The sequence below is a fragment of the Lolium rigidum genome, chromosome 6 (assembly GCF_022539505.1).
Source record: "Lolium rigidum isolate FL_2022 chromosome 6, APGP_CSIRO_Lrig_0.1, whole genome shotgun sequence".
In the NCBI taxonomy this organism is placed as follows: domain Eukaryota; kingdom Viridiplantae; phylum Streptophyta; class Magnoliopsida; order Poales; family Poaceae; genus Lolium; species Lolium rigidum.
Window position 1 is genome coordinate 102,296,902 of NC_061513.1, and position 70,278 is coordinate 102,367,179.

The window sequence follows — 70,278 nt, forward strand, 5'->3', positions numbered from 1 at the left end:
TTTCCCGTGTAGGATTTCTGAAACCAAAAATAGCAGAAAACAGGAACTGGCGCTTCGGCATCTTGTTAATAGGTTAGTACCGAAAAATGCATCAAAATGATATAAAGTATGAATAAAACATGTAGGTATTGTCATAAAACTAGCATGGAATATAAGAAATTATAGATACGTTTGAGACGTATCAAGCATCCCAAGCTTAGTTCCTACTCTCCCTCGAGTAGGTAAACGATAACAAAGATAATTTCTGAAGTGACATGCTACTATCATAATCTTGATCAATACTATTGTAAAGCATATGAGATGAATGAAGTGATTCAAAGCAATGGTAAAGATGATGACCAAACAACTGAATCATATAGCAAAGACTTTTCATGAATAGTACTTTCAAGACAAGCATAAAAAAGTCTTGCATAAGAGTTAACTCATAAAGCAATAGATTCTTAATAAAAGGTTTTGAAGCAACACAAAAGAAGATTTAAGTTTCAGCAGTTGCTTTCAACTTTCAACATGTATATCTCATGGATAATTGTCAACACAAAGTAATATAATAAGTGCAATAAGTAAGCATGTAAGAATCAATGCACACAGCTTGACACAAGTGTTTGCTTCTAAGATGGAAAGAAGTAGGTAAACCGACTCAACATAAAGTAAAAGAAAGGCCCTTCGCAGAGGGAAGCAGGGATTACTCATGTGCTAGAGCTTTTTATTTTGAAAACATGGAAACAATTTTGTCAACGGTAGTAATAATTCATATGTGTTATGCATAAAACATCCTATAAGTTGCAAGCCTCATGCATCGAATACCAATAGTGCCCGCACCTTGTCCTAGTTAGCTTGGATTTTCATGGATTATCATTGCATTACATATGTTTCAACCAAGTGTCACAAAAGGGTACCTCTATGTGACCTGTACAAAGGTCCAAGGAGATAGATCGAATTTGATTTCTCGTTTTTGATAAATCTCTACTTGAGGACATCCATACCGGGACAACATAGAAAACAGATAATGGACTCCTCTTTAATGCTTAAGCTTTCAACAACAGATAATATACTCATAAGAGATTGAGGATTAGTGTCCAAACTGAAACTTCCACCATGATACATGGCTTTGGTTGGCGGCCCAATGTTCTTCTCTAACAATATGCATACTCAAACCATTTAATCGTGATAAATCACCCTTACTTCAGACAAGACGAACATGCATAGCAACTCACATGATATTCAACAAAGGTGTAACAGTTGATGGCGTCCCCAGAAACATGGTTACCGCTCAACAAGCAACTTATAAGAAATAAGATACATAAGCAACACATTCATCACCACAATAGTTTTTTAGGCTACTTTCCCATGAGCTATGTATTGCAAAGACAAGGAATGAAATTTTAAAGGTAGCACGCAAGCAATTTACTTTGGAATGGCAGAGAAATACCACATAGTAGGTAGATATGGTGGACACAAATGGCATGAGTTTTGGCTCAAGGTTTTGGATGCACGAGAAGCATTCCCTCTCAGTACAAGGCTTTGGCTAGCAAGGTTGTTTGAAGCAAACACAAGTATGAACCAGTACAACAAAACTTACATAAGAACATATTGCAAGCATTATAAGACTCTACACTACCTCCTTGTTGCTCAAACACTTTTATCAGAAAATATCTAGACTTTTAGAGAGACCAATCATGCAAACCAAATTTCAACAAGCTCTATGGTAGTTCTTCATTAATAGGTTTAAACTACATGATGCAAGAGTTTAAACATGATCTAATTGAGAGCTCAAAACAATTGCCAAGTATCAAATTATTCAAGACCATATACCAATTACCACATGAAGCATTTTCTGTTTCCAACCAAATAGCAATGAACGAAGCGGTTTTCAACCTTCGCCATGAACATCAAAAGTAAAGCTAAGAACACCAGTGTTCATATGAAACAGCGGAGCGTGTCTTTCTCCCACACAAGGAATACTAGGATCCGAATTTATTCAAACAAAAACAAAAATAAAAACATACAAACGCTCCAAGTAAAGCACATAAGATGTGACAGAATAAAAATATAGTTTCACTAGAAGTGACCTGATAAGTTGTCGATGAAGAAAGGGATGCCTTGGGCATCCCCAAGCTTAGATGCTTGAGTCTTCTTGAAATATGCAGGGATGAACCACGGGGCATCCCCAAGCTTAGACTTTTCACTCTTCTTGATCATATTATATCATCCTCCTCTCTTGACCCTTGAAAACTTCCTGCACACCAAACTCAAAACAAACTCATTAGAGGGTTAGTGCATAATCAAAAATCCACATGTTCAGAGAGGACACAATCATTCTTAACACTTCTAGACATTACTCAAAGCTACTGAAAGTTAATGGAACAAAGAAATCCATTCAACACAGTAAAAGAGGCAATGTGAAATAAAAGGCAGAATCTGTCAAAACAGAACAGTCCGTAAAGATGAATTTTTTAGAGGCACTTAACATGCTCAGATGAAGAAGATCAAATTGAATGAAAGTTGCGTACATATCTGAGGAACATGCATGAATTTTGGCAGAATTTTTAGAGTCTCCTACAGAGAGATCTACTCAAATTCGTGACAGCTAAAAATCTGTTACTGCGCAGAAATCCAAATCTAGTATCAACTTTACTATCAAAGACTTTACTTGGTACAACAATGCAATAAAATAAAGATAAGGAGAGGTTGCTACAGTAGTAACAACTTCCAAGACACAACAAAACAGTAGCAAAATAAAACATGGGTTATCTCCCAAGAAGTGCTTTGTTTATAGCCATTAAGATGGGCTCAGTAATTTTAATGATGCTCGCGCAAGAAATAAGAGTTGAAGCAAAAGAGAGCATCAAAAGAAAATAAGAAACACTTTTAAGTCTAACCCACTTCCTATGAAAAGGAATCTTGTAAATAAAGAAGTCATGTAAGCATAATGCAATAAGCATAGAACGGCAACACAAGCGCAACTTCAAGATTTTCAACATAAAGAGGGGAAACTTAATATTATTAAGATGCATATAACCATGTTTCCCTCTCTCATAATAACTTTCAGTAGCATCATGAACAAACTCAACAATATAACTATCACATAAAACATTCTTATTCACATGCATAAAAGTATCATTACTCTCCACATAAGCATAGTCATTATTATTAATTGTAGTGGGAGCAAATTCAATAAAATAGCTATCATTATTATTCTCATCACCATAATCATCATATATAGGAGGCATATTGTAATCATAATTAATTTTCTCCTCAATAGTAGGTGGACTGAAAATATGATAGTTATCATTGTAATCATCATATATAGGAGGTAAAGTATCATCAAAGTAAATTTTCTCCTCCATGCTTGGGGGACTAAAAATATCACAACCAGCTTCCCCAAGCTTAAATTCTTCCATAGCATTAGCAATAATAGTGTTCAAAGAGCTCATGCTAATAACATTGCTACAACTATTTTGCAAACAAAGTTCCATGGTTTTTTTAATTCTCTCTTCAAACACATCATGTCCTAATTCAATATAAAGTTCATAAAGATCTCTAATTTTGTTGTTGTTTTCCATTAAGACTAACTAGTGAAAATAAAAACAAGAAACAAAAAGATATAATTGCAGGATCTAAAGGAAATACCTTCGAGCACTCACACACCAAGCAACGGTGCTAGGAAATAGCTTAGTAGTCGGAGGATGTGAATACCTTTTACCTTACCTCCCCGGCAACAGCGCCAGAAATTAGCTTGATGTCTACGCACGCTTCTATTCCTGTAGACAGTGTTGGGCCTCCAAAAGCAGAGGTTTGTAGAACAGCAGCAAGTTTCCCTTAAGTGAATCACCCAAGGTTTGTCGAACTCAGGGAGGTAGAGGACAAAGATATCCCTCTCAAGAAACCCTGCAATCACGATACAAGAAGTCACACCGTGGAGAGTGAATCGGGAGTTCATATTAAAGTAACCTCTAGAGTGCATAATAGACCGTTGCAATTTAGACCGAGTACTAACATAGCATACACACTGTCACCAATAGTTATGAAAGGGGGAATTGATCGCATCAATACTATCATAGTAATAGTTAACTTCATAATCTACAAGAGATTACAATCATAACCTATGTCAAGTACTACATGATGCACACACTGTCAACTTTACATCATGGAGGAGGAATAGACTACTTTAATAACATCACTAGAGTAGCACATAGATTAATAGTGATACAAAGCTCATGATCACATAAAGATCACACCATGGGAGAGAGAGATGAACCACATAGCTACCGGTAGAGCCCTTAGCCTCGGGGGGAGAACTACTCCCTCCTCATCATGGGAGACAGCAACAGCGATGAAGATGGCGGTGGTGTCGATGGAGATGATTCCGGGGGCAATTCCCCATCCCGGCGGCGTGCCGGAACAGAGACTTCTGTCCCCAGAAACTTGTCTTCGCGATGGCGGCAGCTACAGAACTCTTCGTGGAATATGACTGGATGTTTTAGGGTTTTCGCGACGGAGAGAATATATAGGCGAAGGGGCGATGTCGGTGGAGTTCCGAGGGGCCCACACCACATGGCGGCGCGGCCAGGGGTGGGGCCGGGCCCACCTAGGGTGTGGCCGCCTCGTGGCTCCTCTTCGTCTCCTCTTCGGTGTTCTGGAAGCCTCCGTGGAAAATAAGACCGTGGGCTTTTGTTTCGTCCAATTCCGAGAATATTTTCTGTCTAGGATTTCTGAAACCAAAAACAGCAGAAAACAGGAACTGGCGCTTCGGCATCTTGTTAATAGGTTAGTACCGGAAAATGCATCAAAATGATATAAAGTATGAATAAAACATGTAGGTATTGTCATAAAACTAGCATGGAACATAAGAAATTATAGATACGTTTGAGACGTATCAGTTGGCTATCAATTTCGAAGCAATGCATAAAATGATCAGTCGGAATTGAAACAAAAGTGTAGGATTCTTGACCTTTGGTATGAGCACTAGAATTGTATTATTGGTGTTTTCACTTGACTCATTATTACCTCGTACTATACTTAAGACAACTTTTGTGATGTCTTCACCACAAATATGGCCAATGTCTTATTCGCAAAAAAAAAAAATATGGCCAATGTCTCTCGCAGAAGTGAGCCAGGGAATCGTACTATACTTAATACAAGTTTAAGTCCCCATCTCCCCAAGTTTCTCCCAAGCAACCTGAGATTTTCCCAGTCGGAGTGCGAATATTCCGCAACTAGTTGCGTTCGCACCCCATTATCAAAATGTCACATTTTCGTGTTTTCAAAAAATGTGAAATAAAATTGTGGACATGGGTTATGTTATATCTTGTGCACATATAAAATTTCGTTACAAAATATGACCATATGTGACCTGTGGTAAAATGAAAAGACAAAAAGTGAATAGTATTTCATAAATATTCACATATCATTTGTCTTTTTTGTGCAGGCCATACATTTTTGAATGGTTTGATGAAACTTTATGGATGCATAACACACAACATAATATATTTCCAAGATTTTTTTCATATTTCTTAAAAACTAAAAAGTGTAACATCCTACAATAAAATACAGATACAACTAGTTACAAATGAGAGTTCCTGTCCAGCCGGCAAGCACCATAGGCTAATCAGTAGTGACGATGCAAATGGGCTGGATCAGATCGACACAAGGTGAACGATGAGAAACCAAAAGGGCCGGCGCGTTAGAAGTACGTACCAACATGGGCTCTCCACTTCGGCCTCTAACGAGGCCGTCTTCGTATGGCCCATACTTGAACACCAGAACAGACGTCATTCTAGGGCAAACTATCCTGAAGCAAACGACCGCCGTCCGATCCAGATCCGACTGCAGGGACGCTATCCATCCACCCATATAACATCCCACGCCCTCCCGAAGAACCCCCTCTGCGCCGTCGCCTTCCTCCTCGCGTCTCTCGCTCCCAAGCAGCAGCCGCCGCCGCCACGGCCAGAGCTCGACTCGCTCCCTACAGGTACAGTCACAGGAGAAAACCTGAGCCCTGATCCCTCCCTTTCTGTTTCTTCCTTCGGTCTGCGCGTAGCTATCAAGGATGTGTAGTATTACGACGGCGAATCTTGATCTGTCGGCGGCAAACTGCCAGGGTTTAGGCTCACCCAGTGCACTCGCCATCTTGTGGGCAGACGTGTTAGGTTTAGGAACCCAGTGCGCTCACCATCTTATGAGTAGACGTGTTAGGTTTGATCTGGAAGCGAGGTAGGGTAGTTTGTGTTGGAGCGAAGTAATTGGCTGGAAATCCTTGGTAATCATAGATTGCTTTGGTGTTAGCTGTCTGTCTCCTGTTCATGTGATTGGATATTTATTACAGTTTCTTGTGTTAGCATGGATAGTTTCTGAAGATCATGTTCAGTGGTTTTGGGTTTTAACCTGCCTGCGAATGGAGCCGATGAAATACGATAAATAAAATAAACTTGTACATGATTTCTCTTCATACCGTAGTTCAGATTAATCTAGGAAATGCGTTTTAGAAAAGAACTATAAAATGTTTTTTTGGTTCTTACAAGTATCTTACTTAAGTCGGGTTAAATCTGCATCTAGCTCTTCATCTAACTTATGAGCTGCTGTTACTAACCTGCTAGTCTCTTCGTTGTTGTGCTTAAAAATAATAACTTCGTTTCTTTATCAGTGTACATTCTTAAACCATCTTGTATCCACCTAGGCTGGATGTGTTGCTCCGTTTTGGAACTTAATTACCTTTTTTTCTCAGTTAGCTAGTTATCAATCATCATAACTACATTATGTATTGTGGCACTTGTATTGACTTATCTGGAAATGTCGATTGGAACAGCTGAGCAGAATCAAATGTTAGTTATTGGCTTATAAATTTTGTTGCACATGCATAAAGGTGTTTTTTAATCTCCAAGCATGCTAGCAGTGTATGGCTTGTTTTCTGAAAATGGATGGACATGTTCTACATTTTGACATTTCTGTGCCAAGTTGACCTTCCTAGATTGGAATATTGACTTGTTCAAATGTCAAAATTATTATGTTTGTACCTGCATATAAGGCAGCCTGTTTTTTCAGTTATGGTTTCTGAAAGACTACCTCTGTACCCTTTGTGGTACTGTTTGTTATTCTTCAGGTAAGGATGGTGAGAATCAGCGTGCTGAATGATGCTCTCAAGTCCATGTACAATGCTGAGAAGCGTGGCAAGAGGCAGGTCATGATCAGGCCTTCTTCTAAGGTCATCATCAAGTTCCTTATCGTCATGCAGAAGCATGGTTAGTTTTGACTTGCATAATCTAGTTTGTTACTACTCCTCGAGAATCTCTACCTGACTTGGTTTCCTTTTATGCAGGATACATCGGTGAGTTTGAGTACGTTGATGATCACAGGTCTGGCAAAATCGTGGTCGAATTGAATGGCAGGCTGAACAAGTGTGGTGTCATCAGTCCTCGCTTTGATGTTGGTGTCAAGGAGATTGAGGGATGGACTGCCAGGCTTCTTCCATCTCGGCAGGTCAGTTGCCTGATTGATCTTAGTGCTGGTTACATTTTCTATGGAACCTGCTGTGGCAAACTTTATAGTGCTATGTGTTTGACATTTGGGCCTTTGGTGATAATTAACTTGATCTACATTCTCTAACCTGGTTACATTATCTATGCAACCTGCTATGGTGAACTGTATAGTGCTATGTGTTTGACATTTGGGCCTTTGGTGATAATTTACTTGATCTACATTCTCTAACCTGGTTACATTTTCTATGGAACCTTCTGTGGCAAACTGTATAGTGCTATGTGTTTGACATTTGGGCCTATGGTGATAATTAACTTGATCTACATTCTCTTTTGTTATTTGCAGTTTGGTTACATTGTGCTGACAACTTCTGCTGGGATCATGGACCATGAGGAAGCAAGGCGCAAGAATGTTGGTGGCAAAGTCCTTGGCTTTTTCTACTGAAGTGGAAGTTCAGAAAGTACTTCAGATATGTTAGTAGGATATTTTCCAGAGAACTCCTAAGTTGTCTTTTTTGTCTGACTAGCTGCCGCGGCTTGTTAAGTTATTCTGGAATCTGTAATGCACTTCTGGATTGGGTGCCTTTGTTTGAAACTATGAGCTGTGCCTGTCGTTAATTCTGAAATCTATATCCTATCTTGATGTTATTCCATTGAGATCAGAGGCATGTCTCATTCCTTTGCACCACTGCCGTTTTGAATATGCTGTGATATCAGTCCTTTGACTCTTGTTTTTTTTTTTCCTTTTTAGGACAATCTAAAAGGTTTGAGTTTTATTTTCAACGAAATGATTTCGTATCTTAAACTGACACAAAGTAGTTATGTGCCCACGTTTGGCAATCCTGATTCAGTGAAGTCATTTCCCCCCTCCACCGCTCTTGGTTAGCTACAGTCCCTGCTCTCTCCCTTATCCAAACTGGGCCGCTCCTTCCTCCTCTCAGCTGGATTAGCTGGCAGGAGATGGAGAGGAGAAGGCGCTGGAGTATCTTAGGTGTAGGAGTAGGTTTTTGGCTTCTTGCCTGGTTTTTGGAGTTTGGCATCTGGATCTCCGGCCAGGATGTGGTGTCTCTGGTGGTGGCTTGGCGGCGGCGAGCTCCAATGGTGGGAGCTCCAGAATCTCCTTCAATAAAGGGTCCAGTAGATATCTCCTTCAATAAAGGGCCCAGTAGATGCTTTCTTCTTTGCAGGTGTGCGGTGACTGCTCTGCTCCTCCTGGCTGGGGGGGGGGGGGGGGGGGGAGAAGCACGGAGGTGCTCAAGATCTCGGATAGGTTTGTTCCCTGGCCGGTCATGGTGGTGAGGGGGAAACTGCCTTGCCTTCCCCTGCAAAGTTTGGAGCTAGTAGGGCTATCTCTATCAGGCGGCGCTAGGTCTATATTTGGTGGTTCTTCGTCAAGCGCAACTACGCAGCCGGCACCATGGCCGCTGCGATCTACAGCAGGCAAGGAGGCTGTTTCTCAACCTCTGTGATGGAGGCTTCTCTCTGTCCCTGTTGGAGCTCGACGCCTCCTCGCTGAAGTGATTCGTTCCCGGCGGCTTGGAGGTAGCAAGGAGGGGTGGGTTTTCGTCGGAAGGAAGAGTTCGAGCGGCTTCTCTCCATTCCTTGGCGGCGACGCTTCGAGGATGCCGGCGAGCGGTGGTGGTGAAGCTCTAGGACCTGATTGCTTTTTCAACTTTTGTTCTGGTGTGTGTTTTGTAAATTTGCAGGTCTTATCCTCAAATACTAGGTTCTTTAGGCGAGTGTTGTAAAGGACCTGTCTGCAATTTGTACCCGTCACGTGTCACTTTAATGGAATACCACCTTCTATTTAAAAAAAAAAATTCAATGAAGTCATGTGCTTATATTTGGCAATCCTGACAGTCGTATTTGCAAGCCCCTTCATAGTCCATGAAAGTGCTTGATGCACCGAGGCATCAAAATTCTACCATAGCTGTATGTTTGCTTTCTTTACTTGCTGTCTCTACTGCCTGTACCCCTGCGTTCCCCTCATACCTACCCTTCTAAAAACCATCGGGCCAGCGATGTTGGCCTGCATTCCACGCTCTTTCCCACCGCCTTCTCCTAAAAACCACCAAGCCAGCGATGTTGGCCTGCATTCCACGCGCACATAGCCACAACCAAAATTTTGTAGCTCAGCTCATTGGAATATTTTCAATATATGTTAAGTCTTAATTGTTAAGGTTCTTATTTCTGTTAATTGATGATGGTCTCTACTCCCAGTAAACTTTTGTGTAAATCTTTGACTAGTAATTTAGGCAACACAATTTTAATTGTATGTCAAAAAATATATACCATTGGTTTCACATTTTAAAGACGCTCCCAATCATATAATTTTGGCGACATATAACTACTATTTTGTAGGCTAATTTACCAGTCAAAGTTTTACATCAAATAGGTAGTACCCAATAAACCGGTATGTAGGTTAGTAGGTAGTACCGTTTACCAATTAGCTGAGTTAACGTGTACTGCCTCCTTTCGAAAATAATACTGTATTTCTGTTAATTGATGGTCTCTACTGTTTACCAATTAGCTGAGTTAATGCGTACTCCCTCCTTTCGAAAATAATAGAAATTCTAGTTTTGTCTGAAGTCCAAATATTTTAAGTTTGATCAACTAAAAAACACCAATTTAATTATTTTAGATTTATCAACCAAATACTTCTGTACTATATAAATTTGTTGTTGTAGATATTAACATGTTTTTATATAAAAAATTGGTCAAACTTTGAGAACTTTGAGCTAGGACAAAAACTTCAATTGTTTTGTAACAAAGTGGCTACTCTACTCCAAGAGATAGGAGAGCACTCAGCATCTGGTCCTCTTTACAATACAACTTTCCAGTTCCAGAGATCAGCATGAAAAAATTGACATCTCACATATATATACCAGCTCGCCGCAAGCAGGTACAAAGTAGCCTCCATAAGGAGAGCACTAGTCTTAATTGTAGAAATGCAAGCTGGGGAATTTCTACTAGAGAGGACCCGGGGGATGCAAGCACAGTTTACACACTCCATTACAATCTCCCTGTGGATGAAGAACCAATACACTGCCAAAGATGTATAGTTGCCCTACACGGCCTAACACCTGCCTAGATACCTCCACCGCGCACCGCCGCCCGTCATCGCCGCTGGTGAAGCTGAGAAGTAAAGAGACAGCATGAGCTACATGCTGCCAGCAGCATCAGGCCATTGTTGGGGGTAATATACTTAGGAAGAACCCAGGTGAAGGAGTCCTCCATTGGAGATGCTGGGCTAGGCTCCATTTATAGAGCGAATACACGAGGTTTCTTTCAGCGAGTGGAGGCTTAGGTGGCCTTGTGACCTAAGTGAGGCATCTCCCTTGGCATATTCTTCAGCATATGGGAACTTCTCCTTTTCCTGCCCCATGCTTTGATCCGCTTTGGAGTATTCAAAGTATATTCTATGCTTTTTCTCGGGTGACTTTTGGGCCCTTTCCGGTTATGAAATGATTTAAACGATTTGGGAACGGTCTCTGTATGTGTTGGAGTGGCATGACGAAGCGTTGGCTGGAAAGTTGTTGTTTTTTGGTGTGTTGTCTGTCACCTAGATCAAATCTGTGGCGCCACACACTTTACCTCGTAACAGTGAGTTTTTGATTTGTAATCTTTCTTTCTCTATTGCTCCGGAGTATATTCAGAGTGTACAGTACATTGTAGTGATATTATCTGATCAATGAAGTGCCAACATTCTCCCAAGAAAAAACAGCTGACAGCGCTTGCATTTTTCTAGTACCTATACTCGGTGATGTTTTTTAGGAACAAACCTCGAGGAACACCGGATAAGCAAATCATGTTAAATCACTAACAAAAATAATAATATGTATTGTGTCCGCTATTGGCTTACTCGCCATGCCAGCTATTCGCAGTTAATATTGACCAACACCCTACAATTATATCATGCTTCTTCCATAATAAAATCATCTCGGGAGCGTCCCTTATTTTCTTATTTGCCATGCCACCCCATCTTGATTATTAGCACGGTAACCATGTACAGGCATTTGACTAGCAATGTTGATTTCTTTGAGAAAACTGCATTCCCATTTTTATATAGAAAGATCACATAGCAATTTCATGCGAGGGGATAATACACGCACCTCATTTCGTTGTCTAAATTTTGTAGGTTTTCTGTCTACTAAGATATATTCCAATGATGGTGACAACAACATTGGTAAGACTAACGGTGCCCCAGCTCGAACCTTGTATCAAAGTCAAGGCCATCGAAGCCGAGGAGTTAGTGTGCTTCGAGGTGTTTGTGTTGTTGAATTTTGTCTATTTTTGTTGCCGATATCGTCGGCCAGAGCGGCTTTGGTGGCGACTACTAGGCCCGTCTTTTGCTCTCCCCTCCACAGTACTTTTGCAGAATGATCAACTATCTTTGCTAGCTTACGTTATACTTTCTACCCGTCTGCGATGAGCAATTGTCGTGACGATTCAACAAGGCCTTGTCCTCTTAAGAGTAGCACGAGTGATCATCAATTGCTCGTTTTGGTCTACACTGGTGAGTTCTTCGATGGCGATGAGAAGGGGTTGTTTTCTTTAAGCTTTGTTGTCCGGTCTATTGTTTGTCTACAATGTTTATTATTTCATATAAATCAAACATGACTTAAGATAACACTAATTATATACAAAAACAAGAGTCAAGCTCAGGAGGGTCTCTTTCCAACACCGTCACTTGGCCATGGTTTTGCTTGATATTAGATATGTGCATTAAGAATCTCATTAATCTATTCATGTGTGTCACTAATTAGATGACAAAGGTTCGCTATAAGATCATATCGAGCAACACCTCAAGTGGGGTAGTTCCGAATTTCCGATTGATTTAGAAGTTGCCAAAATTATCATAGCATAGTTTCACAACAATGATACTGTCATGAAATTACAGAATCTAAACAAATATGCGGCTCAAGAAAAAGAAAAATTAGCGCTGATTATTTGCTAATAATGGGCTGAATTGACAGTCCAATTTAAACCAAGTATACTATTCATGATAAGATTTCCCATTTTTTTCTGAAATTTGATTCAAAATTCCATGGCATGATTGATGACTGTATTTTTATATCATCATTTTTATCAGTATTTTCATGATAAACTACGAAATCCAACAACAACAACAACAAAAAACTAGGAATTTCGGAGTTGCTGCAAGCAAAAAAGCAAGCGTCACAATCATGACCAAAATAGCCCTCTCTGCTCTTCTCTTGGAAAAACAACTCCCGTTTAAGATACGATCCCCTCAGATCCGCGGCCCCCTTCCTCGATTCGATTCCCCGCATCGACCGGTACAAATTCGGCGCTTCTTCCCCGCTCCCGCCCACCAATGTTTCTTTGATCTTCCCGCTTGTGATCATCACCTCACTCTCATCTCCCTCGTCAGCTAGCCGCCGGTAGGACCGGGGCGGGACAGCGCGATGGCTGCGCCGCCGGCTAGGGCCCGCGCCGACTATGACTACCTCATCAAACTCCTCCTCATCGGCGACAGCGGTGAGTTGCCTCCTGCCGCCCTTCTGCTTTCGCTCTTGTGTTTGGTTCGTGCGGCTGCGGCTACGGGTTCGCGTGAGAAGCAATGGTTCAGCAAGATTGAAATTGCTTTGTGATATCTGTCTTGTACGTCAGTCAATCTACTAGTTGTGTGTAGATTGGCTTGCTACGTTCGTTCGCTTAGTAGTAGGCAGCGTTTGGTTTGGTTGCTTGTAAGTTTCAGGTGGATGAACTGGTCGTGTCGGTAGCTGTATCCTGCTTGCCAGCTGTGATTAATTTGCTGCAGCGGATTGGTAAAAGCAATAAGGCATTGCCCTAACCATCACTGGTGCGGCGATGCCAGTGATGCGAGGAAGTCGCCAGTATGCTCCTCCTTAGTTTCTTGCTGAACTGGTGAGGGAGGGATTTCATTAGAACGCTCTGATCAAGCTACAGGGGCGAGCCTTTAGTATCACAGGGGAGGGCTCTGGTTACTAGTGTCAACCTGAGTGGATGTAGCTTAGTTTGTGCTCTTTTCATTTCAGTCATAGACCACGTTTGGTTTCTTGTCGTCAGAACACTGCTGTTACGTATGTTCAGGGTGTTCGCACTTCATAGGATGGTATCCCCATTCGATTACTGTAACCAGTCTTTGGGCATACATGATACCCATTGCCTGATGATGTTTTTCTTCGCATGGTTGAGGGAACCTCTGAGAAGGGGTGCTTTCAGTCTTCTGCAAGTATAGTTGCTTCATGCTTTACCGGATGCAGCATCTGATAGACGCGTCTAGCTGACACTGGACTGTCTAAGCATGTGTACATGCATACACTAGTTTATTTAGTTGGGTGCCCTGCGTCCATGAATATCGAGAAGATCCAGGAGTGTGAATGGAAAAAATATGTCATGTAAAAACTTCGCTCAGCTGTTTTCAGGTTTTACTCCTTTTTGGAGATAGTTGGTTGCACATGCATTATGACAGTGCTAGCATAAAACCCGGAGATCAAATACTCGGGTATAATTTGCTTTAGATATAAAAATGATATTTAATATTGGTGTGATAGGTCGGTTTATGCTCTATTTGAGAAGCTAGTGTATGGTTTCAATATCGCTAGGTAACATATGAGCTTGGCACAATCTGAATTATGAAGTATAATGGTAGATATGCCAGTTCTAATGTCTCCATGCTTCTCTTCGTGACTTTTTGAATCCTGTATTCGTAGGTTGCAACGTATTTTTCACAACATTCTTTTGCCAATACCCTGATAGGAAATCTCCCCTTCATTTTCTTTGCATCTAGGTGTTGGCAAGAGTTGCCTCCTCCTACGGTTCTCTGATGGCTCCTTCACTACTAGTTTTATCACTACAATCGGGTATGCTTTGTGTCCCAAATGATTATTTTACGGATTGCTAGTTTCATAAATCATTTGATGTTCTTGTTTTACTTCATCCTTCTCAAATATTTTTCACTGTATTCCCTGTTCATCTCAAATCATTCATATGTGCAGTATTGACTTCAAGATAAGAACAATTGAACTAGATGGCAAGCGCATTAAGTTGCAAATTTGGGATACAGCCGGTCAAGAGCGATTCAGGACTATCACGACAGGTTTGACGTTTGTTTCAGTTTGTGCTAGACTAGGTCTGTGAAGCTTATATGGAAACCCTTTCTCAAATGAAGTGATTTTTTTATCAGCATACTACCGGGGAGCCATGGGTATCTTGCTTGTTTATGACGTCACAGACGAGTCATCTTTCAACAGTACGGCCCTTGAGTTCATTCGTTGAAAATGGAGATAACTTTACCAAAGTTTCTTTTGTATATTGACAATTGACTTTATTTTTTAACATACAGACATACGGAACTGGATACGCAACATTGAGCAACATGCGTCTGATAATGTGAACAAAATTTTGATAGGCAACAAGGCTGATATGGATGAAAATAAAAGGGTACTGATCTAGGCATCCTCCATCTCCATGTTATTTGCTTTTCTTGGTGTCTACTCCCTCTTGAATACATGCCATTTAGACCTCAACCAATATGCATGTAGAAAAAAAATATTTCTCTCTATTAGGCTGCTTGTTGCTGTTGGAAGTTGTGTGTTACTATGGTGTAGCAAATGACATTGGTAATAGAAAATGTTAGGAGTATGCAAGGTAAAATTCTCTGTATAGTTATCTCAAAATGGTAGAATAACATGCATTCAGGAACTTAATATGACTGTGAGAATGACTTCATGATGACATGCATTCAGGAACAAAATATGACCTAAATATTCTGGAAAGATGGGAGTAATATATAGTAGTCTTCATGCTGTTGCCCATTTGATATTAGTAGCCCAGTGTTCAATCCTTAGGCAATTGTTATTGCAGGCTGTTTCTACTGCAAAGGGACAAGCACTGGCCGACGAATATGGCATCCAGTTCTTTGAAACTGTAAGTTATTGTGCTGAAGGTTTGATACTTTCACTAATAAATTTCTTCAATTTCACTGTGTGCCCTCTATCTCGCAGAGTGCCAAGACAAACCTTAATGTGGAGCAAGTTTTCTTTTCCATTGCCCGAGATATTAAGCAGAGACTTGCTGAGACTGATTCCAAGCCTGAGGTATAATCATACAGAGGATTTTGTTGATGGTTATTTAAAATTTGTTTAGATATGAAAATTATGTTGGTGCTTATAGGACCAGACAATCAAGATTAACAAGACAGAAGGTTCTGACAATCCAGAAGCCTCGAAATCTGCTTGCTGCGGCTAGTGAGGAATACGTGGACTTGACTATCATGAACTATTTTAACTTTATGTGTTTACTGTCTGCTTGTTATTATAGGAATGTTGAGAAGATAACTATGATGTGACTGTTCTTTTACTTTTGTCACCTTAATTTTTTTTTGCAGCAGCTATTACTTTTAATGTAGTTTTTACAATTTCTAGGGGTTAATATTGTATTGCGATCGTGAGAAACATCTACTTTCTGCTATGTAGTCAATTTGTGTAATTGCCTTTTCAGGCTTTCAATCTACTATTCTACATTTGTGACACACTTTACTTTATGACAGAATGCTTTGTGCTATCTTTGTAGTAGCCGAATGATGTGGTAGAGAAGAATACTCTCCGCACGAGCACCTGCCATTTTTTAGCGAATGTTCAATGGCTATAGTTGTTTATGGCAAACAAAGTTAATTTAAACACCCTTTTGTACGAACATGTCAACTGTGAAACGCAAACATTTTCCTGTATTGTTTCCCTCTGATTCTGTTCTGTTTGGTTTGTCATAACTTTTTAGAAAGCGTCTTTGAACTGCTGAAGATATTGATGGGCAGGAATGCTTCCTTTTGAGTTCAATCTTCATTCTGGCTTCATTTCTTGGCAATACAGAAGTTGCATGTTTTCATGTTGCTACAAACAGAACGGTGGACTGCGCCGTGTTTTTTTTTTTTTTACTTGGTTGTCAATCCACTTTCAAATCTTTGTCCTTTGACTTCGTTTCTGAAGATATGCTAGCCATCAGTAGAATCTTGAAATCTGCTTGCTGCGTCTGGTGATGAAAACTGGATGACTATCATGAACTGTTTTAACTCATGTGTTCATTATTTGCTTGTGTTCTCTTACATTCTTTGCAGCAGCAACTATTACTTGTCAGCGCAGCTTTTGCAATTTCTTGGTTTATTGCAAGTTATCATCACGAGAAACATCTACTTTCTAATGTAGTCAAATGTAGGTAATTGCATTTTCATTTTTAAAATGTTTTGGTTGCTACATTTGGGACAATCGGTTAACTCCATGGCAGAACGCAGTGCGATATCCCGGAGGTGAGGTAGGCCGGTAGCCATGCTCAACTTATTTTGCTAAGGTACTTTGTCTAATGAGAAAGCTTTTCCTCGTGAGCACCACCGTTCGATGAATGTTGAGTGAATATAATTAAGATTATTTTTGTGGAATATAGTAAAATTAAATTGAATAGAGCCTGCGTGAACTGTAAAAAACATGGAGCTCGCAAGAAATACAAAAATGTTGGCGACCTTGTACCGTCATACACTCATACTGCGCGAAGTCATGCAATGTTAGCTCTGCATGTGTCTTGTACATGGGGGGGTAAAAAGTTTGTCTTAGGTTGTGAATGAAAAATGCGCCCCACCTGGCCACCTGAATGATGAACGCATGCATGTGTGTGTGCACTTGAATGATCCCATGTACTGTACTCCGCATAGACCTTCTTTTCCTGTATTCTTCCGTATGTTCATGTTTGACGTGGAATGTCAATGAGGACAAGTTTTTATAAAATGTTTTTGAACTGCTGTAGATGTTGATGGAAATGAGTGTTTTCTTTTCAGTTCAGTCCTCATCCCGTTTCATAGCTTGGACTTGGGAATTCCATGTTGTGACGTTGGCAGTGCAAGCAGGTTGGGTTGACTGCGCTGTGTCTTTCTTTACTTGTTTGTAATCCATTTTGAAATGCCTGTCTTTGACTTTGTTTCAGAAAAAAGTTGGACTTTCTCAACAGTGTGAAAAGAACTATTTTAAAGTCTGCTTAGTTTCTAGATGAAATCATCAATGTACACGTTCTGACATGAAATGGCTCTGAGGAGGAAGACGGCAGTAACCAGTAAATTTCGTGAAGTACAGTATTATTTACAACAAGGAAATACAAGAGTTGACGTTTACTTTGTTTAGTTTAGACCAGCTAGCCTATGAACAGGGAGGGGATCCCAAAATCTAGAAACCGTAACAGGTTGAGGGAAAGAGGGCCAAAAAATCAATGGAACAACAGCAAAAGAAAATCAATGGAACAGTAGCAAGAAACACGTGCAGCTTTGGAAATGCTCAAAGCGTGCAGTCTAGCATGGCGAGCGCCTTATGTACGCCCTGCCCGGCGGTGGCCGTGGCGCCGGCGAGCCCCGCCACGCTCCTGCACTTGGCGCAGTTCTCCGACGGCGTCAGGTTCAGGTCCAGGCAGATCCCTCCGGCGTCGCCGCATGAGGCTGCCCCGGGCGCCGCCTTGCCGGCCTCGGCCTCGACGCGGTGCCGGCGCATGTGGCCGCCCAGCGCCTGGCCGACGGCGAACTCGAGCCCGCAGACGGGGCACTCGTGCGCCCTCGGCCTGGCCGGCTGCTGCGGCGGCGGCAGAGGCGTAACCGTCTTGCGGCCGAGGCATAGCGCGGCCCCGTCGTCGCCGTCACCGAGCGCAGGGTGCTGCTGCTGGAGGTGCAGGCGTGGGCGCTTGTGGCTGGCGCGGTGCCCCCCGAGCGCCTGGAACGTCGGGAACTGCCGGCTGCACGTCTTGCACTCGAACACGCGGCCGCCCATCGCCGGCGCCGCCTGCGCGCCGCTGACGGCGCCGAGCTGGTAGCGCTGGTGGTGCTGCGCCAGGAGCACGAGCATGCGGGCCGTGTCCATGCTGCCCATCTCCGCCGCCATGTCCCAGACACTCCTGCTCCTCTTGCTCATGGCTGAGATGGCCGTCGACTTGATCTCGCTGCCCGGCCGGCCGGCTAGTACACCTGATGTTCAAAAGTCAGCCGTGCGCGCGCTACCCGATCGTTGATCACTTCCCAGGCTTCAGCTGCACTTTGCAATGCGTATGTGGCTCTGGGTCATGGCCGATGGCTGTTTATGTAGTGTTCGCAACTCGGGGTTTGGTGCACGCACGACTAGTAGCGGGCAGTGGCTAACATGTTTTTGTTGGGTGTTCGATGCGTGTAGGGATGGCTTCTAGACGTGGACGTGTGCGCTTGTACTTTTCCGATCCAGGAGAGCTTGACCGAGCGGTATGCATGGGAGAAGATTAGTTACGACGACGACAACGTAGGAGTACGTACGTTGGTACTACCACGTACCGATGGATCGGCGTTCATTCTTGTCAGGTGACTCTAGCAAGTGGCTAGTCCAGTCAAGATGTGTGTTTTCTAGTAAGCCGATCGAGAGCTGACTCGATGTTCTAGAGAGGCTGGCATCTGGAGATAGCGCAGTGCAGTCAAGCCAACCCACAACGGCCAATCGATCTATGGCGGTGCGTGGTACTTTTTGGAAGCTGATCCCTACCTTCGGCGCCATCGAGAATGGAACCAAAGTTGTGTAGGTTGCCGCCAACCAACACGACGTGGAAGCATGTCAGCGTCAAGGTGCTGAAAATTTTAAACCGAAGGCTCAAAGAGTCCGACTTTAAATGAACAAAATCATCAACACGAGAGAAGTACAACGATACCAACGACGTAAAACATAAATTGGGGATACCGGCTAAAGATACATACAAGCACATGTGATGAGGAGTTAAAACCTAAAACGAGAGAAGAACAAGCAGAGCAAGGCAATGCTCTGAACTACAAGTTAAGCCCGACACTTGAGCTAAACACCGGTGATCAATCTGAATCTTCAAGCACGGAGACATCACTCCGAGGAACTGCACCAAATTAGACTAGAATCACCACTAAACATCCTGGCTCGCAAAGGACCACCAACACCGAGGAAACTAGCTGGTTGCGCTAGTGAGAAGATGAAACTCTCGAGTTCAAAGAGGGAAACTTCGTGACAACGCCTCCATAAAGGAGAACGTGGAGTGTCGTCGTTGTCGGCATAGGACAGAGTTGTACAATGCTTTCACTGAAGCTTCAACACCCACCCCAAGGGAAAGCCTACACCTTTGAACAAGAAGCTGAGCTAGCCACCGGCTGGTGAATACACCGGTATCACATGTGTCACAATGTCACATCACCAACTCTGACAACCCCCTAGGATCAAGAGCGGCCACCAAAACAGAGGCATGCCATTTATAAAAAGCAGATCGCAACTTGATGCATGGCATCGATGAATAGGGATTCCAAGGAGGATTTCAAGAAATTGCAGGTCAATAGGGGCAGCATACAGTGCTCGAGGGAAAGCCACCAACAACAGGATGTGTGTCTTGGCCATGCTTCCTAGGAGGTGAACACCATCTGTGGATGTTATTGTGGCCGGAATGGCCCAAGCCTTGAGGCGCTTTCGCAAACACACCATCAAAGTCGCTGGCCAAAATACCACACCAGCTCAATCCTGCCACCGGCACCCCCGCAAAGCGCCGATGGCCAACCATGACAGGAGTGATTGCACCGCCTCTACAGTCGGTGAATCTGATTGGAGGGGAAAGCCCAGCAAGGCCTCCCCAGCATCCACGAACCCCAAGCTCGCCCCATACCGGCTCCGCCACGAGAAGATGCCGAGAGGGGAGGTAGAGGGCCACCGCCGGTGGCCACCAGAAGATCTCGCGCGCCATGGTCAACACCCACCCAGGCTAGATCCAAACTTGGACACCACCCCGAGCTCCCCCGCACAGGCTAGCCCTGACCGACAGGAAGGGCAAGGCGGGGTAGTGCTACCGGCACCGAAATAGAGTGGTGTACGCCATCGACCACCAGGGAGCACATGAAGGCATCAACCGACCCAATGTGGGTTGGGAGGGGGGAGGGGGCATCAGGAGAATCCCGCCGATGTTGGCCACATAGGCTTTGCCTGACGGCGTCCTCCGATGGCGACGGGAAGGGAGGAGGAGGGGAGGGAAGACATCGACTAGGGTTTGGGTAGCCTCTCGACTCACCCTCATGAGTTCGACGCGGGGGGCTTTTTTTTCACTTGTGAGTGCTCTACACCTCTCAACCTCGACTGCCGTCACTTCGGGGCCATGGCGCCGAAGTGAGGCGCACCCCAAGGGCAATGGTGTGCCGAACTACGAGAAGAGCTTTTGTGTTGATTTTTCTTCGCGCCGATTAGCCCACTTTCGGTGACGCCGAACTCATGAGTCAGATTTTGAAATAATTTCGCTGGACAATAAATTCGTTACGGCCAAGGTTAGATTTGTCAAAAATACATAGACATCGGGTGCGTGCATAGTCGCGAGTGACGTTGGTACGTGCGCACGCGTGGCGTTCTTGCTTTGGAAGTTCAGCACATGTACGTCATGTTTTATTACTTCTCCGTCTGCGCCGTGCGCGCGACGATCTCGACCGTGCTGCCAAAGCGAGCCCGGCCAGGTCGCTTTAGGGCAGGCTGCATTCCTTGCACGGGTTTCAGTGTTTCACACCCCGGTTTGTTGTACGTCACTCTTATTCCTCTTTCTCCCGTACGTGGCCTTAATTTTTTTCAGGTCACAAATATTAATTGGGTAGACCAACATCGACACGACTCGATTCCATCGTCTAGAAACGACCGACCGGCCTATTCAATCGAGGCCCGGCGTTACAAATCCGTAGCAGTCTGGGGTTAATGTTGATTCATCATCAATCAACGGCTGCTACTTAGCTGCAGACATTCTGACAGGAACTGGATCGATCGAGAGCTAGGTGTGTGCTCAACACGTCTGTGGCTGCTGACTGCTAGCGCCTAGCAGCGGTTTGGTACTTGGACGTTTGACCGGCAAGGTTCATGCTTATTAGGAATTCTTTGGATATAATTGAACTCCGGTCCTAGTAGTATTCTGTTTGAGCATCTAATGACGAGCTATCTGCGAACGAGAAGCTTAACTAATACGGAGTATATTCGCAGCAGCCCATAGAGTCAAATGTCTTGCGTTCTTAGCTTTGTCTCTGATTAATTAGGCTTGTATTAGAACAGAACAAACTACTTATTGACTAATCTGGCCAATTAACATGTAGAGTAGAAGAGAAACAGAGCGGGATGGATAATAGAGAGATGAACTATCAGAGAGGGCTGCACGGTTTGTTGACACATGCAGGAGTGGCATAACAACTCCTGATGCACATATCGTCGTTAGGTAGCTATGGTGCAGTCCTGGTCTTGGAGGCAAATTAAACGATTTGATTTGACTATATAGTACCGGCTAATCATATCGGAATGAAAAAGGGCTCGACCATTGATCCCACGACAAATTGAGGTTCATAAGCTCCACAGATGTATGTACGCATTTTGTGGTGGTTTGGCTGGTTGTGCTGCCTTTCTTCACATACATTAGGCACGTTTCTAATTATGCGAGCACGACTAATCACGTGTTTTAGGTGTTTCTATGTCCAAAACTAAACAAAGAAACAAATGGTAGGTAGGTTATGCATATCGGAAAAGAAGGCCTTTTTTCTTCAATTCGTACAGGTGTGCTGTTGGATACGATTTTCCTCTGTCAACAAAGCATGTAATCTTGAGGTGGAATTCAAAATCTTATTTTTTTACGTATAGAACGACGCTAGCATAGGATGCATGACTCATGCTCTCAAGAATTTCCTTTTTTACAATTAATACCATGATAGCGAGGTAGAGGTACATAAGCTGAATTCTAAAACAAAGGAGGAGGTTAAACTTTTCTTCTTCGACGATACAATCTGTACTTTCTAAAAACAGATGAAGAAAAATAATATAGTTACCAAACCACAAACATGTAAATACCAATTTTTTCTTCATAATTCTAATTTAAACCGCAATGCAAAAGCTACCATCTGACTTAGAGTATTATAGAGACATTCATTTAAAGGATGCAAGAATCTCATAGAGCTGAACTTGCTAGGTAACCGTCTTAATGGTGAGATACCAGAATGACCCTAGCATATATTGGATGCATGACTCATGCTTGCAGGAGTCCTAGTGTCACCAACCATCTTCATTCGTCGCCGCACATTTTTCTACCTTCTCAACAGAAACATCGCGCGCGAGCACTGACTAGTGAGTACTACTACCATATATATGTGCGTATATGTGGCGGTCAGAACCAGATCTTGGACAGTTGGACTCGACCGGAATAATGAACAACTCACACTGACGACTCAGCTTTCGGCAGCACAACTTTCCGGCACGATTCAGCAGACGTGTTCATCGTACGTTGAATGTTATCAGGGCTAGCTATAGAGTACGATCGATCTAGATCATGCATGCTTGTATAAGCCCTTCTCGCAAGCTAGGCCCTGCACGATCTTCGCCGTCCGCAAAAGTCAGCTCGGCTTATTTTATCGTGCGACTTTTGGATTGGTTAGTGGCTCAGGTGTCGGCGTTTCTGTTTCGTTCTGGTTCTTGCATAAGCTTTCCAGCACCATGCATGTGGATGACGGAATTTGCAGCGCGCGCTTTAAGAGTGTCTAGGGAAGTTAGCTAGGTCGTCTATGTGAGTCAAGTACATCCACCATCAGCATTCAGCAGATTATGGATGCATGATGCCCCTTTTAATCCGTAATTTCCAGCATTCAAGTTTCGTTATGTGGGGATGTTTTTTAGGCACATGTGATGCGATCCAACAGCATTGTAATATTTCCACGCTATATGTACACGTGTTCAATCGGGTTTCCTTTCATTCGAATCAGTATTTTTTCTTTAGTGTAGATGATCGCAAGGGCTTTGTTCAACCGGTTTGACTGGAGGTTTAAGACCAGATTTGTATAAAGTGCAATTGTGTATTTATTCTACTCCTTACATGTAAGTGATGGAACCTGCATACACTAGGTTAATTTTCATGTTTTATCTGATTATTTTGAAATAAAAGTAGTTGTATTCATCAATTGATGCTGAAGCTGAGGGTTTTGCTTCCTTTTCCAAAAACACCTGTTGGGAATAGCAACTGATCCTGCACGGTGATCCACTAGAACTAAAATGTGTCTAGATATATCCATATTGAAGTCAATTAATATGAATCGGAGGGAGTAGCACATGTTAGTATTAGAAGGAAGGACGCTGTTGGAATGTACTCCATCGAAATGGACCAGCCGGATCAAGAAAAAGGTTTAGGTTCATATGGGTCAATGGTTATTCTGGATATCTTCTAGCTCATCGCCTTTACCCTCCTAGGTAGTATGGAAGATGTGACCTAGTGATGAGGTCGATATTGGTCATGTGTGTATGTGCCGTTTTTGCTAAGCTAAGCTACTCGCTTTACTTAGTCAAATCGAATGAGGAAATGTGTCTCTGTCAGGGCAGTTAGCTTTGATGCGATTGAGAAGATCTGTGTGCTAGGAGTTACATCAGATGTACGTGGTATCATCGCAACCTCAGGTCAGAGCTTAGTTAATGGCGAAGAGCGCAACACTTGATGCAAGACTAGGCGGTATCTGGTGAGCAAATAATGCAGCAGAATAATATCTGCGCACAAACCGCGTGAGCTGGGGGAGCAGGTAATTCCGGCTAGCATCGATCGTGGATGGCATAATGAAAACCCGTTGCATCGGCAGCTGAATTGGAATGCACATTTTCCCATTCACCTGGCACTAGAACAAATCGGAAAGAGCCAGCCATTTGGCTATTTTTCGGTTATTTTTCGCTGCACAAACTCCCGGCCGGCCTTGAACAGTACGTAATTGGCGCACGACGTAGTGCACAAGTTGGATCCTGACTAGTATTTGTCGGTAGACTAATCAATCAACCAAGTCCTTTTTTATGCTCAGAAGATTATGATATCTTATTAGTCAAGAGAGAAACCTTAACCTCCCTCCCGTGGCGCTCCCCAGGGCGCCGCCGGGGGGCCAAGCCCAACCACCGCACCCCCCTCCCTCGAGCAGGCTCCCTCCCGCCGCTGCCGCGAGCATCTACCCCTGGAGCCGAAGGTGCTGGGGTGGAGGAGCGGCGGCGTTTCTTCGGTGCGGCTGGGGCAGCATCAGCGACTTTTGGCATTGGCAGAGGTTGGGCGGCATCCCTAGCCTGGCGGCGGTGGCTACTCGCTGGATGGCGGCGGCATCGCTGCGGGTCTAGGTCCCCCACCTAGGCCCGTCATCCTGTGGCGGCGCGGAGGGGCGTAGGGCGGTGGATCGATCGGTGGAGGGTTGCGGAGAAGGCGCTACGGCAGTGGCGGTCCTCGGTGGTTGCTGCCGGCGGCGACCTCAGTGCAGCCGGTGGCGGCACGACTAGGGCCTGATCGCGGCTGTGTAGCCTGCTGGTTCCCGCACCCCAGGGTCGTTCGTCTTGCCGGATCTTCGGTGTGACAGGCGGCGAGGATGGCCGTTTGCGTGGGGGCTCGGTCTGTGTAATGGCGGTGATCCTAGGGTTCCTCACGCGCCAAGACGAAGACCTTCTGGAGGTTGATCTTCTTCATCGAGCCGGAGTGATGAGTTCCGGAAGGCTCCGTCGGCGAATGGAACAGTGCATCTTATGTCTGGAGTTCGCTGTATCGGGTGGTATTCGGTCGCGCACACCCATGCTTTTATTCCGACCATTTGGTTCTGGAGGGAGCAGCGCGAAGCTCTTTTTCTGTGTTGACATCAAGTGACTATGGATCCATGATGAAAGTCGGAAGAAGAGAATTTCATGAAGGCCGGATGGGAGGACTAGCTAAGGGAGGTTAAAGTCTCCGCGCTGTTGAGGGACTTGCTTGGTGTTCTGGACTTGACAGCAGCGGTATGAAAGTGGGGGCGACAACACAAGTGAAGTTCAGAGTCCTACCTTTCAGGGTGAAAACCCAAGGTCTGGTCTTAACTGGTTGTGCCGGCCAATGATCTTGTTGGAGGCATTGTTTTTAGAGCGGGGACTATCTTCAGGGTGAAAACCTAAGATCTTTGATCGGGCGACGACGGTGTTAGAGCATTGTTATCTTCTTGAAGGCGTCATTTTTGGAGAGTCTGTATTTCAGGTGTTGTCTTGGTGGTGGATGTATTGCTGTTGTTAGGCTCGAGATACTGTAGCGGAACTTTTATTTCTTTGTTTTCTTTTCTAATGCATCCGTAGTACCATTAGGGTGGTGCGTTGTTGCTGAAACTGGATGTAATTGATATCTATTGATATTAATATATTACCTTTATCGAAAAAAGTCAAGAGAGAAACCTAGCTAGCTAGTTGTGTCGTATCTGCTGGGTGTAAACAAGCACATCCGGAAGATCAACATCAGAAGATCCGATCCCATATAGTATGCGGCTGTTGAGGTAATTACTGCTACTTCTGGACTCGTCTAATCCACCACTATGGAAGTCAGCACACAAGGAGGACTTTTGCGGTCAGCTCACTTGTAGGACTTGTGCAACAGTAGTGACAAGGTGTGCCATGTTCAGTTATAGTACTTTTTTCCTCGATGCACACATCTATTTGTTGCATTATTCAAAATTTCAGCAGTTTACAACCAACGAAAAACATAGCAATCTTGAATTCTTCTAGAAAGTCACTAGCACCCTCGTTCTGGATAGTCGGAGCAAATATTTTCAGGCGGCTGCATCCAAAATTCATAGGCATGTGTTGCATCTCCGGTAAGAGGTAAGACCATTCTCGGTCAGGGTGGGCATAAAAACCGTGAAACCGAAAATCGAACGAAACCGAACTAACCGAAATCTCGGTTTTTTCCATTAACCGCTATTTTTTCGGTTTCCATTTATACTAACCGAATTAAATTTGGTAGAATTCGGTTTTTAGCCTCACCAACCGAACAAGACCGAATAGACCGAATTGAGTAACCTACCATCAATTTGTGCATAAACCGATCATTCCATAGAAGTCCAATTGCGTTTGATGTTCCAAAAATTGTTCATTCAATGTATGACTTTGGTCTTTGATGTACTACCTTTTTCTGAATATAGCGTGAAGCCTGCATAATAGAACACGTCGCTCGAAGTCTTAGCTACCCCTTTTAATCGCTCACGAGTGATGCACCTGTACCACGAGTGCCGCAGCCTACCAAATAGCATCCCTCCACGATTGGTGCTCATTTGTCGATTTCTTGCGCAGTTCATGCTTTTTCTGTTGATATGTCAATCACTATTTGCTTTCTTTGGTGATGCCTACTATTTGTTCACGTGAGTAGGTTCATTCGGTTTTAACCGAAAACCGAACCGAATTTGTCGGTTAACCGAATCTTCGGTTTCCTAAATTTCCATGCCAATTTCGGTTACCATTTTTGAAAACCGAATTTGTTCAAAAACCGCAAAAACCGAACCGAAATTTCGGTTAAAACCGAATGGCCACTCAAAATTCTCGGATCCAATGACTATTTATACAGATAATCTGTAAAATATGATCAGTTCCACCTCTTTTAAAGACTAATTGCTTCTACAATTCTAGATAGGCCAAATTAAAGCCCACACACCTACACAAATTCGAGCTTTAGATTGTTTCTCCATTTCATTAAACCAAATTTTGGACATATTCGTGACATTGGTAGGTGAAGGAATTTCAAAAGTAAAATGGACTAGTCTCCAATTAAGAAGACCAAAGGGACATGCGAAAAAGAAATGGTTAATAGACTCTTCATAGTCACGAAATGCATATATTTTATGACCATTCCAATTATGCTTAGTGAGCCTATCTTTTGTAAATTACTTAATGTACAAATCACATAAAGATCTTAATATTTAGTGGTACTTTTAGCTTCCGTATGTTTCTTTTAGAAAGACTATATAACCGTTACGCATTAGGTAGTTCCTAGTATTTAGGAATAGATTGACCCTAACCAAATATGTTATATTGTAATTGATCTCTTCGAGTATGAGATCCAGATATATGTGAGAAGAATACCGCGCGTTATGTTATGTGTTGTGTATCGTTTCTTCGAAGACCCATCTAGCCTCTTCAGCATTAGAACTCCCCACTATAGCCAGCCTAAAGTAGCTAGCTTGTGGTTGTGACTGGCGGAATTTGCAGCGCTCTAAAAATGTCTAGGGAAATTAGGTCATCTATGTCGGTCAAGTAAATCCTCCACCAGAAAATTATGGATGCGTGATTCCCCTTTTAATCCGTAATTTCCAACAGTCAAGTTTTGTTAGGTGAGAAAAAAATTAGGCACATATGATGCGATCCAACACAATTGCGATATTTCCGCGCTATATGCACATGCGTTCCAATCAGGTTTTCTTCCCTCCAAATCAGTTTTGTTTCTTTGGTTGCATGGGCTTTGTTCAACCGGTTTGACTGATGGTTTAGAAATATGATCAGTAATGTACAATTAAAGTATTGTACAAGTTATTCCCGTGTTTGTTCGTTTGTCTGATGGGGCATGTGTGCGTCTAATTATTTCCCTATTTTCTTTGATATTTGAACCTTCGATAACTTGGCAATAAAAATTGATCTGTGCATCAGTGATGCAGAAGCCGAGGCCTTTGCCTACATTTCCTTTTGGTAAAAAGAAAGTACTATTAGTGTGTTGTACGAACGCCTGTTAGAATGGCGACTAGTCCGACATGGTGATCCACAAGAGCGCGATCTTAATTTTCACTGTGTTAGTACTAGAAGGACCAACATGAAAAGGGTTTAGGGTTTCATATATTGGTCAATGGCCCAACTAGCTAGGTTGCCGAGGTTATCTGCTAGTTTGGAATTGTTCTAGCTCTTCGCCTTTACCTTTCTAGGTATGGAAGATGTGACCTAGTGATGAGGTTGAGATTGGTCATATGCATGTGGCTCTTTTGCTAGTCTAAGCTCCTGGCTCGCTGTACTTACCAGTCAAATTGAACGAGGGAATGTATCTGTGTCACGGCAGGTAGCTACGATGCGATTCATGATCAAATGAAGATCTGTGTGCGGTAGCTGACTTCCTTCCTAGCGCCTTGGGGGGCTCGGCTAGGTCGGCGTCTGGTCGTAGCTGTTGCCGGTATGTCTATCCCAACGCCAGGGGATGATATTGTATGTTTGGTCTGGACCTAGCCCGAGCTCCATGGGTGGTGGTTCTCGGGTCTGGGTGAAAACTTTGCAGGTCTTCTGTCTCTGCCGACGATGATGACGCATTCTTGCGCCATTCACCTTCTTGGAGGCGTCGCCGCAAGATCCCCCTCCTTTGGTTCCTCAAGCTCTGCTAGATGGCCGGCCCGTCGTTGAGTTCCCCTTGTGTGCATTTCTTGGTGCGGTGGAGGTGCGTTGGCGTGGACACGGTCGCGATCGCTCCGGTGCAACAATCGACAAGGCTCCCTCTTCATGGATCAATGGGTGCTTCGGCTTTCCTCTCTGTGTTGTCCTTTGTTGTGATATGTGGTGTGCGCTTGGCGCGTGTGTGTTGTAACTCTCGGTGTAACTCCTAGCCGGTTGATGGCTTTGTTAATTCAAAGCCGGGCTCATTTCGAGCCTTCCGTCTAAAACTGGACACATTCAAATCTATGATAAGAATTATGGAACAAAGGGAATACATTTGTGTCTAAATACATCTAAATCTACGACAAAAATTATGGAACGAAGGACACGGATGTACATGGCATCATGGCAATCTTCGGTCACAGCTTAGTTAGTGGCAATGATTACAACACTTGATGCAAAACTAGGTGGTATCTAGCGAGCAAATAATCCAGCAGCAGTCGAAAAAAAAGAGACTCAAACAATGAGCTGGGTGAGCAGGTTCCGGCTAGTATATCGTGGATGCATGGCATGAAACCCGTTGTGCTGACAGCTGAAGTGGAATGCACATTTTACCGTTCACCTTGCAGTAGAACAAATCGAAAAGAGCCACCCATTTGGCCATTTCCAGTTTAACTTTCGCTGCCTGCAAACTCCCGGCAAGTCGGAGCCTTACTGGTTGCATGCCTGTATTTGTCGGTAGACTAATCTATCTCCCAAGTCCCTTTTTGGTACGGCGTGTTTACTGATTAGGATGTCTTACTAATCTATCCTAGTATATGTTCAGAAGATTAGGATGTCTTACTAGTCAAGGGAGAAACCTAGCCAGTTGCATGTGTCGTGTCGGCTGGGTGTAAACAAGCGAATCTGGAAGATCAATATTAGAAGATCCGATTCCATGTGGCTGTTGAGGACTTGAGGTAATTAGTGCTACTAGTGACTTGTCTAATCAGCCAGTGAGAAAGTCAGCACACAAGGAGGACTTTTGCAGTCAGTGCTGCAGTCAGCTCACCCTGCACTAGCTTCTTCGAAGCTCATCCTGGACTCCTGGTGTGCTATCCTGAGTTAGTCGGGTCTTACCTTTTGAGGCCTTCCCGGCCTGGTTGTTGCTGAAAAGCGAAAACCCTTGCTCGAGAGAAGAATCGAAGGAGAGTTTAGCTTGGTCGTTTTCTTTTCTTCCTAGCAACCTAATCCGAGTTCGATATTGTCATTTGTCAAGGTGTGGTGTGTGTAGTGAACTAGTGATTGTTCAACTTGCCCATGTGTTATTTTCCTACTAACACTTGTGGGAAACGCGTGCAGACACGTGTGTACTCATGTGGTTGTGTGAGAAGATGTTGCATTTGCATGTGTTTCTTGGACTCAATTTTGTCAGGGAAAACTGTTTTTCCCTCTAAACTATGTATACAACCCTATTGACTGGCTTTATTTTACCTAAGATCTGTGACTGCACCCAAGTGGCCGGTGCCCATAGAAAGTAATTGCACAGACTTTGAAATCTTCTAAGAAGTTGCAAGAGTACATGCAGTTGGCAGTAAAGAATGTTTCCAAGATTCGAAGGGCCTAAGGCCGAGCTTCATTAAGGTAGAGACAGGAAGGTACAAAATCTGATACAAAATCGGCTGAGGTAGCCGAAAAAATGAAAGACAAAACCTCCGTCACCAAGGAGGCCCCAAGCAGGGGTTTTAGGCCAAACCTTGGCCACATACAGGTAACATCTGCCTACTAAAACTCTGCAATACAACCAGCAGCTCTCGAGGCACGAATAAAGAATGTTTTCAAGATACCTTTGCAAAGAGTGGTAGTTATGAAAAAAGGCAAACGACACCTGATGAAATTCCGCTTCTATGCTCCGAGAAAGAAAGCATAGAACATTTATTCTTTTCCTTGTCGAAATCTTGTGGCAGAATTATATGTCATTCTAGGCAAAAAGGTGGAAGACAATTACGTGGAAACACAGGAATAACATTTTCTTCCTGAGTTGTTTACGGTCCGGCTTATAGGTACTTTGATGAGATTGGCAAAAATTCTGAAAAGGTAGATTCCCCTATGTTCTACAAAGTATGCAAGCTCCCAGGAGGAGCGCTGCATCCATCAGATGGAACTGAAGATGCACACTAACAAGCAATTGAAGAGAAAAATGGAGTTCATGATTGGCCCCAGAACTCCTGAAGCTTTGATCCGGTGCATACCTGGCGGCCGGCTTCAGTTCAGATCAACAACTGGATTCTAGGGTTGTGACAAGTTGTCATCTTCATTTCTTATGCTTCATGGATCGTGGCTCCCAAAAAGCAGGCGGAACTGATGCAGAAAAACCGCGTTGTCATTTTGTTAGGTCGTATTCAGGATTTCAGGGTGGTTGGTTGGGTTTGGTGACATGCATGGCTTGTTGTTTGGTTGTGACAGCTTCCTGCATTTCCATGTGAGAGAGTTATTTTTTTCAAAATATGTGAAAGAACCATGCAATCTGAAACTAGATAGAATTTTTCCTAGCTTGCATCCAGTGCAAGTATAACCAAAAGAAACGGCCAGTTTAACTGCTCCATTACAGCCTAGCCTGGAGATGTTTTGCAGCATGCGAGGCAATACACAACCTCCTACACAAGCCCGTACCACAAGCATGTGCAGAGTGTGCAAAAGACCTCTAATTAATTAGGGCCCAATTTTTCTCTTGAGTTTCAATAATTAGTACGTTAGTTGAGAGCGGAAATTCAATTCGGCTCCCGGGTGCGTATGCTCCCTATACCAAAAAATTATATTTCGAGTTGTCGAAAATTTTTGACAAAAAATTATACATGTACATATCCATAATATATATGCATTCGTCAAGTTTCACGAAAAATCAATATTTTTTGTGATCTATGTAAAAAAAAGAAAATTTATCTTGTAAAAAGCATTATTTTTAGGACTGAGTTTTCTCTTTTTTACACACGTCACATGACAAATCCATTTTTTATGAAATAACTTTGTGAGCGCGTAGCACGTGAAGATATACGTGCGAATTTTTTGTTTCAATTTTTTTGAAATTCAAAATATGTGTAAGATGAAATCAAAATAGAGGGGACATATGCTCCCATGTTCCAAAACACCACTCTCGATTGAGAGATAGTAATATCACGGTGTCAAGTAATTTCACACGTCTCCTCGCTCTCCTAGACAATCGTCAAGGGCTCCAAATTTTCTGCTCGTTCTCCTGATAAAATTACTACTCCAGCCAGCCAAGCAATTTCACTCGTTTGCCTCCCACCACGCCTGTCAGTCTCTTTCTGTCAACCAGCCAAGCAATCTAGCATTGATGTTGTACATAAATGTGCTTACAGATATCTTATTTGAAATACTGAATTAGAAATTTTAGAGAGAGAGAGAGCACCTTTCAAGTTTCAACCTGAAGATACATTAGCAAAATAAGAGTTTAAGACTTCTTTCTCAGCGGGATGCACTTCCTCTATTCAAGAAAACTTGACTTCTTAAATTGTGAGGGTTGACACTGTCTACTTAGTGCCACTTAGCAGGATCTCATCTACAATCAAACATAATTCTTAGAGAAAAATGTTATGGACTCACTTTCGATGAAAAGTCATTTTCTATAGATACCCAAATAATTTTTGCTCATTTTTTTGAGCAATTATAATAGTACATAGATTCAAATAGATTCCATACTTTGTCAAAATTTAATTATATTTGGTTATGTTTTAACCGAGTCCAAGTAAATATTCTAGTAATTTTCTTTGAAATGGAAATCGAAATCACTACAATGTGGTGAAATTCAATCATTTCATTTGTATAGGAGAATTTTAGAACCCAGTATGCAATAACTAATTTAGGAACGCGATAGATGAATTTATAATTCATAGTTAGATTTTTCTAGGTGAAAGGCCCAACTGTTTTGGGCACATGGCCTCTAAATTCGTTGGTACGGCCTGCTCTTACAAATACTAGGAGGCATTGGCGCGGCGGCACGCCGCGCCCGTGGCGAGACATCTGAGTGATGGATCTGAACTGAAGACATAGCAGAAGGGCTTATTGCTACTGGAGTGGTAGATATCTTCATGCTATTGTGGAACATTGGATTACATCTTATGTTATTACACACAGATGGGTCACAGCTACTCCGTCATCCACAATGCATCAAAGGCACATATTGTCTAGAGTAGTTGGTAGCTCCATAATATTACACATAGCGGATCAGTAGTAGTCTATGAAATCTGCCCTTAACCAATCTTTCTCTTCTCAGTCTGAATTGACCTGTTCTTGGAACTGATGATATGTGCAGGTGTTGAATGCGAAGAGAAAGGTAAAGTCGAGTATTTTCTTACAACTGCATTGTTTATGGTTAACCGTTGTTTTGAGGTTTATGCTTACTGGCAAGTGACATCGTCTTTATTGGCGTGGGAAGAGCGCCTTGCTGACCTGTTTCTTAGTCGATGCAGAATCTGAGGCAGTGGCCTTGCTCTTCTTTCTCTCAGACACAGAGCTGACATCCTTCGGTAGAAAAAAATATTGTTATTCGATCTACATTGTGGCATAAATGTGTCCCTTTTAAGCTTATGCAGCTGGGAACTGAGAGAATGGATAAATCCAGTTTGTACTTACATCGTCTACATCGGATTCGGCCTTTTCTATGATGTCTTTGCTTGGTGTGGCGTCTAAAGCTCTGCTATCTGCTGTTGTATTTGGTGATTCGCCAGATGGAGAAGCCATGGAAGATTTTTCTGTAGACAATGCAGTTTTTTGTGTTTCTTGCTGATGGCAACGTCGGCTTAGCAATATTACCTGCAAACAATCTTTATTTTTCTGGTTTATATGAGCAGGGACGGTTTCATCAGTGTACACAACCTAGTTGCTTACCCATGCCTCTCTTCTTTGCAGAAGCAGTTGTAGGTGCATCTGTAAGCATTTCCATTAGGGATATTTTTCCAGCATACCTTCCAGGTCGTGAATAGCAGCCATCAGAATTCTCGACCTCTGTGGCAATAAATGTCATCTTATAGTACTTTCCCTGCATATTATCAATGCAATCGATATGTTTAGGGATAAGCAGGCATAACGCATCTTTGCTATTTCCATGTTTTATTTTATCAATAATTTAAAAGGTTACCATAGTGAAATCTCTTTCTTCTTTGGACAAAGCATACAATGTTATCTCAACAGGGTCAGCCCTTGCATCTGATCCGTGCCATTCTACTTCATATGGCTGATTCCCGTATCTGTAATAAGTGGCCATTTGTGTGCTAAGCATGTATATAGTGAAGATAGATATCAGTTTGATGAGTTGGTGTGTTATACCTGGCATGTATATCAAATACCTCCGGAATGGGAATGTTTATGTACGAACGGGCTAGAGATGTGCTTTTGAAGCACAGTTTCCTGCACCGGAGCAAGCAGTTTGTCAGGGGATGGTAAATGGGGTTGCCTTATGAGCAGTGTGTTGTTGCATGTACAGAATAACAAACCTGAGTAGTAAGCAACAACAATGCCTACAAATAATATGCTGACAGCCCTGCGATGAACTTGCACGGACAGAGTCGTCATCAAAGTTCTCTGCATGCTTGTCCAACAGTCCAACAGAGTAACAATAAAGGGATTTCCACTTATAATGAAAACACGCCGTTAAAATATATGCGGTCTCAAAAGAACGGTAAGATCATTAAGAAATAAAGCGAATGGTAAGATCATTAAGAAATAAAGCGCAAGTCTGCTGACAGAAGCTTGCTGTCTCATGCTCGTACTTGTAAGACGCTCAAAGGCTGTGCACTATATGCGACCAGAGGAATGGCATAAGACTCTGGTAGAGCCTCATGCAGCTTCATGTCTTATCTGCCGGTACCACCACTGAGATCTGCAGGCAAGGAAAAAATTGTTACATTTAGAACCATAGAACACGGATGAAGCAAATTACCTGAATATCAGCTGAGCATAGTACCATAAGATTGAAGAGTAATTTCAGGATGAACATATACTGTGATATTAATTTTTGAACCTCATAATAAACAACAATTTTTGTGAACTTCTGTTACTTCAAAAAGCTGCAAGTATGAGTGTAACTTCAGGATGAACCAATGTTTTTTTGTGAATCTTCCGATTTAGTTCAAATAAACCACATACCATATTCTGTCAGCAGATAAGTATACACTGTTTGTCTACTGCCTATCCAATTTCGTGTAGATCAAACTCAATGTTGAGATGAAAAATTACCTACAAATACTTGAGAGACAGATGAGCGATCTTTGTGCACACCAGGAGTCCGCACAGCGGTTGCGGTAATGCAAACTGCATGGCATACCGACATCACCCCAGCTATATACATAAGCAAATTCTGGCTTCTGGAGAACACATGCTGGCTTGGGACCCTGGAATGGCGAAACCATGACACTTCAGCTCGGTGGCTGAACCCTGCATAAATTTGGTAACATGAAAAGCATTTTAATCGAATGGTAGTGACAACATTGCCAATAAACTTATATAACTAAATTGTACAACATAAAACCCACTTTGTTCTTTGATATCTTCAGGACAGAACGGCCGAAGGAAGGTCAAATGTTAGTACTCAGTTTCTACATTTTTTCTCCAAGTAAACTCATTTAACATAACTATGCAACATCAGGCTCACTTTGTTCTTTCGGATCTTCAAGGATAGAACATAAGGAAGACGAAATGTTGGTATTCAGTTTCTACACTTTTTGCTCAAAAATCATTCAGGGCATGAACTTCATTTTGTACATATATAGATTAAGAGTGAACCTATTATGTTGTTTACTACATACACTACTCTGAGATTATTAACTCTATGCCTGCCTATTAGGTTGTTGACTATCCTCGACAGTTCGCCTGGTTGACAAATCAGGCAAATGATATCCAATATTACTGAAACACATGGACTGTCATTACCAACGGAACAACAATTATCACTCTGACCGCAAAACCATAATCAGGATTATCTTGTGGACACTTGGCGGTGACACAGGTATGTAAAGCATCATCAAAGGTAGCCTCGTGAAGCAATTTGCCAAAATAACCAACAATAAAGCTGTACCAACATACCTGCCTTGCTTTTGTACGCATTTCAGAATTCATATTGCCGTACGTGTACTTTTGAAAGGAACATTTGTCATGTGTAAAATTCCCATCATAATAGTGACCAATGGTATATGGCTATATGCATCAGGCATCAAAAGCAAAGCCCAGATTTGAGAGAGCAATAGCAGGGGCTCCGCACAAATTTAGGAAGGGCTGATGGTGAGATGTAGCAGAGAGCGAGTAGATGGGCCCGGGCCGTCGGCGAGGAGGCGGTGGCTTCCGGTCGACCTCGTGTTCCCGGATCCCTAACAGGCAACGATAGTGGTGTTCGTCGACGAGGCCACACGGCGAACCGGACGGCGCCACGGCAGGTCGAGGTCGCTGCGAGGTCGAGCTCCTCATGCTTCGTCGCTGCCGACGGCCGAGAGAGAGAAAGGGCGCCGAGGTGAACCTGGAATGGAGGCGGTTTGGCCGCGCTCTTCGTCCCGCTCCGGTAAAGCACCGAGATCCTCCCGTCCTGTGTCGCTCGCTGAAAGAAGAGAAATAGGGGGTCGGAGAAGGAAGATAGAGGAGAGGAAAAGGCGAGCCTCAACAGCCAGGCTACTTACCTTTTTGCCACTGACGCCGATGGTCGCCGCCGGACACGTGAAGGACGCCTCTCCCTGCTCGCCGTCTGGCCTCCATGAAAGCCGCGTCGCCTCCACCCCAAGCCCATCCCAATGTCGCGCGAGGTGTCGCCGCCGCGTCTAGCCGCCGCCCCGGCCTCGCGTGCCGCGCCTCAAACCCACCGCCGTGTACCCCGTGCGCCGTCGCGCCTGGCCACGCCACCCGCTCGCCGCCCCATCCCACGCGCCAGACCGCGCCGCCTGCTCGACGCCCTCCAGACCGCGCACCCGCCGCCGCCCCTGGAACGCGCCCGGCCGATGCCGCCCCAACCGCCCGCCCTTAGCCCGGCCACGCGCCCGCCGCCGCCTCTGCAGCGCGGGACGCACGCCGCCCGCGCCTGGCCAGGGAGAAAGAGAGGAGGAATAGAGCTTTGGTTCGTTTTTTTTTTTGTCTCGTGGGTGTTTCTCAACCAATTGATGGTGGGCCCGCACCGCTTTGACCATCGCTGAGGAGAATAGGAAAAGGAAGAATGTCTCTGCCGGTAGCCGGTTGCCTTGCTTGGATGAAGGAACGGATAAATAGCTCATGAACAGTGCCACTGTGGTGATGTGTCATTGCTTGATTGGCTGAAAGAATGGATAATTAGGCTGTGAACAGTATCCAAATCAATAAAGATTGCTTAATCTGATCATCCTTTATATAGTGTATAATAACCAAGTAGCATGGAAAGTAAAATATTCTTCCTCATACATCATATCTAACACTGTACATGCTATTAATCATGCCCTAGGGGTTTTTGGTCTGTGTGCCCAGTGCTCGAATGAGCTCTAAAGTATAAATAAGATATTTAAATCCGTATAGCCTGCTGACTTGGTTTTATTGTAATCACTCTTAGCTATTGTAGGATGTGCTTTAGCTTTAGCCTGATCGTTAGATCGAGTCGGTTTCTGGAGCCGTAAATGCTTAACTTGTTCATGTTGTTTTCAATGAAAATGGAATGGGACCGAGGCATTTGGATTTTTTTTACCTCAGACTGTACTAGACTCACTTGACCATTTTAATTTCTATCGGTTTATAGAAGAGAAATCCGTGCATAAAAAAAGTTTCAGTGTGCACGAGTAAAGTTCAATTTAAAATGATAACTCCATATGCACAAATAAATCATTTTATGGAACATCATTAGGGTGCTTTTCAAATTTCTTTTTTTTTAGGGGAGCTTTTCAAATTTCTTTGGAGACGTTTAGGAGTACGATTTGTTTTTTCTTATAATGAACCAGACAGGGTAGCCAATAAGCCCAATAAGCTTCTGCTATAGTTTGGGCCAGGTCCGGATATTGCAGCCAATGAACATTTATTTACACGAGCAAAAAAAAAACTCCACTCTGTTCCTCCTGTCATTGTTGCCTTGATCTTCGTCTTGGTCGCCTTCCCTTCGCCCTGCCGTCGACCAGCAATCAGCCAATGCCAATCCCTCAAGCAGGCCACCGCGCATCTGGTTCCCAAAGCTCGCAAATCCGCCTTGCCGAGATGGTAATCCCCTCGCCCTCTCCCCTCTCTCTCTATAATCTGGCCGCACGCGTCTCCGTTTCTTCGGTTTACTTAGGGTTTATCCCCCAAGAAGAGATGGTAAAATCCAGTATTTCCAGTGCAATATTTAACTCTATCTCGGCGAATTAGCCGTCGTGGAAGGTGTAATTTCTTGAATTATGCTTGCTAGAAGTCATTTCTCACGGGTGTTGGCCTTGGTCTCTGCAGGGTTCCTGCCCTTCGGTCAAGAACATCCTTGTGCTGGACTTGGAAGGGAAACGCGTGGCCGTGAAGTACTACAGCGATGAGTGGCCCTCCGCGGCCTCCAAGTTAGCTTTCGAGAAGTCCGTCTTCGTGAAAACCCAGAAACCGGGTGCTAAAGCAGAAGAAGGTTAATTTCCGTTTTAAAGATGGGGAAATTTACTTTTCATTATGTTTATATATGCACTGTGAGGGTAAATACAAGTGTATGTTCTCTTCATGGACCTTGCATTAGATTGTGTGTGGAACAAAGGCCCTCTTCCTGGGAACATTGATTGGCACCTCGCTGCCAACCTAATGGGCCTAGCTGTTTGTCATGTTGGCTACAGTTTATCATGTTCCTGCAGTCTATTCACTCCTGTTACTAAAATTTACCACTTTTTGTTTTTGTTTTGCAAAAGACTGTATTGCCAATTTTTAAGTGATGCTCAGTGCCTGGACAATGTATTTCCTTTTCCTTGGTTAAACATTAGTTTTTGGTAATTTTAGTAACTGTCAAAGTTCAGCATATGTAAACAATGTAGTTTACATGCTAATATGCCAGTGTTTTTTAGCTCCAATCACCCAGCTGTATACATGTAAAGGACACCAATCGCTATTTTTAAGTGATGCTCGGTGCCATTATTAATGCATTACTTTTTGTTGGTTAAACATTAGTTTTTGGTAATTTAGTAACTCTCATAGTTCTGCATATTTTAAAAAAGAAATTTACATGCTAACAAGCTAGTTTACTTTTTGTAGTTCCAGTATCCAGCTGAATACATTCATTAAATATTTTTCTGCTTCCTGTTTTGCAGCTGATGTGGTAATGTTCGATGGTTACATTGTTGTGTACAAGTTCATCGAAGACCTACATTTTTTTGTAACTGGAGGAGAGGAGGAGAATGAGCTCATTTTAGCATCAGTTCTTCAGGGTTTTTCCGATGCTGTTGGCATTCTTCTCAGGTTCGGGAATTCCCTCGTATTGTGTTTTGTCGCACTCTATGTTGCCGGGTTGTTTTCCCTGGCTTTACTAATCGAAGAGAGTATTTTCTCTTGTTCCAGAAGCAAGGTAGACAAAAGGACCGCCCTTGAAAATCTGGATCTCATCTTTTTATGCATTGATGAAGTTGTTGATGGAGGGTAATCCCGTGCTTCCATGTGCTATTATGCTAAGCTTTGGCTCCTTTTTTTGTCCTGTGGAATGACACCTGCAACTTGCAATGTCTCTTTTCTAGTTTTGAGCATCATGAGAAAGGAATTCATCTAACACTTTTCCTGTGACAACTAGTATCAGCTATGTAGAGTTGATACTTGATACTAGCTCTGTTTCAATGAATAAGGCTTTTTTTTTTGAAAATTCAAGCCATGTAGAATATAAATCATATGAAAATATATTTCATGGTATATCTAATGATATTGATTTTGTATTTTGCATGTTAATGATTTTTTTGTAAACACTTGGTCAAACTTTAATGGTTTGACTTTTCATAAATAATATAAGCCTTATTCATTGGAACGGAGGGAGTAGAAAATAGAAGAAATTGACTAGGGAGAGCTGGTTTTGTGGTTCTTAATAGGATGGTTAGTGATTATCTACTGTTGTCAAGAAACTGTCGTGTCCAAGTGCACCCTATTTAACTCTGTTTGCTAACTTTACCTAGGAAATGGTATACTCATTAGGCTGTGATCAATCAGCTAAGAAAAGAATGGTTCAATGTGAGGGACGCTTGCTGTTCAAATTAGTAGGTATTTCTTGAGCTGTTGAAGAGATGAGCAACATGACCTCAAGTTAAAATTTGCATTTGCGCTATGCTAATACAGATAATCTGTGGTTAGGCACCCTATTTAACACTGTTTGCTAACTTTACCTAAGAAGTGGTATACTCATTAGGCTGTGATCAATCAGCTAAGAAAAGAATGGTTCAATGTGAGGGACGCTTGCTGTTCAAATTAGTAGGTATTTCTTGAGCTGTTAAAGAGATGAGCAACATGACCTCAAGTTAAAATTTGCATTTGCGCTATGCTAATACAGATAATCTGTGGTTAGGCAGCCTGTTATTTTTTTGATAATTTGTGGACCCGTAATTCATTATTTGATTTCTCACAAATGGCCGTGCAGGATTGTTCTGGAAACAGATGGTAATGTGATAGCGGAGAAGGTGTCAGGTCATGGACCGGAAGGAGCTGGATCATACGCTGAGCAGGTATGTATAACAGAGTTGTGACAATAATTTCAGATGAAACTTTTCTAGTTCCAGGTAACTTATTCTCTTCTCTACTTGCAGTCGGTGACCCAAGCCTTCGCGGTAGCAAAACAGCACTTTATGAGGTCTCTCCTCAACTAGTGTGTAGGCATCTTTTGGGTTGACGATGAGCTAGCATCAAATTTCTGGGTTTCCTCTCGTAGCACCGCGCACCTAGTTTTGCAAGTGAGAAAGTGACTTGTATCTTGTGTGTGAGTTCATCTATTGCTGTGGCCGCCAATGTTTCGTTGCAGAGATGTAAACCTAAGTGCCTAACTGATGATCAGAATCCTTTGAAGTTTTCAAGAAACTTGTGATCTGTATAGATGTTGATGAGGTTATTTCACCTCCCTTTGGTGCATTAAAAATCCTGCAACAGCCTATGATGTGACCGATATTTGTGAGCTGCAATTCTTTTATAATCCAGCACGTTTATGCTCAAAATAGTGTTTGGTCCTATGAGGGATTTCCTGCCCATCGAAAGTTTGAAACAGAGTAATGAGCACTTGCGTTTTCCCATGAAACGCCTCGCTGAATACGAGTCTCAAACACGTCTAACGTGAGGTTGGACTTGACGTCCTATCTCTACAATCATAGAAAACAGCTTAATTGAACAAGCAACGTCTCAGGCGTTATAAGGAACCAGTTAGACATGCTGCGATAATTCCTGTGTTCTGCAAGGTAGAACTGTAACAATTAACAATTCCTCGCCTGCTAATTTGATGCCAATAATATCGACCAAAGCAGAGTATCTTCAAAGTAATCGAACAATTCTATGAACTATTCCATGCCAATAACGACCAAAGCAGGCCATCTCCAAAGTAACGAAAATTTCAGGTAACAATTCTGTGACATGTAGATACCATTTGTTCCATGTCAAGCAGAAAAAGGAAGACACGCAGCAACCAGCTAGAGGGCAACAATCACTCCGGTAGTTTGCTGCCGAGCCTGCTGACATGCTGGCAAATGATGTCCCTCTGCGCGACCGCACCCTCATCGGCCACATCGCTGAACTGCTGCATGTAGCCGTCGTCATGGTTGTGCCCTGCTGACGTCCGGTTCCTCTCTGAGTCCTCGCGGTCGATCATGATGTTGGTGAGCAGGCAGCAGGCGTAGATGATCCTTGGCAGCCGGTGCTTGTCAGGCCTCCACAGTTCTCCCTTGAGTACCTGCCACCTTTCTTTCAGCCTGGCCATAGCACCATGCACCACCATTCTTGCGGCGGTGTGTCGCCTGTTGAACTCAGCTTTCGCCGGAGATAGGTCGCGCCCTTGGTATGGAGTCATCAGCCAGGGAAGGAGAGGGTAGCTTGTATCCCCAATAATGTACTCTCGGACCACTGACCCTGCTCCCTCCCCATCTCCAGGGAGCTCCATTTGCCCCTCCAGCCTTGTGCCTTTCTCACATACCTTGTAGAAGCCCGAGGTACGCAGGATGCATGAGTCATCCAAGCTCCCAGGCCAGCCACTGACAATGTCTCTGAACCGCATGTCAGGGTCAACTATGGCCTGCAAGACCATGCTGTTCCTGTTCTCTCCATCAAGCCAGACATTGCTGTTAGGCTGAGCTGAAGAGCACATTAGGATGTGCGTTGTGTCAATGGCACCACAGCAGTTGGGGAGGCCCTGGAGCTTTTCAAACTTTGCTTTGATGGTCGCCATCTCCTCAGCGTCAGGCCACTTCAGATGACTGATTGCGCGATCCTCCAAGGACTCGATAAACTTCCAAGTGATGTTTGAGATGGCTGAGTGGTTCATCCCGAAGCGATTCCCTATGCTCAGAAGTGACTCGCCAGTTGTCAGTCTCAACAGAGCAACAGCTACTTGATCCTCCAAACCAAGAATCGTCTTGTCTCCAAACCTGAAATTTCTGAAACCCTGTGTCTTCCTTGAAAAGTCTCCGCTAATAAGAGCGCAAATGTAGTCAAATGTCCTCCTCGACATCCTGAAGACTGACTCGAAGTTTTGGGACTCTTTGGAATAGTGTCCTGTGCAAACAACAGACTGTAGTGTCATAATCTGAATGTATCACAATTTACTGCAACGCAAACCATGAAGAAAACATGAATGAGAATTGAAGACATATTTAAATCCAAGAGATTCAGTTAATTATTCTCATGCTTTTGAGTAGGAAAACTTATCCCTATCATTTTTACATACTTTTGGGCAACAAAGAAGATACCTTAGCCATACAGTGAGTTAATACTTATAAGGGACATGTACCAAAAATCTTAGAGTACAGCCGAGGATTCAAGAGCAAAGCAACAAATCAGCAATACCGGGACGTTGAAAAATTCCACCAAATAATAGACAAATCTAGTGTATTAGCATACCTGGAGCAAACTAAAAATATATGAATTGTGCTAGGAACTGATATAAGAAATGTTCAAGCTAAGAAAAAACGAATTGGATGAATAACTGAAAAAATACAATTAAAGTTTACGAGCAAATCATCAATAGAAGGCCCACTATCCAAGCTAAACATATAAATTAAATTAGCTCTTGCATTCATCATTCATGTATCTGGTTAAATCACACTTGATGCTAAAATTTGAATATGTAGCTCAAGTAGTACTATGTTATTTTAGCAAAGATTTGAAAAAAGAAGATTCCTGCTGTTCATAAAGGGACTTCATAGCGGCGTAGATTTCAGTACCAATGCTTCCTGTGATTAAGCTCATTTTCAATAGTCACTGTAAATTTCAGACAAAAACATTGCCTAGAATTCCAGGGTTCTAAAATCCACTGCCTAAAGGACTTGCGAAAACATGTTTTGATCATAAGAGAGTACGATATCATGCTACTTGTTCATGAAAACTTCTCTTGGGCAATTGCGTCCAATGACCCACGCAATTCATACGCATACACCATGTTGACAGAGCCTACTGGATCTAAATGTTACTGCCTTACTGGAGTAGTCCACCATTGCATTGAACACATAGCTAACTTTAAGAAAATATCTATGAGTTATATAGACTAGAGTTGCAATCTTGTTGATATCATTACTATGTTTAGTAAAGTAAACATTACCCTTTTGACAATCATGTGCATTCTTCCCCAAATAAAAGAACTACGGAAGTTGGGGGAACTATCTGTGAACAGATAGGCCGATTGTCAGCTACAACATCTACATGACTTTTCTTGACTGGATTCTTCAGGAAAGAATATAAGCTACTATACTTCATATGCTTCGAAAAGAAAAGGTCAATTAGTTCTCGTGACATCAAGGCATGAACAGTGGAGCAACCTATTGTGGATTAGGACATAATGGGCACAACCAACACAGACCTGCAGAGTTCATCACGCCGGCCCAAAACACCATTGCACACATGCTCATAGATCTGAAATGAAGACAACGAACCAAGAAACCCACAGACATCAAAACTCACCGTTCTCCCCAACATCCCCTACTCGATCGACACCAACCAGAGCAGCGGCATTCACGGCCCGTTATTGTTCGTTCATGCCCTGGCAAGCACCACCATGGCGTCAATCTGGAGCACCAGCCCCAAGATTGCCCATGCTCCCGCACGCCGTAACCACCGCCGAAAAGCGGAACGAGACGAAGCAGATTCGTTTACACTAACCGCCCGGATTAAGGAGCGGCGCGGGAGCAGATTAAGCAACGCATCGAACGCGTGCGGGCACGGGCAGTGCAAATTCAACGGCGGGGGTCTGGGTCTCCCTGATCCAACGCGCGCCGGCGGAATCCGGCCACGAACAATCCTGAGCGCCGAGAGGCTGCCGCGCATTACCGGGAACCGTCGAGGCCACGGCGAGATGAGGGACGGCACGGTTAAGGACGGACGAGGAGCAACAGTGGGCCGAAACAGGGCGAGGAAAGAGAGGGAGAGGACGTGTATACCTGCTGCAAGCCTGCGGGAGAAGGAGTCCCACCAGTCGGCGGCGTCCGGCGGGGGCATCGGCGCCGTCACCCCCGCCGGGAGGGCCTTCTCGGGCTGCCGCTTCCGCCGCTTGGCCCCCCGGAGTGGTGCCATGACGAGGGAGGAGATAGCTAATTCCGGAGGGAGGAGAGATCAACGAAAGAAGCAAACAAGGCTGCTGCGGCAGCAAATGACTTGGAAAGACCCAGTTGTTCAGTGCTTAAAAAGAAAACAAACAGAGATATTGCTGTTGCCGCTGCTATGTTTTGTTTTTGCAGTGGTATTTCTTTTTGCCCTGCACCGCAGCCAGATAGATTAGCATGCAGGAAGCCTAGTACTATGTTTTTTTGGTCATTTGGTATGTGGTGAATATGGGATATTGGGATGCAACGCACACGCAGGGAGGGGAGGATCTTGGCAAGATGGGCAGCTTGGAAATGGGGCCTCTTGGGTCTTGGTCAAACGAGAAGAACTGTCTTGTGTCTATTTGTCATTCAATAGAAATATCTTAGAAGATTTTGCTGGCTAGTTTTGCCATTATGGCTATTTGCATCGACCGATGCAGAGGCCGGTGATACTTCCTCCGCTCCCTGGTAATAACTTGGTTTGTTTTCTTGTAATTGGAAAATATTCACGTGTTCCGAACGACACCTTGAGGTTGTAACGTAGAAGGTTCAGGAAATTGCGTCGCTACACGCTTTACAACTGTACCGGGCAAACTTTTGTCGTGTTTACGGAAAAGGTAAAATTCAGGAAATTCATGTGTTTCCTACTTGGCGCATTAGCACCTCTTTTTGCTACATGAGGCCTCAAAGTCGCGTGTTCTAAATAGGGCCTCCAAATCGTAACGTAAAATATGAGGATTTGCTTTGCTACCCGCTTTATTAATACGGTGGACAAAGTTTTCGCCTCATTTGAAAAAAGTAAGAAATTCATATTTTATTGAGTTTCGGTATGTACAACAGAGTGATATTTAGTCATCTCTTGGGATGCCTGTTAGGATTAGTGACTTGGAAAAGAGAGAGAAATATATAGGTCCTCTCTTAGCTAAGATAAAATAATTATCTCCCTTTTGCCCATTGTAATGTTTTCATCACACATTTTCTGAATTACTTTTACCCATCACATAGTTTTATAGTATTTGCATGCAAACATTAATTGTAATAAATGTTATTAATATATAATCTACTAGTATGTACTAGATAACATGGAACATATAAGATATGACTTACCAGGTTAGACCCATTCGGAGGTGAGTAGAGACCTAGGATCTCACTCAAAAATTTGAATTTCAATATAATGTATTTGTGCTTTTCATAAAAAACATGTGTACTAGCTAGATTTTGTTTCTAACTCCGACCTGCCCTCGCATTGATAAAAACTAACAACTAAAATTGCAAAAAAGACTTCACTGGAATATAGGCGAGCGGCTGGAAGCCTTGGACGCACTGCCACTAGAGTGACATTGTAATACCATGAAAGCCCAAAACATATCTCTTCATAGTCGAAGGAGCAAATCTCAGTTTTGGACTATTCTTGTGGCACACACACTTTTCAATATACCTGAAGCTTACATTTATAACCACCCTCTTCAAGGAGACATTTGATTAGTTTTAAGTATATATTCTCGTGTGTGTACTTGATATCCTCATGGTCCAAGGACATATCCATATGATCAACACATAAAGATAATACTAACAACCAATGAATATATGTATCATAGTATATCAAATATAAATGGGTTTGTTAGTACCCTTGTTCTTAATGTACTCTTCGATGACACCCTTGTGACTAAGCCCGTGACCAGGAAAGTTAGTCACCATTCAACTCATAAGCTAGTCCTATAGGCGGGACTAGGAACAATTCATTTATTTGTTTCTCTTCACGAGTATATGAGTTTTCCTATAAATCTCATATTGAAGACACGTAACAGTTATAGCATAATGGAATTAAAATTAATCATAAACATGCATGTACATAATAACAACTATTATTGCCTCTAGAGCGTAACTCCTTTAGGGTGACCATGTACCATTCACTTCACCTCTCTAGCACGGGTCGCGTCACCGAAAAAATCGTCGTGAAAACTTTTCCCTAAATGCAGCTCCGCAGAGGAACCGGGTTGAGGGAGAATGCCATGGTTCTTACCTCTGGACACGCAGTTGCAAAAGCTTGCTAAAGTGTGTTTGTCGAGGCAGTGTAGTCCTTGTATTATACGTTCCACACCCGGCTTCGGCAAACTCTTCACCAATGATGTCACCATATTCACTAGCATACCAATTCGTTGCGACTCCAAGTGTAAAGTGATGTAACAAGTGCTTCTCCCCCACAAGGGTGACTCAAGAGTTTACATCGAACTCTCGGGGAAACTTCAGTATGAACTATACATCATTTTCCTCTTATAACAACCTACAAAACAAAGTAGCGGTGCCTTGTGTCCCAATTTCACCAAGTGATTGTCAATCACAAAGTTTCTTATTAGAATAAAAACAAATAAAGGCGTGTAAATGAAAGTAAAAGTTGTTTCTTATGATTAAAAATGGACTAGGGTTCATGGGTTCACTTGTATACTCTCTTATAAATATGATGTACTCAAATAGGCTCCAAGCTTCGCTGCTACAACCTCCGTTTTCAGTATTTCTATTTCGTAGTTCACCGTGCTCTCAGATCGTGATCGGGACCATTTTATAGATAGTTTTAGGTCAAGACGAAGGGATCGACACGAAGATGGACAACCACGGAGCCATGATGCGCCATATGGGTCTCATGGCGTGGCTGAACCTACCTTGGTCCTTTTGCCAACCCAGGTGAAACCGAGGCCCTTTTCTATTCCCGAAGGTCCCTAAAATTCAAAAATACAAGAACATGGTTTTTCTACCTTAGAGGGTTATAATACAAATAAAAGAGATCTTATATGGAAATCCCTAAAATCATTGTAAATCATGATTATAACACCTTATATGAATGAATAATGATGTAGTACAATAAACTACAAAGAACATGGATGCATTTTAGATGCATCAGCATCTCCAAGCTTAACCAATGTTTGTCCTCGAGCATAAATGTGATAACTAAATAGGTTATCTAGTTTGTTGTGAATAGGTAGACAATGTAGAAGTCATGATTGTTGTCACTCAAAATATAATGGTTTATTGATAAATAAATAAGATAAAGCAATCATCATATGAAGTAAAAGTAAACATAAATCTCAATCATGCACAAGAGTCAAGTATCTTGCATAATAGTGAATGAACAAGTAATATGGATAATAAAGCAAACTTGGATGCAAGATATGAATAATTTATAAGAAAGCTTATGCATTTAATAATTGATCCTAACATTGGTCATAGAATAGATATTTTAAGAAATTTTGTTTCTTTCACTCTAGAAAGAAGTAGAAAGTAAGTAGAGAGTAAGTAGAGAGTCAGTAGAAAGTAAGTAGGGATTTCAACATGGGAAAGACATCTATATTCCAAATCTTTATACTTGAGGACAAGCTTAATGATACGTTGCAAACGTATCTATAACTTTTGATGCTCCATGCTTGTTTTACACCAATTTATATATGTTTTGTTTACACTTCGTTGCACTTTTATACATTTTCCGGCACTAACCTATTGACAAGATGCCGCAGTGCCAGTTCCCTGCTGCTGTTTTGTATTTCAGAAAAGTTGTACAGGAAATATTTTCGGAATTGAACGAAACAAAAGTTGAAGATCTTATTTTACCATAGAGAAGACGAAGTCCGGAGAAGAGATGAAGAGGTGCCACAGGACGGCCAGACCAGCCCTAGGCGCGGCCCAGGTCCTGGCCGCACTAAGGGGTGGTGTGGGCCCCCCTGGCCTCCACCGACCTTGCCCTTCCGCCTATTTATTCACGATCTCGGGAAAAACCTAAATACCCGAGCCTCCATCCACGAAAAGTTCCGTCGCGGCCGCCATCGCAGACCCTAGCTCGGGAGGGTTCTGAGGGGCTGTTTGGATGACGCCCCAGTCAGCCACGCCAAAATTGGCATGCCAAATATTTGGCGAAGGATTCTGCCGCCGGCGTCTTGCCAACGCGCGGGCAGAGAAACTGAATGAGGCGACCAAAATATTGGCGTGGTTCTGATTCTCTGGCTCTAATCCAAACGAAACCAGATGTACTAGTCAACGGCCGAAAAATTGGTTGGGCGAGCCACGGCTGTAATCCAAACAAACCCTGAAGCTCTTCCTGGCACCCTGCCGGAAGGGGAGACCATCACCGGAGGCCTCTACATCGCATGCCCATCTCCGAAGTGATGCGTGAGTAGTTCATCCCTGGACTATGGGTCCATAGTAGTAGCTAGATGGTTGTATTCATTAATTTGTGCCTCATTCTTAGATCTTGTGAGCTACCTATCATGATCAAGATCATCTTTATGTAATGCTACATGTTGCGTTTGCTGGGATCTGATGAATATTGAATACTATGTTGAGATCGATTATATACTTTTCATATGTTATTTGTGATCTTGCATGCTCTCCATTGCTAGTAGATACTCTGGCCAAGTAAATGCTTGTGACTCCAAGAGGCAATATTTATGCTCGATAGTAGGTTCATGCATCTAGTTTTCTGGAAGAATGACAATATCTTCTAAGATTTTAGATGTGTTGTTGCTACTAGGGAGAAAATAACAATGGTTTGTCTAAGGATAATTTTATTGTTTACTTTACACATATTGCTTAATGCGATAATCTCTTGGTTGCAATTTAATACTGAAAGGGGTTCAGACGATAATTGGAAGGTGGATTATTTGTCATAGATGCAGTTGGATTACGGTCTATGTATTATGTTGAAATGCCCAAATAAATCTCATAGTAATCATCTTGTCATGTATGGTCTTTATTCTGTCAATTGCCTAGCTGTAATTTGTTCACCCAGCATGTTATTTATCTTTATGGAGAGACACCTCTAGTGAACTGTGGACCCCGGTCGTTTATTTTACACTGATAAAATCATCATGTTCTGTTTACTTACTGCAAGCACTATTCTCTTTCATTTCACTTCAAACAAACATCTCCTTCCACACTATACATTTAATCCTTTGTGTTCAGCAAAACCGGTGAGATTGACAACCTCACTCTAAGTTGGGGCAAAGTATTTTGGTTCTATTGTGTGCAGGTTCCACGTTGTTGCTGATGCCGATAGTGCGCCCTGGCACAAGTCAGCTAGCAACACCTTCAGAAGTCACGCCTTTGTCCTACTGGTCGATTAAACATTAGTTTATTACTGAGGAAAAACTTGTTACTGTGCTCATCATACCTTCCTCTTGGGGTTCCCCAACGGTGTGAGATACGCGTACAGCACGCGTCCGTTGGGAACCCCAAGAGGAAGGTGTGATGCGTACGGCGGCAAATTTTCCCTCAGAAAGAAACCAAGGTTTATCGAACCAGGAGGAGCCAAGAAGCACGTTGAAGGTTGATGGCGGCGGGATGTAGTGCGGCGCAACACCAGGGATTCCGGCGCCAACGTGGAACCTGCACAACACAACCAAAGTACTTTGCCCCAACGAAACGGTGAGGTTGTCAATCTCACCGGCTTGCTGTAACAAAGGATTAGATGTATAGTGTGGATGATGATTGTTTGCGAGAAAACGATAAAACAAGTATTGCGATAGATTGTATTTCAGTGTAAAGAATGGACCGGGGTCCACAGTTCACTAGAGGTGTCTCTCCCATAAGATAAATAGCATGTTGGGTGAACAAATTACAGTCGGGCAATTGACAAATAGAGAGGGCATGACAATGCACATACATGATATGATGAATATTGTGAGATTTAATTGGGCATTACGACAAAGTACATAGACCGCTATCCAGCATGCATCTATGCCTAAAAAGTCCACCTTCGGGTTATCATCCGAACCCCTTCCGGTATTAAGTTGCAAAACAACAGACAATTGCATTAAGTATGGTGCGTAATGTAATCAATAACTACATCCTCGGACATAGCATCAATGTTTTATCCCTAGTGGCAACAGCACATCCACAACCTTAGAACTTTCATCGTCACTGTCCCGGATTTAATGGAGGCATGAACCCACTATCGAGCATAAATACTCCCTCTTGGAGTTAAGAGCAAAAACTTGGCCGGAGCTTCTACTAATAACGGAGAGCATGCAAGATCATAAACAACACATAGGTAATAGATTGATAATCAACATAACATAGTATTCTCTATCCATCGGATCCCGACAAACACAACATATATAATTACGGATAGATGATCTTGATCATGTTAGGCAGCTCACAAGATCCGACAATGAAGCACATGAGGAGAAGACAACCATCTAGCTACCGCTATGGACCCATAGTCCAGGGGTGAACTACTCACTCATCACTCCGGAGGCGACCATGGCGGTGAAGAGTCCTCCGGGAGATGAATCCCCTCTCCGGCGAGGTGCCGGAGGTGATCTCCGGAATCCCCCGAGATGGGATTGGCGGCGGCGGCGTCTCGGTAAGGTTTTCCGTATCGTGGCTCTCGGTGCTCGGGGGTTTCGCGACGAAGACCTTAAGTAGGCGGAAGGGCGGAGTCGGAGGGGTCACGGGGGCCCACACAGCGGGCCGCGCGGGCCCCTCCCGGGCCGCGCCGCCCTAGTGTGGCGGCGCCCCGTGGCCCCACTTCGTCTTCTCTTCGGTCTTCCGGAAGCTTCGTGGCAAAATAGGCCCACGGGCGTTGATTTCGTCCAATTCCGAGAATATTTCCTTTGTAGGATTTCGAAACCAAAAACAGCGAGAACAACGAAGCGGCTCTTCGGCATCTCGTTAATAGGTTAGTGCCGTAAAATGCATAAATACGACATATAATGTGTATAAAACATGTAGATATCATCAATAATGTGGCATGGAACATAAGAAATTATCGATACGTCGGAGACGTATCAACATCCCCAAGCTTAGTTCTGCTCGTCCCGAGCGGTAAACGATAACAAAGATAATTTCTGGAGTGACATGCCATCATAACCTTGATCATACTATTGTAAACATATGTAATGAATGCAGCGATCAAAACAATGGTAATGACATGAGTAAACAAGCTGAATCATAAAGCAAAGACTTTTCATGAATAGTACTTCAAGACAAGCATCAATAAGTCTTGCATAAGAGTTAACTCATAAAGCAATAAATCAAAGTAAAGGTATTGAAGCAACACAAAGGAAGATTAAGTTTCAGCAGTTGCTTTCAACTTGTAACATGTATATCTCATGGATAATTGTCAACATAGAGTAATATAACAAGTGCAATATGCAAGTATGTAGGAATCAATGCACAGTTCACACAAGTGTTTGCTTCTTGAGGTGGAGAGAAATAGGTGAACTGACTCAACATTAAAAGTAAAAGAAAGGTCCTTCGCGAGAGGAAAGCATCGATTGCTATATTTGTGCTAGAGCTTTTATTTTGAAAACAAGAAACAATTTTGTCAACGGTAGTAATAAAGCATATGTATCATGTAAATTATATCTTACAAGTTGCAAGCCTCATGCATAGTATACTAATAGTGCCCGCACCTTGTCCTAATTAGCTTGGACTACCGGGATCATCGCAATACACATGTTTTAACCAAGTGTCACAAAGGGGTACCTCCATGCCGCCTGTACAAAGGTCTAAGGAGAAAGCTCGCATTTTGGATTTCTCGCTTTTGATTATTCTCAACTTAGACATCCATACCGGGACAACATGGACAACAGATAATGGACTCCTCTTTAATGCATAGGCATGTAGCAACAATTAGTGTTCTCATATGAGATTGAGGATATATGTCCAAAACTGAAACTTCCACCATGATTCATGGCTTTAGTTAGCGGCCCAATGTTCTTCTCTAACAATATGCATGCTCTAACCATTAAAGTGGTAGATCTCTCTTACTTCGGACAAGATGGACATGCATAGCAACTCACATGATATTCAACAAAGAGTAGTTGATGGCGTCCCCGAAGCATGGTTATCGCACAACAAGCAACTTAATAAGAGATAAAGTGCATAAGTACATATTCAATACCACAATAGTTTTTAAGCTATTTGTCCCATGAGCTATATATTGTAAAGGTAGAGAATGGAAATTTAAAGGTAGCACTCAAGCAATTTACTTTGGAATGGCGGAGAAATACCATGTAGTAGGTAGGTATGGTGGACACAAATGGCATAGTGGTTGGCTCAAGGATTTTGGATGCATGAGAAGTATTCCCTCTCGATACAAGGTTTATGCTAGGAAGGTTATTTGAAACAAACACAAGGATGAATCGGTGCAGCAAAACTCACATAAAAGACATATTGTAAACATTATAAGACTCTACACCGTCTTCCTTGTTGTTCAAAACTCAATACTAGAAATTATCTAGGCTTTAGAGAGACCAAATATGCAAACCAAATTTAGCAAGCTCTAGGTGTTTCTTCATTAATGGGTGCAAAGTATATGATGCAAGAGCTTAAACATGAGCACAACAATTGCCAAGTATCAAATTACTCAAGACATTTTAGAATTACTACATGTAGCATTTCCCAATTCCAACCATATAACAATTTAACGAAGAAGATTCAACCTTCGCCATGAATACTATGAGTAAAGCCTAAGGACATATTTGTCCATATGCAACAGCGGAGCGTGTCTCTCTCCCACACAATGAATGCTAGGATCCATTTTATTCAAACAAAAACAAAAACAAACCGACGCTCCAAGCAAAGTACATAAGATGTGATGGAATAAAAATATAGTTTCGGGGAGGAACCTGATAATGTTGTCGATGAAGAAGGGGATGCCTTGGGCATCCCCAAGCTTAGACGCTTGAGTCTTCTTAGAATATGCGGGGGTGAACCACCGGGGCATCCCCAAGCTTAGAGCTTTCACTCTCCTTGATCATATTGCATCATTTCCCTCTCTTGATCCTTGAAAACTTCCTCCACACCAAACTCGAAACAACTCATTAGAGGGTTAGTGCACAATAAAAATTAACATGTTCAGAGGTGACATAATCATTCTTAACACTTTTGGACATTGCATAAAGCTACTGGACATTAATGGAACAAAGAAATTCATCCAACATAGCAAAAGAGGCAATGCGAAATAAAAGGCAGAATCTATCAAAATAGAACAATCCGTAAAGATGGATTTTATCGAGCACCAGACTTGCTCAAATGAAAATGCCCAAATTGAATGAAAGTTGCGTACATATCTGAGGATCACGCACGTAAATTGGCATATTTTTCTGAGCTACCTACAGAGGCAGGTCGAAATTCGTGACGAGCAAAGAAATCTGTTTACGCGCGAGTAATCCAAATCTAGTATGAACCTTACTATCAAAGACTTTACTTGGCACAACAATGCACAAAACTAAGATAAGGAGAGGTTGCTACAGTAGTAAACAACTTCCAAGACTCAAATTTAAAACAAAAAATACTGTAGTAAAAACATGGGTTGTCTCCCATAAGCGCTTTTCTTTAACGCCTTTCAGTTAGGCGCAGAAAGTGTATATCAAATGTTATCAAGAGACGAAGTATCAACATCATAACTTGTTCTAATAATAGAATCAAAAGGTAACTTCATTCTCTTTCTAGGGAAGTGTTCCATACCTTTCTTGAGAGGAAATTGATATTTAATATTACCTTCCTTCATATCAATGGTAGCACCAACGAGTTCGAAGAAAAGGTCTTCCCAATATAATGGGACAAGATGCATTGCATTCAATATCCAAGACAACAAAATCAACGGGGACAAGGTTATTGTTAACGGTAATGCGAACATTATCAACTCTCCCCAAAGGTTTCTTTATAGCATTATCAACAAGATTAACATCCAGATAACAATTCTTCAATGGTGGCAAGTCAAGCATATTATAAATTTTCTTAGGCATAACGGAAATACTTGCACCAAGATCACATAAAGAATTACAATCAAAGTTATTGACCTTCATCTTAATGATGGGCTCCCAACCATCCTCTAGCTTTCTAGGAATAGAAGTTTCAAGTTTTAGTTTCTCTTCTCTAGCTTTTATGAGAGCATTTGTAATATGTTTTGTGAAAGCCAAATTTATAGCACTAGCGTTGGGACTTTTAGCAAGTTTTTGTAAGAACTTTATAACTTCAGAGATGTGGCAATCATCAAAATCCAAACCATTATAATCTACAGCAATGGGATCATCATCCCCAATGATGGAAAAAATTTCAGCAGTTTTATCACAGGCAGTTTCAGCAGTTTTAGCAGTTTCAGGCAATTTTGCAGGTTTTGCACTAGGAGTGGAAACATTGCCAACACCAATTCTTTTACCATTGATAGTAGGAGGTGCAGCAACATGTGAATCATTAACATTACTAGTGGTGGTAATAGTCCAAACTTTAGCTACATTATTCTCTTTAGCTAGTTTTTCATTTTCTTCTCTTTCCCACCTAGCATGCAATTCGGCCATCAATCTTATATTCTCATTAATTCTAACTTGGATGGAATTTGCTGTAGTAACAATTTTATTTTCAATATCCTTATTAGGCATAACTTTCGATTTCAAGAGATCAACATCAGAGGCAAGACTATCAACCTTAGAAGCGAGAATATCAATTTTATTGAGCTTTTCCTCAACAGATTTGTTAAAAGCAGTTTGTGTACTAATAAATTCTTTAAGCATAGCTTCAAGTCCAGGGGGTGTGTTCCTATTATTGTTGTAATAATTCCCATAAGAATTAGCATAACCGTTACCATTATTATAAGGATATGGCCTATAGTTATTACTAGAATTGTTCCGATAAGCATTGTTGTTGAAATTATTATTTTTAATGAAGTTTACATCAACATGTTCTTCTTGGGCAACCAATGAAGCTAACGGAACATTATTAGGATCAACATTAGTCCTATCATTCACAAGCATAGACATAATAGCATCAATCTTATCACTCAAGGAAGAGGTTTCTTCGACAGAATTTACCTTCTTACCTTGTGGAGCTCTTTCCGTGTGCCATTCAGAGTAATTAATCATCATATTATCAAGGAGCTTTGTTGCTTCACCAAGAGTGATGGACATAAAGGTACATCCAGCGGCTGAATCCAATAGGTTCCGCGAAGAAAAGTTCAGTCCTGCATAAAAGGTTTGGATGATCATCCAAGTAGTCAGTCCATGGGTTGGGCAATTTTTAACCAAAGATTTCATTCTTTCCCAAGCTTGAGCAACATGTTCATTATCCAATTGCTTGAAATTCATTATGCTACTTCTCAAAGATATAATTTTAGCAGGGGGATAATATCTACCAATAAAAGCATCCTTGCATTTAGTTCATGAATCAATACTATTCTTAGGCAGAGATAGCAACCAAACTTTAGCTCTTCCTCTTAATGAGAAAGGAAACAATTTTAATTTTATAATGTCACCATCTACATCTTTATACTTTTGCATTTCACACAATTCAACAAAATTATTGAGATGGGCAGCAGCATCATCAGAACTAACACCAGAAAATTGCTCTCGCATAACAAGATTCAGTAGAGCAGGTTTAATTTCAAAAAATTCTGCTATAGTAGCAGGTGGAGCAATAGGTGTGCATAAGAAATCATTATTATTTGTGGTTGTGAAGTCACACAACTTAGTATTTTCAGGAGTAGCCATTTTAGCAGTAGTAAATAAAGCAAACTAAATAAAGTAAATGCAAGTAACTAATTTTTTGTGTGTTTTTGATATAGAGTGCAAGACAGTAAATAAAGTAACGCTAGCAACTAATTTTTTTGTGTTTTGATATAATGCAGCAAACAAGGTAGTAAATAAAATAAAGCAAGACAAAAACAAAGTAAAGAGATTGGATTGTGGAGACTCCCCTTGCGAGCGTGTCTTGATCTCCCCGAGCAACGGCGCCGGAAAAAGAGCTTGATACGCGTACATCACGCGTCCGTTGGGAACCCCAAGAGGAAGGTGTGATGCGTACGGCGGCAAGTTTTCCCTCGAAAAGAAACCAAGGTTTATCGAACCAGGAGGAGCCAAGAAGCACGTTGAAGGTTGATGGCGGCGGGATGTAGTGCGGCGCAACACCGGGGATTCCGGCGCCAACGTGGAACCTGCACAACACAACCAAAGTACTTTGACCCAACGAAACGAGTGAGGTTTTCAATCTCACCGGCTTGCTGTAACAAAGGATTAGATGTATAGTGTGGATGATGATTGTTTGCGAGAAAACGGTAAAACAAGTATTGCGGTAGATTGTATTTCGGTGTAAAGAATGGACCGGGGTCCACGAGTTCACTAGAGGTGTCTCTCCCATAAGATAAATAGCATGTTGGGTGAACAAATTACGGTCGGGCAATTGACAAATAGAGAGGGCATGACAATGCACATACATGATATGATGAATATTGTGAGATTTAATTGGGCATTACGACAAAGTACATAGACGCTATCCGGCATGCATCTATGCCTAAAAAGTCCACCTTCGGGTTATCATCCGAACCCCTTCCAGTATTAAGTTGCAAAACAACAGACAATTGCATTAAGTATGGTGCGTAATGTAATCAATAACTACATCCTCGGACATAGCATCAATGTTTTATCCCTAGTGGCAACAGCACATCCACAACCTTAGAACTTTCTGTCATTGTCCCAGATTTAATGGAGGCATGAACCCACTATCGAGCATAAATACTCCCTCTTGGAGTTAAGAGCAAAAACTTGGCCAGAGCCTCTACTAATAGCGGAGAGCATGCAAGATCATAAACAACACATAGGTAATAGATTGATAATCAACATAACATAGTATTCTCTATCCATCGGATCCCGACAAACACAACATATAGAATTACGGATAGATGATCTTGATCATGTTAGGCAGCTCACAAGATCCAGACAATGAAGCACATGAGGAGAAGACAACCATCTAGCTACTGCTATGGACCCATAGTCCAGGGGTGAACTACTCACTCATCACTCCGGAGGCGACCATAGCGGTGAAGAGTCCTCCGGGAGATGAATCCCCTCTCCGGCGAGGGTGCGGAGGTGATCTCCAGAATCCCCCGAGATGGGATTGGCGGCGGCGGCGTCTCGATGGGTTTTCCGTAACGTGGCTCTCGGTGCTTGGGGGTTTCGCGACGAAGACCTTAAGTAGGCGGAAGGGCGGAGTCGGAGGGGTCACGGGGGCCCACACGACGGGGCTGCGCGGGCCCCTCTCGGGCCGCGCCGCCCTAGTGTGGCGGCGCCCCGTGGCCCCACTTCGTCTTCTCTTCGGTCTTCTGGAAGCTTCGTGGCAAAATAGGCCCCTGGGCGTTGATTTCGTCCAATTCCGAGAATATTTCCTTTGTAGGATTTCTGAAACCAAAAACAGCAGAAAACAGCAGCTGGCTCTTCGGCATCTTGTTAATAGGTTAGTGCCGGAAAATGCATAAATACGACATATAATGTGTATAAAACATGTAGATATCATCAATAATGTGGCATGGAACATAAGAAATTATCGATACGTCGGAGACGTATCAGTGTGCAACCTGCGCTCATCACTTAACATCATGATTCATCGTAGTGTTAGGTTCCATTTCCTCTATCATTAGCATCTTTCATTTATTGAAACAAAACTAAAGTAATCAATCATATGTATAGTATTTTGTAGAAAATTTCATTGATATGTTTTATGCCCCTTTAAGGTGACTAGTGGCTACCACATGCATCCTGGTCATGACATCATTGCACTTAGTCTTATACATGATGATATGACCAATGACACTCTAATGCCCAATGCCCCTTTGTACGAGAAGCCACCAAAATGTGTTTCTAGCAAGGACACTATTCATAATCCAATGACATGACCAAGCATATTTGCAAGATTTGAGGTTTTTAAAAACCTTTTGCTGAAAACTTTCACCATGTAAGCATAGCTTTGATTGGCACAGAGTTATGTCAAATATATGATTTACACTTTCCCTACTACAACTTATTCACCGTTCATCTGCACCGTCCTAAAACTTAGTAAGAGCCACCTTACAAATGACATGACAATCAACAATTTTTGAGTTGAAAACGTCCCCTATGACAACATGGATTATGTTAACAACCAACAAATATGTCAAAAAAAACATACAAATACTCTTCCTTCCTATGTAAAATTCATAATTTTTAGTTGTGCCTTCAAGTTCATGCTCACCCCACAACTATATCTTCATGCAAAGCATAAACAATTTGGAGTCTATATAAAGTGTCACATGAGCAATATGCTTGGAATAACTTGGTTTAAGGTAATTGGATGTACATGATTTGCTTGATTTTTTTAGAAAGGCTAGCAATAGGGAGAATTTTGACCACTAAGAAAAAGCATGCAAGAGTTTCCATAGTACTACTCATTTCCTAACTTGAAATATAAACTTAAACTTAAACATAAAAAGGTAAATGAGTGCTAGTACTATATTTGACACTTGCAAGATATCATTAACTCAAGAATAAAACACAACACAAAGTGTAAGACCACTAATAAGTTTCTCATATGTAACGATTCATCCTTTCACCTTTCTTTAGTAGCATCCAAACTAAAACTTCATTTTATTCCAGTTAGCTAAATGATAACAATAAGTAAATCTAAATGTGGTGACCTTTTTATTCCAAAGAAATATTGCCAAAAAAAACTTAAAAACTGAAATTATATAGACGCTCCTAGTTTTTACGATACTTATATGTTGCTCGAAAAACAAAGTTAAGATATTTACAAACCGAGAGTGTGTAGGTCCAATGGGGTTCCTTGGGTACCCAATTTTATGGTTTTCACCATCCTTGAATTTCTCCTTACTTGTTGTTCCTCTATTTCATGTTTAAAAAATCAACAAAAACTTTCTCCATTTATTTTTCTGCTGGGTGACATTAGTAGTATAAATATATATTAAAAGCTGCTATGCAAACTCCAAATGAATTAAGATCTCATATGTCCAGTTAGTTTCTTAAGTGGACAACATCCAAAATATTCTAAAATACTTAAAAATAATCAAGAAGGAGCTCAAAGAAACCACTTTTGCATCATAGGACATAATCTGTCCAGAAAAACATATGCTGGGAAACGTAATTATTTCAATCACTTAGGAGTGTCATTATTTTTTTTTCTAATTTTTGTGCATACAAAGGGTGATATTTTTTAACTAAATTAAAAATTTCAGCCCCATTGGAGTGCAGAAATCTGCAACTCCACTTAAGTATTATGAAGTTCTTAATCCAAAATGGGTTAAAACTTAACACTTTATTAAAAACTCCACATGTCCAATACGCTGTTGATGGTCATAAATCATCTCTTTTTGGTAGCTGCAACTTATATTATTTAGAAGTTGAGGTCAACATGTTTCTGATTGTGCGTAGCGAGCGAAACCAGTAATGGAAAAAAAAAAAAGCTGACTGTGTGTTATATGCGACTTTGCAATCAAACATTGGTTTTGCTCCCTGTCGCTGGCATCCGAGCAAATCTGGTCCAAATATGCGTCTTGTTGACGCGTAAAGTGTCCGCTCACGTCTGGCGAACGTTTTGTCGGGTCCTCCTGGCACGACCCTGGCTTGATGCGTTTTCTCAGGCGCGCCAGCGACTGGTACCGATGCGTCGCTTCGGCAGTCTACGCTACGTTAATGGCGATGTCGAGCGGCCGCCGCCCACCTCCGTCAACGCAGTAATGGCTATGTCGCACGCCCCACGGCCGTCACCTGCCTCCGGCCTATATAAAGAGGGCGCGCGATTTTCTTCCTCATCCATTTCTCCACACAAACCCTAGTCGCCACAAGCTCCGCCGTAGCGCCGCCTAGCTCTTCCTGCGACGCAGCCAGGCCCGCGAGGCAGTCCATGGCGGATCCTGGTGGCCGGCGAGGCGGTCGAGGCCGCGGGCCTGGGCGCCCCCGGGGCCGGGGCAGGGGCCGCCGTGGTGGAGCAGCTACGGCCCGACGGTCGACGTCGCCTGCGCCTTCCTCGTCTTCGCTGGAGGAGCGCTACTTCGAGTTCCTTCTCCGCATCGATGAGGACCCACTCGGCATCAAGCGGCTCCCGGACAAGTTCACCGAGTTCGTCGATGTCGTCGAGCCAGCCCAATTGCAGCTACGGGAGGCCAGCTGCAACTTCTGCCGGTGTCCCGTCGAGGACTTGTTCGACGGGCAAGGCAAGATGTACCTGCACACGGGGTGTGACAAGTTTGCCCGCGACCTCGCGCTCGAGCCCGACTGCCAGCTCACCTTCCTCTACGAGGGGGACGGCGGGATGATTGTTAAGGTGTTCGACGACACAGCTTGCCGTAGGCACTAGCACACCGGCGAGTCCGGCTCAGACACCGACAGTTAAAATTGTTAGAGTGTTTTTTGTTTGCAGCGAATATGGTCACGGAATTGAAGCCACTAATGGTGGTTTCTGTATGTCCTACCTTAGTGGGAACAACAGGGTTATCAATGCCAGCTGGATTTTCCAGTTTGGATGATTGAGTGTGCCCGAGAGTGTTCTTTTTTGGCTGCGACATATGGAACCAACACTACTGGCTTTCCTTATTTTGCAATATTTTAATTTGTGTCAACCATGGTTCGAACTTTTTTTTTTGCGAAACAACCATGGTTCAAACTATATATTAGTTTGTGTAAACCATATTCCAAATTATGTATTAGTTTGTGTAAACCATGTTTCCAATTATGTATTAGTTTGTGTAAAACCATGTTCCCAATATGTAATGCTTGGAACTTTCTTTAAATGAAGAAGAGAAAAAAAAATAAGTAGAAAAAAAATGTGTCACCGTGCTGGAGCCACCTCAGACGTAAATGGACGCGCGGATAAAAATAGTCATTTTCGTGTCCATGGGGCGACGCAAATGAACGCGCGTAGACAATTTAAACGTTCAAAATGCGTTGGAGATGCCCTAACGTATGAAAACCGAAGAGAGGGTAGTGGCAGCATGGTCATCTTTTACAAACTGTCCTCATCATTTCCCCGTAAATGCAGCGCAGAATCGCCAGCATGCATCCGTTTGCAGACATCCTATGGAAATAAAGCTAAAACCTACACGGCTACACGGTCAGAAAATACGTGACAATCTGATCAGCGATTCCGGAAGCACTGAACCGTAGAAACATGGTAGTGGCTGTGTAGTGGTAGTGGAGCACCAGCTTCCCCACACAAGCACCAGAACACACACACACATGACACATCTGGTCGGGATACATGTCCCAATTCCCAGTCAAGGTCATGGAGCATGTTCATGGTCATCGTTTAGGCCAGCCGCTTACCGACGGCGGATGGAACTTCGGCTAGTTTCTTTGCTTGTTTTTTCTTGCGGAGGATTCCAGAAACAATGTTTCCGCAGCTGCAGAGCAGAACACTAGTCTTACTGCAGTGACATTATTAGCGGGCTAGAGAGCAAGGGGCCCATGTCATGAACACAGGAATCGAAGTGGGCTGAAAACCTGGGAAGAAAGCCGGCCCAAAATAACGTGTCGTCACAGCCCCTGGGCCTCAGGACACAAAGCCACGTTCTTTTGCAAGGCTTTGGAGATCCTCGTCAACTTTCACACGGACCTGTCAGCTGTTTTTTTTTTTTTGAGCTGTGTCAGCTGTCTCTTACACGTATGGTAAACGAGCAGGGCCAAGTTCTTTTTCTTTTGCGCAAACGAGCGAATGTACTCCAGTAGTGTGCACAGTACATGCGGTGGAATCTGTTGCCAGCGCATGCAGAAACCTTGTGCAAAACTGTGAATTTAGCATCATCGGGATTCTCTATCTGGCTTTTCCAACACGTGTGAACACGTGTGGAGGCCATCTTTGAATTGGAACATAAGATTCAGTTTCATCGCACGTTCAAGTGTTACGTTATCCTTTTTTTTAGAAGAATCCAGATCTAATATGAAATTCAGTAGAAGTATGAAGCATCTAAACATAGTAAAAGTTGCATCGAGGTTCTTGTACCACCTAACGACTACTATAGGCGCTAGAACGAGCAGTCAATGTGTCGTTGTTGCCGCTCCCCTATTGGAGTTGTCCTGACGTGGTTGGTTACAGCCGGAAAGTCTTCGTGCACACGCCTCTAAGGTGAAGTCATTGCCATTGAAATATTCAATTGATCCGAATCTTTTGATACATGTAACACGCGTTGACTGAATAAGATTCACCACTCCAAGGAAGCAATGACGAAACGAACCCCCATCCTCCTCAACGCTATTGGCAAGATCTCTGCCAACAAGGTGGACGAGGAGGTAGGTACACTTTATTCTTATCCCACACAGTGTCACCATAGTCACCACGACGTTGCAGAGTTGAGCGTAGGTTCGAGGTCCCCACCTCCTCCCACCACCGAAGCAGCTTTCATGTGAGGCAGGGACTCGTAGATTCACGGTCTGAGACGGGAAAAAAGGAGCAGACTTCATCAGGTCGCGAGTTCGAGGATTCAGACATGCACATTTATCTATTTTTATGTAGATAAACTGAGTTTTGTGTAAAAAAGTAGAAAATAAGGGGAACCACGATTTGACCGCGCAACCTGTTGCTTGCCGACAGGAAGGCCCTACCGCTGCATTGCATGCAAAGTTCGGTTAGTTCACGCTAGAAATTTATTAGTTTGATGCGAGAATTTTTTGAATTCAGATTCTATTTGAAAAACTTGGACGAGAAAAACCGGAGATTTCCGAGATTTCGCGGTAACCGTACTTTCCGGTGCCCTCCGGTAAAAAAAAGTGCTACCGAGAAAAAAAAAAGCTTGCTCATACCCGCTCTGGGAGTTTACCTGCTTGTTTGGACGGACGCTACTGTTTATGTAATCCAGCGAGCGCTTCCGTCGTGACGACGGCAAAACAGGTATACGTTGTGACGTACATATCAACCAGGTATTCAACTATAGCGAGTAGTAGTGTGTTAGAAGCTTAACCAATCGCTGTGCCTAGCTAGTCACTCGATCACAAGCACATCACGATGACCTGACATCCACATCTACATCTGCATACCGGATAAAGCTCCTAGTATTTGACTTGTACCAGTGCTTTCGAGAAAATGACAAGGAACCACCACAATTGAGGCTGCGGTGACACATGACCACATGTTGGAGGCGTAGCGACACATGAGCACCAACTCAGGGGCAGGTTCGTGACAGACAGCACTGATTTCAGTTTTGGCTAAGTTTAACCATGTTTCGTCAAGTTGGGCCCATTGTCGGGTGCCACGTGTCCATACGTTCACGGTGGGCGTGGACGGCCGTTAGGTTCGCGTGTTAAGTGGTGCCCTTCTCTCTCTCCTTCGCTCACTTCTCGCCATAGGCGTCGATAGAGCCTCCCGACGCCGTCGTCGCGCCGCCGCCAAGCTCTGCCGCCGTGCCGCCGGAATGGTTTCCTGGAGCGACGAAGACGAATCTCCGATGACTTGAGCTCCCTAGGCACCGAGGTTAGTGAATTCCGACCCAATCCGTGGCAAATCTAGGGTTAGGGTTCATAGTAATTTGGGGGTTTTCGATTTGACCTCGATTTTTGGGGTTTTTACTTTGTACATTTGCTCTGTTAGGGTCCCAGTAGCATGTATGACTCCGATTTTTGTGGAAGAGCCGATGATGGAGAAATGCACGTGCTTTGCAAATGTAAGCGTGTGGCTGTCAAGCATGTTGCCTTTGAAGGATGCTTTGGGTCGCGGGGAGGTTCTTGGCGTGTCCGGGGAGGTCTGTGTTATTAATGATCTCGGATGCGGTTATACATCATTAGATTTGATGCATTGTGTGGTACTAACTTTTGACTCGTCATGCAATTTACATTTTAGGATGGAGAAACATGTGACTTTGTGCATTGGGTTGATGAAGTTTGGCCTGCACCCCTTTGCAAGTCCCTGTCCAAGCTCCGGGAAATGTATCATACACGCAAACGAGGGTAGGATAAATGATGCCCTGGATGATGTTGAGAGAAGGTACAAGGCTCGGGATGAGATTTCAAAGCTTAAGGTTGACCTGAAGCTTGCACAAGATGATCCGAAGCAAGTGGTGGAAGAGAAGCAGGTTACACTAGCTTTGAAGGCCAAAGCTGAGCAAGCTACGATTGAAGCTAGGGCAGAACTTGAGGATAAGAAAAAATTGGCTGCATCAACAACTAACATGCACAAGTGTTTGAGGTTAAAGGCAGAGCAAGAGAGGGACAAGTTGAAGGAAGAGAAGAGGAAGTTAGAGCACTTCATTGCAGAGCCGATGAAACATAATGAAGGGGCTAGATCAAAGCTTAGGAAGATCAAAGAAATATGTGATGAGTAGTTGTCTTGAATGTGTTGTTGAACTATGTAGTAATTTGTCATGAGTGTATTGTTGAACTATGTAGTGATTTGTCATGACAAGTGTTGGCGAAGTGTGCATGAACTAGTAGGTTGAATTGATGTAATAAGTTGAATGATGTGGTGATTTATCTCGTTGAACTAGTAATGTGTCTTAGTACTGTCATATTTGTTTACATTTAGGTCTCGGCATCGACTGTCGAGAACCTTTTGGTCTATTTGTTTACATTTAGGTCTCGGCATCGACTGTCGAGAACCTTTTGGTCTATTTGTTTACATTTAGTTCTCGGCATCGACTGTCGAGAACCTTTTGGTCCATTGGTTTACATTTAGTTCTCGGCATCGACTGTCGAGAACCTTTTGGTCCATTGGTTTACATTTAGGTCTCGGCATCGACTGTCGAGAACCTAAAGGTCCATTGGTTTACCATTTAGGTCTCGGCATCGACTGTCGAGAACCTAAAGGTCCATTGGTTTACCATTTAGGTCTCGGCATCGATGTCGAGAACCTAAAGGTCCATTGGTTTACCATTTAGGTCTCGGCATCGATTGTCGAGAACCTAAAGGTCCATTGGTTTACCATTTAGGTCTCGGCATCGGCTGTCGAGAACCTAAAGGTCCATTTGACGAGAACTTAAAATTTGGACATAAAATATGATAGAACTATAAAGTTTCACGAAGCTGTGAATTTTGACATCAAATTTCACGAGAACTTAACCGAGATTTCAGAGCAAATTTAACATCAAGTAGCACATACGGGTCCAACTAGCATTTCGGATAACAGAGATCTCCGGATAATGGAGATAACAAGTACATACACACCTCGGCCCCTCCGGATAATGGAGATAACAAGTACCAACGAGACCACAAAATAGCAAGTAGCAACGAGAGGTCCAACTACGGGTTCTCTAGTGAACAACTAACAATCATCCGGTGAACAGACTAGGACCAGCATATGAATTGCCAAGAGGTCCAACTCCAGGTTCTCTGCCAGCACTTGCATTTGCACCAGCTGTGAAATATGAATACACACCCTGGCCCCTCCCTTGAGCAGATGATCTTGGACCTGGTGGAGCAGTAGGAGGCCTTGTTGCAGATGATATTGGAGCTGATGGAGCACTAGCAGTAGGAGGCCTTGTTGCAGATGATCTTGGAGCTGATGGAGCACTACCAGATGGAGGCCTTGTTGCGGATGATCTTGGAGCTGATGGAGCACTACCGGATGGAGCGATAGCGAGATGGTGCTTGTAGAAGCGAGATGGACCGATGAGAACCTGATGGAGGCATAGTTCTACTTGGCTGCAACATCTCATTGTAAATAGACAGAATTAGAAATGCAGTAGTGATGGAGTTAATTGCACATAAATATAAATTCTCATAAATTACCTTGTGATTATTTTTCCTAATGGCAAGGTCAGGCTTCAAAGGTTGTGTGCAACTAGTATACTTGTGACCTTGCAATTTGCAATTGCTACATGTTATGGTACCCATTCTTGATGTATCCTTAGGCTTGGGCACTTCATTTTTTCCCTTCCTCCTCTTCTCTTGCCTTCTACCTAACATGTGGTCTTTGAACTTTGGTGGCATTATGTCTGGAGTGTCTGTTTTGGTCCAACCATGTTGTCTTGGCATTGGATAGAAGATTGGCCTATAGCTTGCCACATACATGGGTTTTTTGAAGAAATCTGACACAAAATCTTCAGGATGCATGCCAGCTTGGTAAATAGCACTAACTGCATGATTGCAAGGCATTCCTGTCAGGTCCCATTTCCTGCATGAGCAAGTCCTCTGAAGCCAGCAAATCCATGCTTTGTGTATGAATAAGCTGCATTGTCCATACACTTTTTTAAATCTTCTCCTCTGAAGCCAGCAGTTTGAAAATTGGCATAGATGTGCCTCAAGCAGTATCTCTGTGGGCTATTTGGGAATACGGTTGACACTCGCCTTCGACAAGCCCTTACGCTCGTCGACATGATAGTGTATCTCCCAAATTGCCCTTCATCTCCACCAAGTGCTTCTTTCAGTTGTTCTAAGAACCAGACCCAATTCTCCGTATCCTCCTTAGCAACTACAGCCCAAGCAATTGGGTACATGTTGTTGTTTCCATCTCTTCCTGTTGCAGCAAGTATTTGAGCACCTGTTGTCAACTTAATAAAGCAACCATCTAGACCTATGAATGGCCTGCAACCTTCAAGAAACCCTAGCCTTGCAGCATTAACACAAAAGAACAAACCATGGAATCTTGGTTCATAGGAGATATCAGCATTGTGTCCCCGCTTCATTGCCTCAGTTTCTTCTTCGATGGGCCAGTGACAGTTGTGACAATACATCTAGAACCAGGGTTTTTATCAATTACAGTTTGTAGATAATCCCTGATTCTAAAATACTGCTTCTTATGATCACCAAGCACCATCTGCCTGGCTTTAGTCTTTGCCCTGTATGCCATCCTTTTGGGAACTGATACACCAAAATCTTTCTTTGCTTTGTCCTGCAAAGAAGTGATGTTGGTATTTGGGTCAGACCTAAATTTGTCCACATACTGTCTGCTAAGCCACTTTGAATTCACCCTGGTATTGGTAGGATCTGTTGGACATGTATGTTGTAGCTCCATCTTCTTGATGCAAAATGTCTCCTCATTTTTGATCTGAGAAGCTGACATATAAAATGGACAACCAAAGTTCTTCTTACGCTTGCACTCCACAATGATACTTGTCTTTGCGGTTTCTATGATAGTGGAAATTTCTAACCTGCTGAATGTGGAATCTAGCAAGAGCCTCTACGAGCCGATAAACATCTCCGAAACAAAGCTTCAAGATGAGCTGGCTGTGTTGGATTCTCTCTCGTTCTCATCATACCAAACCCTAGGTTTATATTTCTTTGCTCTGCTCTTCCTCCCTTTAGGCTGCACAAATATTGGCTCTCGAAAACCATCATCATCATCCACATTAATGAAGCCTTGGTCTTCTTCATCATCGAAGGAACCCACTCGGGCAACACATTCCTTTCTTGTCGACTATGTGATCTGGTAGTAGGGCCCTGCCTCTTCACTTTCTTCTTCACAGGTTCTTGAACTTGAATTGGTTGAGTGTCCTCTTCAATAACAAATATATCCTCAATATCTGTATCACCCTCACAATGTGTCAAAGGATCATCCCTCTCCCTCTTCATATCTGCAAATCTCTGCTTCAGCCACTCCTCCTCTTTCTCCTCTCTATTATCATCCCAATTTCCAGTATCATCTGCTGCCTGCCAGTCCTCTGCTGCCTGCCCCTCCTCCTCTTCATCCATGTCATTCTCTGCAACTTGTGTCTGCATCAGCTGACAGTACACACTTTCCTGAGTCTGCATCTGACAAGGAACAAGCTCTTCCTCCTCAATATCAATTTGAATTGGCCTTGATTTGGCTCTAACACTCTCTGAATTTTTTGTCTTCAAAGGTGACAGAACAATTGCATTGTTTCTCTGTTTATCTCTCATGACGAGTTAGTACCAATTTCTTACGATTTTCATACCTCCTAATCATCTCTTCCACCTTAAAATTGCTTGTCAACTAAATCTAACCCATTCAATCCCTCCCCTTCTTCCTTAACATAATACATAGAGTCACATATGCCATATCCCTCCTTCTCCATCAGTGCCAACAGATTCAGATACCTAATGTCTGACCTAGGCATTGACTTTTGCACAAATTTGACACCATCAAACTGCACAAAAAGCTCCCACATCTCTGTCTCTAACCTAAATTTGCAAGTTTAACCAAATGTTCGGAAGATATAACCTAAATTCGACGAACAATAGCTACTGCAATCGACACATAAATGGGATCTTAGTCACGTACCCGTTGTCGGAGATGTAATGGCTCATCGGGTCGACGCCGGAGCTGGAGCTGCTGCCCGCGGATGTCCGGCCCTTCTCCCATGGCGCTCCGGGCTTCACCGGCGCCGGCGAGTCGAGGGACGGGTTCCGGCTCCGCCGCCACGGGGGGTAGCCCTCGTCCAAGAACAAGTGGTCGCCGCCGGGATCTTGCTCGTCGTCGGCCTGCCAACCACCGGGGCCGCCGCCACCGCCGCCGCCACCGCCGCCGCCGCCCGTCGCCATTTCGAGAAGAGAAAGGGGAGGGAATAGAGAGAACCGACCGAAACCCTCCCGACGGACGCAAACCTAACGGCCGTCCACGCCCACCGTGAACGTATGGACACGTGGCACTCGACGGTGGGCCCAACTTGACGAAACATGGTTAAACTTAGCCAAAACTGAAATCAGTGCTGTCTGTCACGAACCTGCCCCTGAGTTGGTGCTCATGTGTCGCTACGCCTCCAACATGTGGTCATGTGTCACCGCAGCCTCAATTGTTGTGGTTCCTTGTCATTTTCTCAGTGCTTTCCGTATCATCAGCCTCTGACCAGAACCGTCGTTGCCATACTCTTCCACGCGTTTGGCCGAGAAACGCTCCAGGAAATCGCTTCATGAACTGGTTCTCTCTGCTTTCCGCCCAAGAAAAGGGAAGAGTACAAACAGAACCCGTGGGAATTTGTATATCTGCCGTTCGGCCGCCCACACGAGCGAGCGAGCGAGCGAGCTGACGAGTGAACGGTTCCGTTCCGTGCATGGTGCATCTTCGCCGTTCGCGCGTGGCTTCTTGGCGCATCGATCACACAGCTTACGTCCACCGGCCGCCGCAGTTCGGGTTCGTTGCCGACGTGGTCCGCACGCCCGCCGCGCGTTGGGCTAGGCTGTGCGACGAGCACCGGTAGGTTAAGATGTTCACTTGATACTACGCCCAGTCTGTCTAGCGCCGTCTTCTGACGTGCGCTTTTGATTGATTCGTCAAGATATGTACGTCTTCCACGCCCACACGCGCACGGAATAAACTAGTCAAGATATGCACGGACGTAGTGTGCGCTGGAAGGTAAAGACAAGTGAATCAACATCAAGAAGAACAATTATTAGAATAGTAACTAGTACTCCTGGACGCCTCGTACGGAGGTTATGTTGAAATATTGGGCCCATATTTGGTGGCTCATACTAGATTCAGATTTTCCCTATAAATCTCAAAGCCCACATAGTGGCAGTCTTGTGAGTTTGAGTCCAAGTTGGTGACAGCTCACTAGGGAGTGGCAAGAGGTGGGAAGTTTAGTCCCACATGAAAAGTTGGGAGGAAGTTAGACCACCTTATAAGTTGGGTTATTCCACCAGTAGTAAGTGAGTGAGAATAGGAGTGCTACATGCGCGCGCTCCTCCTCCTCGCTCGCTCGTCTCAACTCGACTCGACTCGACACCTCACGACGCGCGCGCCGCGCTCGTGGTGAGTGGATTGAGTCTCGAGCCGAGACTCAAAACGTTCGTGCGACGTGGGCGTGGCCCACGTTGCCTAGGGTTTCCTGAGCCTATATAATCTGCTGCCCGGCTACCGCAGAATCACATCTAATACACGAGTTAGGGTTTCCACCTCTCTCTGCTTGCACCACCATCGTAGCCTACTCCATCCCGCGCGCCGACGTGCATCGGCGAAGGGGAGAGCAGGTCTCCGGAACCGCTCGTCCTTGCGATCCTGTACGGGAGAGGGCGAATTAGGTTTTTGGGAAGCGCTCCGCGCGGCCGCTCAAGCTCTTCATCACGGGTCGCCTTCCGTCCAAGTCGGGCGGTGCTGCCTACCGTCGTCTTCAACGCCGTCTACTTCGACCCGTCGTCCCTGTCGTCAATAACGTTGTCATCAACAACGTTACTGCTGCGACATCGTCTGCTACACCTCCATCAGATCGGTACGTGCGACATATCTCGATCTGTTTAGCGATGGATACTTTACCGTTTGTGTTGCTGCTACTCATGTTGATTAATGCATCTAGTATGTTCGAGTTTCACATGTTAGTAGTTGCTGTCATCATGTTTTATATTCTGGAATTAATCATGG

At 43.3% G+C, this 70,278-nt stretch overlaps 6 protein-coding genes and 1 long non-coding RNA gene across 9 annotated transcripts; 3 read left to right on the forward strand and 4 right to left on the reverse strand.

Moving 5' to 3' along the window:
• The first annotated feature begins 5,896 nt into the window (after positions 1-5,896).
• LOC124666602 (40S ribosomal protein S15a-1) lies at positions 5,897-8,134 on the forward strand. The gene is made up of 4 exons (XM_047203941.1): positions 5,897-5,971; positions 7,100-7,238; positions 7,316-7,476; positions 7,819-8,134. The coding sequence occupies exons 2-4, from the start codon at positions 7,106-7,108 to the stop codon at positions 7,915-7,917; spliced, it is 393 nt and encodes a 130-aa protein (XP_047059897.1). The 5' UTR covers positions 5,897-5,971; positions 7,100-7,105; the 3' UTR covers positions 7,918-8,134.
• Positions 8,135-12,705: 4,571 nt separating this feature from the next.
• On the forward strand, positions 12,706-15,990 carry LOC124660772 (ras-related protein RAB1BV-like). Its single transcript, XM_047198602.1, has 8 exons — positions 12,706-12,971; positions 14,248-14,320; positions 14,456-14,556; positions 14,644-14,709; positions 14,803-14,900; positions 15,324-15,386; positions 15,464-15,556; positions 15,633-15,990. The coding sequence occupies exons 1-8, from the start codon at positions 12,899-12,901 to the stop codon at positions 15,705-15,707; spliced, it is 642 nt and encodes a 213-aa protein (XP_047054558.1). The 5' UTR covers positions 12,706-12,898; the 3' UTR covers positions 15,708-15,990.
• Positions 15,991-17,773: 1,783 nt separating this feature from the next.
• On the reverse strand, positions 17,774-24,584 carry LOC124659876 (zinc finger protein ZAT11-like). The gene is made up of 2 exons (XM_047197693.1): positions 24,565-24,584; positions 17,774-18,392 (listed from the first exon to the last, which is right to left on the reverse strand). The coding sequence occupies exons 1-2, from the start codon at positions 24,582-24,584 to the stop codon at positions 17,774-17,776; spliced, it is 639 nt and encodes a 212-aa protein (XP_047053649.1).
• Positions 24,585-32,999: 8,415 nt separating this feature from the next.
• LOC124665933 lies at positions 33,000-34,109 on the reverse strand. The gene is made up of 6 exons (XM_047203289.1): positions 34,099-34,109; positions 33,932-34,012; positions 33,744-33,852; positions 33,494-33,644; positions 33,239-33,429; positions 33,000-33,127 (listed from the first exon to the last, which is right to left on the reverse strand). Exons 3-6 carry the CDS (start codon positions 33,744-33,746, stop codon positions 33,026-33,028), a joined length of 447 nt encoding a protein of 148 aa, XP_047059245.1. The 5' UTR covers positions 33,747-33,852; positions 33,932-34,012; positions 34,099-34,109; the 3' UTR covers positions 33,000-33,025.
• A 66-nt stretch (positions 34,110-34,175) lies between these two features.
• On the reverse strand, positions 34,176-36,152 carry LOC124665934. Of its 2 annotated transcripts, none has more exons than XR_006990753.1 (3): positions 34,841-35,065; positions 34,375-34,484; positions 34,176-34,186 (listed from the first exon to the last, which is right to left on the reverse strand). It is a non-coding gene; the product is annotated as an uncharacterized LOC124665934 (long non-coding RNA). The 2 variants fall into 2 exon arrangements; XR_006990752.1 differs by lacking the exon at positions 34,176-34,186 and adding an exon at positions 36,114-36,152 and having other exon boundaries at positions 34,211-34,484; positions 34,841-35,038.
• A 1,523-nt stretch (positions 36,153-37,675) lies between these two features.
• Positions 37,676-40,678, forward strand: LOC124665932 (coatomer subunit zeta-1-like). 2 transcript variants are annotated; one of them, XM_047203288.1, is made up of 6 exons: positions 37,676-37,798; positions 38,024-38,186; positions 38,854-39,001; positions 39,104-39,178; positions 40,158-40,242; positions 40,324-40,678. In XM_047203288.1, the coding sequence occupies exons 1-6, from the start codon at positions 37,730-37,732 to the stop codon at positions 40,381-40,383; spliced, it is 600 nt and encodes a 199-aa protein (XP_047059244.1). In that variant the 5' UTR covers positions 37,676-37,729; the 3' UTR covers positions 40,384-40,678. The 2 variants fall into 2 exon arrangements, with proteins under 2 accessions (XP_047059244.1, XP_047059243.1); XM_047203287.1 differs by having other exon boundaries at positions 37,677-37,798; positions 39,101-39,178.
• A 275-nt stretch (positions 40,679-40,953) lies between these two features.
• Positions 40,954-44,353, reverse strand: LOC124666055 (protein ALP1-like). Its single transcript, XM_047203403.1, has 2 exons — positions 44,146-44,353; positions 40,954-42,268 (listed from the first exon to the last, which is right to left on the reverse strand). The coding sequence occupies exons 1-2, from the start codon at positions 44,276-44,278 to the stop codon at positions 41,205-41,207; spliced, it is 1,197 nt and encodes a 398-aa protein (XP_047059359.1). The 5' UTR covers positions 44,279-44,353; the 3' UTR covers positions 40,954-41,204.
• Between the last annotated feature and the right edge of the window lie 25,925 nt (positions 44,354-70,278).

Coding starts and splice junctions, on each gene's coding strand:
- LOC124666602 (XM_047203941.1), top strand. CDS start 7,106: ATGGTGAGAATCAGCGTGCTGAATGATGCTCTCAAGTCCATGTACAAT. Junction 7,239..7,315: donor TATCGTCATGCAGAAGCATG/GTTAGTTTTGAC, acceptor CCTTTTATGCAG/GATACATCGGTGAGTTTGAG. Junction 7,477..7,818: donor GGCTTCTTCCATCTCGGCAG/GTCAGTTGCCTG, acceptor TGTTATTTGCAG/TTTGGTTACATTGTGCTGAC.
- LOC124660772 (XM_047198602.1), top strand. CDS start 12,899: ATGGCTGCGCCGCCGGCTAGGGCCCGCGCCGACTATGACTACCTCATC. Junction 12,972..14,247: donor CCTCCTCATCGGCGACAGCG/GTGAGTTGCCTC, acceptor CTTTGCATCTAG/GTGTTGGCAAGAGTTGCCTC. Junction 15,557..15,632: donor AGACTGATTCCAAGCCTGAG/GTATAATCATAC, acceptor TGGTGCTTATAG/GACCAGACAATCAAGATTAA.
- LOC124659876 (XM_047197693.1), bottom strand. CDS start 24,584: ATGCCGCCGCCATCCAGCGA. Junction 18,393..24,564: donor ATGCCGCCGCCATCCAGCGA/GTAGCCACCGCC, acceptor CTCAGCCATGAG/CAAGAGGAGCAGGAGTGTCT.
- LOC124665933 (XM_047203289.1), bottom strand. Junction 33,430..33,493: donor TGCAAAGAAGAGAGGCATGG/GTAAGCAACTAG, acceptor AGAAAAATAAAG/ATTGTTTGCAGGTAATATTG. Junction 33,128..33,238: donor CCGAATCCGATGTAGACGAT/GTAAGTACAAAC, acceptor TTTCTACCGAAG/GATGTCAGCTCTGTGTCTGA.
- LOC124665932 (XM_047203287.1), top strand. CDS start 37,730: ATGCCAATCCCTCAAGCAGGCCACCGCGCATCTGGTTCCCAAAGCTCG. Junction 39,002..39,100: donor GCTGTTGGCATTCTTCTCAG/GTTCGGGAATTC, acceptor CTCTTGTTCCAG/AAGCAAGGTAGACAAAAGGA. Junction 39,179..40,157: donor GATGAAGTTGTTGATGGAGG/GTAATCCCGTGC, acceptor ATGGCCGTGCAG/GATTGTTCTGGAAACAGATG.
- LOC124666055 (XM_047203403.1), bottom strand. CDS start 44,278: ATGGCACCACTCCGGGGGGCCAAGCGGCGGAAGCGGCAGCCCGAGAAG. Junction 42,269..44,145: donor CTCCCGCAGGCTTGCAGCAG/GTATACACGTCC, acceptor TTGTTTGCACAG/GACACTATTCCAAAGAGTCC.